This window comes from Juglans microcarpa x Juglans regia, chromosome 7D, assembly GCF_004785595.1.
Source record: "Juglans microcarpa x Juglans regia isolate MS1-56 chromosome 7D, Jm3101_v1.0, whole genome shotgun sequence".
Classification (NCBI taxonomy): Eukaryota; Viridiplantae; Streptophyta; class Magnoliopsida; order Fagales; family Juglandaceae; genus Juglans; species Juglans microcarpa x Juglans regia.
The window spans coordinates 17600730-17660802 of NC_054606.1; the positions used below are offsets into that span (position 1 = coordinate 17600730).

Here is a 60073-nt window from a genome sequence, read left to right on the forward strand (position 1 = left end):
TTCCACAGTCTAGAGGCACCAGTTTCTGGAAAATGATTATTAAAGAAATCCCAACTGTATTGAAGAATTCAAAATGGCTTATCAGAGAAGGAAAGGTCACGTTTTGGAGGGATAAATGGCTAGACTCTGGTCCTTTGTGCAAATGGCATCAGTTCATTAGAGATACATAATTGGTGGTAAATCAGTGCATGGATGAAAATAGCTGGAATGTTGGCCATTTAGTGCAGCTGGTGGGACAGGAACAAGCATATTCTATAGTCTCTATGATAGGGGTTACGAAGTGGATTGGATAAACTAGTTTGGTTAGGAACTTCGGAAGGATCTTTTACTTCCAAGAGTGCTTGGAATTTTGTCCGGGTTGTAGCTCTGAAAACTCAGTGGTCGGAATGGGTATGGAATGAGGCACTGCCCAAGAAATTTTCTGTTTTAATGTGGAAAGCACTAACTAACAGTTTAGGTGTGGATGACAGGATTAGAAGAGTTGGAGTTCCTTTAGTGTCTAAGTGCGAGTGTTGTCCGGAGGGAGCATATGAGGATTTAAATCATGTTCTTTATGGAGGAAAAATAGCTTCGAATATTTGGAAATTTAGTTCTCATTTTTCTGGCATCCCATATATTGCAGATCGGTCTTGGAGAGAAGCAACTATGGCTTGGTTTTAGCGTGCATCCAGGTGTTTGCAGGTGGGAAATTTGATTGGGGTTTTTCCAGTAATCATTTCTTGGAGTTTATGGTGTTGGCATTGCTCAACAAGAATGGAAGGGTCCAAAGCTTCTACAATTTCTTTGTGGCGCTTGGTAAGTACTGGGTCAACTGGGTAGGAATGAAGTTGAAAGCTGGGTCTCGGTTGGGAAGAAGAGATGCAGAGGTGCTTGCTCTATTGCACTTGCCGATTAGATCCAACAGAAAAGAAATGATTATTCCTATCTCTTGGCATAAATCATACCCTGGGTGGTTCAAGCTCAATGTTGATGGAAGTTGTTTGCAAAATCCAGAGGACATAGGTGTTGGTGGAATCTTGCGTGATTCATGTGGAAATTTGAGGTTTTCTTTTGCTGCTAATAAGGGTCGAGGCACCAATAATCAGGCAGAGATGTTGGCTTTGTTGATGGGAATTCAGAAGTGTCATAGTATAGGTTATGCAAATGTTATTCTTGAGATAGACTCAATGTTGGTAGTTAATTGGATTAAAAAAGGGAAATGCAACCTATGGTATTTGGAGGATTTCTGGGAGGAAGTCAAAAGTGTTCTATCTAGGCTGAATTTTCGACTTCAGCATGTCTTTCGGGAGGGGAATATGGTAGCAGATTTCCTTGCTCGAATGGGAAGTAGTGGCTGCAATATGGATTGGTATACAACAGAGGAATGTCCATACAAGCTGAAGGGTATTATTCAAACGGAATGGAGTGAGTTGGCACAGTTACAAAAGGTTAGATGCCGCTCGGGTTGAAGGGGCATGGTAGAAGGTTTACACAGTCTGCACAAAGTTTTTTATTATGGTATATATACGATGTTTGGTTGGTTTAAAATCTTTTGATTGGTTATTGTCATTGTATTCAAGGTATTCCTCCGTCAAAAGTGATGGTTTTATTCAATAAAGATCCAGAGGTTCCGTCAAAAAAAAAAAAAAAGTTGTTAGTGAGGAGTTTCTAACGTTTAGAAATATCTCTTTTTAGTTTTTCGTTTATTCACGCATTTAATTTGTCATACTACACTTACTGTAAGTTAGCTCCTAATTTACTATAAGAATATTGTGTATGTGTGTTTGTAAGAGAACAGTTAATGTTCATGTTCTTATGTTCTTATATATGTTATGGTATACCATGTCATGAAATGTATATCAGTTACACACTTTACTATATCACAAAATGTATATATGTTATACATTATATCATGTAACGAAATGAATATCTGTTACATATTAGATTATGTGATAAAAATTTTATCTATTACACATTATGCCATATCACAAAATGTTCATCTATTACACATTATATCATGTCACGAAATATTATCTGTTACACATTACCGCATGTCACGAAATGTTCATTTGTTTCATGTTATGCCATGTCATTAATCTCATGTACATGTCGCATTACATTACATTAAGTCATATGTCCTTTCGTTTCATGTCACATCATGTCTCAAGTACATAGTGTTTCTCAAAAAAAAAATCCACATCAAGTCAAGTCTGTTTATGTTTGTCAAAACCCTAAGTGATAGGATGAGATAATATCCTAATAGAACTCTGTTATTTCCGCTAGAGTATCTAAACTAGTATGAAATTTCCTAGATTGACAAAGTACAGACAACAAGCTTTGAATGGCCTAATTAATTGTTCACCAAAGCGAAGTCAGGCACCAATGTCGATGGTGCCACTCACATTTCAATTTCATGTTATACCTACTTGTGTGGGTGTAGATAATTGTAAACTGATACGCACTCATAGCTGGTGCAGATACCTGTGATGTGATGCGGTATTGGCAGGGACACACGGCTCAAGGGGACCCGTGTTGCACCCATGTTTCATGTTTATTAACCATGTTTAATTATTGTACAAGATAACAAGTTCATGTTATTTCAAGTTCAAGTTTATGTTCAGCCTCAAGTTTAGTTCATGTTCAGTTCAGTCTCAAGTTCAAGTCATTTCATATCAATTCAAGTCATATCAATACATGCCATGTTATTTATCAAGTCACATCAAGCTTATTTATGATCACATTTTGTATTCATATTTTTACTGTCATGCATGCATATTTAAACTATCAGTTTAAATTGTTAGTTAACTTGATCGACTAGAGACAGTCGATTAGACAACGACAGCATGACGCTGAGCTTATAGCCTCAATGATTTGATTTATCGATAGTATTATGGCATCCTTGACTGCTACTTGATGTATTAGCCTAATAGTTAATTTATTTCTGCTTGTATTTAAGGAGTTCTGTCTCTAGTACTCTTATGATTACAGATCTTTTGGACTTATGATGTAATCTCAAACATCTAGCACATTCAGTTTATGAATTATGTTTTAATGTTTTGGGATATATTTTATTTGGTGCATAGTATTGTTTAAAAAGAAAAAAGAAATTATCCGTTGCAAATATTGCATATTGCTAAATGTATGCTAGGTGCATTACATCCTTAATTGTCATGAATGCGAGCAGGAGTAGGTAAACTTGTGTTGCATATCTCAACGCTTCTGAGTCAGTCTGATCCCAAGCGGAATATGGGGGCGTCACAATTTTAGAGTGTATAAAATGGAGTGGAATATCCTGTGTTGATAGAGACCTGTCAACGGTCTTCAGATGGGATCAAAAGATTTTCCTGAACAAAGTCAAAAGCAATTAATGCTAGTGGGTGCGAAATGAATAAATACTCTTGTAATGGTTAATTCGAGCTACCTGGGTATTTCTGTATGGCATATTCACAACTGGTCTAAGAACCTATGATGTGGTGTGATAATCAGCAGGAACACACGGTTTATGGGGAACCATGAGGCATTCACCCTCTATAAAAATAAGAACAAGAATGAACGAAAATGTTTTATGAAAGTAAGCATGTCACGAAGTATGAAGTCCTGATGATGTTTACATTTTTTTTTCAAGAAATTTCATGTCAATCATGCATGCATGTCATGTTTATTATTGTCTATACTTTGTAAACTATTAGTAGATTAGTAGTATAACTTGTTGAGATTTGCAAAAATCTTACTGTGGTAGTCCCAACTACCATTGTCACCCAGAATAGTAGAAGTTGTATCATGTCATCATGAAAATGAATGATCAAGCCTGAATGAAATCAATTAACGAGGGCATGGACTTGAAGGAGATTATGGAGATCATTCTCTAATTTTTTTAATGCTACTTTGTTGTTGATAGCCAAACTGCGTGAACGGCTTAACCTCTAGATTGAAGACTATGAAGACATTTGTAACTAAGGAGTTCCTACTCTAATACAATATTTTTTGGTTTAAACTTATGCCTTTTGATGGATAATGAACCAGCATATATGTTTAATGTTATGAAAAGTATTTTGGGGTTTTAGTTTATTATGGTACAATTTATAATTGAACAAATTTTCTGTTATGATTATTACAGACTGATAGATGCATGTTAGGTACATTGCATATTATCTTATATGAACATAAGTATGTAATCATATATTGCATGTCTCGACAGTTCAATCTCTATTAAATCATAAGCGAAGGTTGGAGGCGTTATAGCAAGACCAAAAATCAGAACCCACTATTGCATCCCGTGGCAGGGCCAAAGGCTATTATTAAATCCCGTAGTAGGGCAAAAAATCATAGTAGAACAAAATCTTATGCCACAAGGTTTTCAGGTATAATGTAATAATAAAAATAATATACTGAACAAATAATATCATATAATTGGATCAAAATTTCAAATTTCATATTTACATTTTATGCAGTAGAGAAATAGAGTACAAAAATTGCTCATGTTTACGCCAATCATGATAAAATGTTAGATTTCAAAATTTAGATTAAGAGATTAGTGTAAAAAATAATCGATGCTATTTTTATAACAAAAATGCAAGTTTTTTCACAAAATCAACCTCAATAAGTTTTTGGCAAAGTTTAGCATAGAACCACCACTTACCTGGCTTTTGGAGAGCACTTTCTAAGCCTTAAATCTTAACTGTAGCAGTATTACAAACTAATGCAGAAAAATATCGTTATTATATTAATAACTCATGCTTATACAAAACCAACCTAACTATCATAATTCTATAACCCGAAGTATAGCTCAATGTGAGCTCATAAACAAAATCCATCATAGTGCCTTGGGTTTATAATGACCCAAGAACAACGTCCAACGCACTATTCCACCAATAGATTAGTCCAACCGTCTTGGATTCGCTTAAATTTCACCACAACACATCTCACCATTAACAATCATACTCCTGATACGTCAAAACATCAACTCAAGCCTTACATTCATTCCTTTCTCAAATCATGACATTTCCATCAATGAACCTTCCAAATATCAACCAAGCCATGAAATTACTCAACCACAATCCCAACATCTAACATAAACAACCCGAACTTCTGATATGCACCAAAACATATAAATCACAAAAATTAAAGGGTCCTTATGAAGTTAGAACTCAAGGATACCTTATCCAAACTCAGAGAGGTGGTCGGTCAAAATCAAGAGTGAGGCAACTCTACCTAGAGGTGGTTCATGGTGGTCTGAAACTCATGGTAAGATGAGGAGCTACAACTAGCTCTAGTGGCCTCCACGAGTCACACGGATTATCTTGTAACAAAGAGAGAGCAAAGCGCAAGAGAGATGGAGGATGGAGAGAGAGATCGAGACAAATGAGGGCGGCTTATCGACTGCCTGACGGAATAGAGGGTGGGCGATATGGGAGAGGCCGAGATATGGTTGTGTGGCGAGTAGTGTGGTAGGGGGATGAGGGATTAGTGTGGCAGTAGTTGTGGTGCACAAAAGTCTAAATGAAGTCTAAAGGAATAAAAAACTTTCAAATGAAATATAAAGGAATGAAAAATGAAAAATTCTATTTTTAAGCCAGTGTGGATAACATTTCTAATAAAGTACTTATATGGTATAATTTGATTTTGAAGATAAATTTTAAGATTTGAATATTACAAATCAAATATTATCATTTAAGTGATGTGAATGATGTGCTCTACACACTGACTTGAGAATAAAATAACTACTACAAAAGAGTATTGATCTTTATATACATAAATAAATATATATATCATATTAATTAACATGAAAATGCACCTCTTTCTTAAAAGTTCTACATCTATAAAGAGATTTCATAAAAGTAAATTTGTAAATTGATATGATTTCATGTGAGTCATTTAGGGGTGTAAAAATTAACCGGAAAACCGGCCTAAAGGGTGGAACGGGTCCGATTTTGGACCAGTCCGGTCCGGGACCCATTCTCTTAGTTCTGAAACAGGCCGGTACGGGTCTGGTTTCCATTCTATACTTTTTGGGACCAAACCGGACCAGTTAACTATATTAAATATTTTAAATGAATTTTTTTATTATATATAATATTTATATCTAATATATATAATAATATAAATTATAATTATATATAAGATAATGTTATTATTATTTATAATATAAAATTTTAATCTTAAACATGAAAATTTATTTGATCATATGTTTTAAACATAAAATATATATATTAATAACATTTTACAATCTAATAAATTCTCAACATATTCATTTTGATAAATACATAATACATTAGTATATTAATTACATTTCACTTTAATTAATTAGTATACTAATGCATATTAGTATATTAGTTACATTTTATGTTCTAATACTATTAAAACTGAAAAATCAGACCGGAACCAATAAAACCGGAGGTATCGGTTTAGAAAGCTAACCGATGCGTAATCGACTCTCGAAAATATAAAATCAGTGCATACCGGTTCGGTCTTAAATTTTATCTAAAGTAGACCAGATCAGATCGGTTACATCTCTAGAGCCGTTATATATACTTCACAATACAAATAATTTTACAATCTAACCTATCATATCAAATTAAATCAGTTTATAAGTTTACTTTAAAAAAAAATTAATTAATTATTTAATTAAAACATTTGCCATTTTTTACTGCCATTTTTTAAACCACGTCTAGCCGACAGCCAAAAGATAATATGAGATTTTGTAACGATAAATTTGAATAATTTTATAAAATCCAGTGGCAGTCGGTTTGCCGCACTAAACTCCAACTTTACCAACATCTCATCGCCAAGAGGCAAGAGGCAAGAACTGAGAAGCTGTGAAGCAAACGCCAAAAGGCAATGGCAATCTGGCCAATCCTAATGGTGGTGATGGTGGCGGCGGCGGCGGTCTCTGACGCCGCCGATACGAACGGCGTACACCAGCCCTGCGCAGACACCAAGATCCAGAGATCCGACGGCTTCACCTTCGGCATAGCATTCTCGTCAAAAAACAACTTTTACAACGACCAGTCCCATCAGCTCTCACCCTGTGACCGCCGCCTCTCGCTCTCCTCTCTCGGCTCCCAACTTGCACTCTTCAGGCCCAGAGTTGACGAGATCTCCCTCCTCTCTATCAACACCTCCACCTTCTTCCCGGTACTTTTCGCTTCTTTTTTCTGACGAGATCTCCCTACTTTTCACCTTTCACTTATATTCAGTCTTTTTAGATTTAAGATTCATTTTCTAGTTTTGCTTATCGAGCTAATGGGCACGTTTCTCACAAGTCGTGAAAAGTTTCATTTGTGTGTGCTCTGAATATGCACTTAGATGTGCCAACAGAAATAGGGTCTTAGATGTATTCACTTCGAGCTGGGCATTATCAACTTTAAGCAGCGCAATGGAAACTGTTTAGATGAGTTGAGCAGTATCAAATCTTCTGATGCTAATGCTAGAATCAATTTCCTTCTACCGCTTGGGTTTGTGGTATGAGTATCCTTCCTTTATTCAATAATGATGACCAAATATAATATGTTGTGATCACCAATTATGGAAAATTGGAGGGTGAATGTTCCACCAATTTGGATGCAAGAGCCAGCTCACGGTTTGTCGGGTGGGTAGGGAATCTGGCAACTTTGGATGGAAGTACAGGATCTGGATTTTTATAAATTTGATGGTTTAGAGTTGAATAAAGACGAGTGACTGGTTGTTGGCACTTAAAGCCCTGACAGATACTAATTTTAATGAATGCGGGTTTCCGATATCAAATTCTTAATTGAAATGGGCAAGTAATTTTACAAGGTTACAGTATGAGTCATTTCGAAAATTAACGTGTTCATCTATAGGATTTCATAATATGAACTAAGACATGAAAATGAGTCCCTTACGCCTGAACAATGTATACCATTAAAGCATTAGGTGGAAGAGTCAACTTTCAAGTCATAAACTTGGTTCAACCGACCCCATGGGCTGCACAATCTGCCGAGAACCTTGCCTCATGAAGTGGAGGTTATTAGTTTGAATCTCTTCTTCTCTTCCACCCCTTGAGGCCAACTCAATCATAAAAATAGAAAGAGAAAAGAAATATATGATGCTTCAACCTTTCTTCCCAAAAGGCTTCTTCAATTTTTTTTTTATAATTTTCTAATCATGATGTGATCTTTCCTTATTCCACTTCAAATTTTTTTGACATTTTAGTTATCCAACTTGTCCATTCAAATGAATATGATCAACCTAAGGATAAGATCAAATTTAAATTTAAACTAAAATCCTAACAGACCAGTAGACTTGAACCTTATCTAGTTTAATTAGGACCATAATTCCTGAATTTCTAGACAAACTGAAATCGAACAGAGGATTTTTTCCATCATTGATTTAATCCATTGTCGAAGCCCACTCAGTAGAAAATGGTGCTGCTTACGGCCAAGCGGGTGATCTAGTCTTTCACAATAAAGCAATAGATAGAACTACCTTTAAAGCACTTATTAGAAGATTAATACATTCACACTTTATAATGCATGTGGATATCAGATTCTGTATCCATACTAATTGATTCAACTTCAGGTACTATGAACAGAGTAAGGTTTGAAGCTTTATGTTCATAGTAGTGACAAAATTTGATGCTTGTTGTGTATTGCTCTAAGGGAAGCCGAAGCCACATCTGGGCTTATACTCCAAAAGGACTACTCAATAGTATAATTGGAGCCCCATTGGAATATTCTATAGAGCATGGACTTCTCCCTTGAGCAATCTTGGATTCCATAAACCACCTACACTCATCAGTCAGTACGAGGTATAACAATCTCTCACCCTTAAATTCCCGACGTCCTCGTTGGGCCATTCCATCTTAGGTGGCACCACCTACACTCGTCTCATCACTCAACATGGGATATCACACACTTAGCTCTTCTAATTTGATTAAGCCCTTCGTGATTTCTTGATTGCTGTTTAGAAAGTCATCATGAAAACCACAATTGCCAAATTTTTAATTTCCTGCCACACTTTGATCAATCCATCAATTGAAAGGCTTAATTCTGGTAAATTCCCGATTGGCAGTTCCCTATAATTTATATATCAATTCTCATTACGATAAAATATTTATATTTCTTTTGCAACTGCATAATTTGTTCATAATTCTTTTTTGATGTATGGCTGCCACCAATGCTCACAAATTGGAAACTTTGGGCTAGAATTATTCTTTTCTTTAAGAAAAAAACGAATTATAATAGTGAATTATGTTTAAGAAAAATGAAAGAAAAGATTGAGTTCGGTTGTGCTGTGTTCCATGTGGGTTACTTGTTATGTTTTTTCTGACGCTCTATCCCACACCCACATCAAGTCTTGTAAGACCTCATTTGGATGTTGAGATGAGATGAAATAAGATGTTAGTGAATAGTAGTGAAATAATTTGTGAATAGTAGTTAAATAGTTTAAGTTAAGATGTTTTAATAAGTTCGGGAAAAAGTTGAATTGTTTTTTGTGTTTTGTTTGTAAGTTTGGGAAAGTTGTAATAATTAGGTAATGATTAGATAGAAAAGTTGAATATTTGAAATTGAAAAGTATTTTTGTTTGTGGTGTTTGGATGTTGAGATGAGATGAGACCATCTTGCAATCCAAATGGGGCCTATATGTCTTGTGTTTGTGCATGTAGCATGGATCACATCATTCGCATCAATATAATTCAAACGACTTGTATTGTGTACTTTGTAGGATTTGAATGGTGGATATATGGTGGCTTTTGCTGGACGGAAGTATGCTGCAAGGTCTCTCCCTGCTTTTGTTGCAAATAGCACCTACACTGTAACCAGTTTCACTCTGGTAATGATGCAAAAGCATATACCTGGTTCAGTCTCTACTAAATAGAGATCTCCTATTTTTTATGATCTAATTACACCAAGTGACATTGTCAAAGCAGGTCCTCGAGTTTCAAAAGGGTAGGCTGCAGAATTTGTATTGGAAGAGAGATGGATGTGCTTCATGCTCACGTAAATCTAATTTTGTTTGCCTCAACAAACAAGATTGTGCCATCAGAACATCTAGCTGTAAAAACCGAGGGGGTTCTGTGGATTGCAGTCTCGGAATACAGCTAGCATTTTCTGGAACGGATAAACATCTTATGGCTCTCAATTCATGGTATGAAGTGGAAAACCTTCGGCAGTATTCACTCTATGGCTTATATTCAAACCTTAAAAATTCTCTAACTAGCCAGTATAATGACTTCTTTTAGATGCTTATCTCAAACATTCCAAAGATTGTGTTCATTTGTGATTATGTTGTAATTTGGTGACTGTTACGGCATTTTCTTTTATATTATTTCTACCTATCAAAACATATATATTATATTATATTATATTATTTCCCGTTAATTTGTTTTTACTTCTATATTGATTTTGTCGATGCAATGATTGGTGCTTGCTGGATGTTTTAACCTTTTTTTTTTTCCTTGAAGTATTTAAAAGTTGTTATTTGAACACTTTCCCACCAGTTTAAGCTAGCAATTATAACAATCTGAAAGATATTAAACATAACCATCCACTCGCATTATGCCTTCATCCTTTTTTTAATTAAATTTTTCACATGTTGATATAAATGGGTTTGGGTCAACACTAGTTGACACGATTAATAAATGAGTTAATTGCAAATCAACTCACAAAATCTGCAATCAATTTGTATAACACATCTAAATTCTATTTTTATATTTTATAAATGTTTAGTCTTATTTATTTCTTTTTTGTTGTTGGGAAAATGTGATATTAATATTAGTAGTTGACTATATTATATCTCAAACTATTAAACATTTTTTGTTAATATATAATTTAATTTTGTGAAAATATTAGTTTTCTTATATGTTATTGATTTAGATATTGATAATAAAATATTTTATCATGAATATGGTTGTAATTGTGAATTATTTAAATAGTTATCCTTATAGTATATATGAAATTATATTAATTGGGTTAAAAAATAAATATATGGGTCAACTCAACTTATTTATAAGAAACAGGTTAAATGAGTTGAAGCAGGTTAAATGGGTCATTTCTAAGCTAACCTAATTAAAATTAATTACTAAACGTGTTAAGAGGATTGTGTCATGTCATCTATTAATTAAACAGGTCGGGCTCAGATTAACCCACATAATTTAATACCCATGATTTGACACGATACGAACATGAGTTGCCACCCCTACATTTACATGCTAGGTTACAAAGATTTTTCCAAAACACCTTCCCCTAGACTCAGTGTTAGTAGGATCATATTTGCAAACATTATAACATCCTTGCCATAGCCATAGCAAGCGTGAAGCCAAAGAGCTACGAGAAATCAGTAAACTTGCCCAAAGAGCTGGAACACGTGCATGCTACATACTAGGATTCGTAAAAACCATTCGATTTAGTCCATTTCAAACTGAATCGGTTAGCAATCAATTATCAATCCATCATAAAGACGCATAGGTTAGACACATAAGATAAAATAGGCAGACAGAGTAAAACAACGAATCTTGTTCAATTCTTTCGTATCAACATGCATTGAGAACATATTTGATTAGATTTGTACCTCACTTTGCAGGCAAACACGATTACCATCTTAAATTCATCTCATTTAATTATTACAATTTTTTCAAATTCTCACACAAAATATAATAAAGAATTCAATTTTTTTAAATCTCAAAATAATAATAATATTCTAACAATATTTTATTCAAATTTTAAATTTCATTTCAATTTAACTCATCTCATAACTCACTATCTAAATTTCACCTGAATCAGTTTGGATCTTAAATCTATCTTAACTCATCTTATATAATTATTACAATTTTTTTAAATTTCAATATAAAATATAATAAATAATTCAATTTTTTTAAATTTTAAAATAATATTTTAATAATATTTTATTTAACTTTTAATTTTTATTTCAGTTCAACTTCTAAACGCAACCGAATCTGACTAAAATTTGAGCTATGTAGTAACTCCCTTGAAATTCTCGTCTTACAACACTGTAGCACCAACGACAGACTTTGAAAAACTTTTGAGCTTTTGTTAACTGGCACTATTCGTGTAGCATTGTGTTTGCAACCCATAAGATCGATTTTATCTCCTTTTCTCTTTGTGCGGTACTCCTTTGAAATATTAAAAAATTAATGGCAAGCCACCCCCTATGTTAAGTCCTTTACTAATAGAGAAAATTTTGGGAATTGTTGAGAAATAATCAATATCTAGTTCTAATAGGAATTATTTTTGCACTATAAAACCATAATTGAACTATAGAATTAACTAATATGAATAGAGAATTTCAATTAAATAAAATTATATATGAGCTACATTCATAAAATATTCATAGAAAATTATGGTTGATAGAATATAATGTCACCTTAATTCTTCTTACCTCATAGTCCTATAATATGGAACTAATGACTTATTCATTACTAATTTTTTCTTTTCAAAGAAAATTAATCCAGTAACATTTACTAAATATGAAAATTCTAATTGAACCGATAAAATTGATGGATAAAAATGACCGATTGACTTTTTTTATTTTATTTTTATTTAAATTTTACTTAATAATTAAATAAGAGAATATTAGTGAATTGATATTTTTTATTATTTTTTCAAAATATTTAAAATTGTGTAGAAAATGATTAAAAGAAAATAAGAAAAAAAATACATTTACACTGCATCAATTCACTTCATCAGTTAACCATCGATACTACCACCAGCATTGTCCTTACTAAATATCGAGATTGGCTAGTTTGGATTTAGAAAAGAAATAAAGAAAAGAATGGCTAGGTTAGATATTGTGGTATTCTCATATATTTTCTTCCCAAACATCACTCAAGTAAACATTTTTCAATTTCAAATTTTCATCTACTCGTTACCTAATCATTATTCAAACACAAAACTCAATACAACTTTACAAAATTTATAAACAAAATATAAAAAAGACTACAACATTTTCAAATTTTAAAATAAAAATTATATTAAAAAATTAAATTTTATAATTTTATAATATTTTTATTCAATTTATTTCCTCTCATTTCTCAAAATCCAATAAAAAATTTTAACTCAAATCATTTTAATTACCATTCACAAACTATTTCGTTAATATTAGATATTTTGATATTAAGTGTCCAAACAACCCTGAAGATTTTCATCCAAAAAGTTGATACGAAATTCTTGATTTAGGCCTAGTTTGAATAGTGAAAACATCTCAACTCATCTCATCTCGTCTAATCATTACAACTTTTTCGAATTTTCAAACAAAATATAAAAAAATAATTCAAAATTTTTAAATTCCAAAATAAAAATAATATTTTATTTAACCTTCATCTCATCTCATCTCATCTCATCTCAAGTCACTATCTAAACCATTCCTTAAACTTCTTCTTTTTTCTGAAGGCCCTAACTCTCAACGTGAGTTATTAAGTCTCTTACATCGCCAATAATTCATTTGAGCTGTTTAGTTTGCCATTCTTTACTCTTTTTCCTTCCGTCCATGTCTGCGGCGCTCCAAGACTTTTATTTTTTTATTTTTTTTATTTATTATACATAAGTAACTATTTATTTTTACACCCTATATTTATAATTTTTTTATAAAATATGTGATTATTTTTATAGAGTATGAAGGTATTTTTGTGAAGAATGAAATGAGAAAAATATTTCATTCTTTTTCACATCTGGTTCCGTGTATGTACGCAGCTGCCTCTGTTTTTCTCTTCTTTTACATTGCTTTTTTTGCTAGCAGGAAACAAAGAGGTTAATTCCTTTGAAGAGTAGATATCTTGTGGTTTTTGTACGGTTTCTTCCTTCCAATTGTTATTTGACTCTTCAAACCATGAGGGCCCCACACTTGTAAAGTTGACTTTCTTTTGACTCAAAGTTCTTTAAACTGTACGTGTATTACCCAGCATATAGGATCACGCTACGAGCTCATGGAATAGATCCATAACTGTATTTATAATATTTTTTCTTTTAATTAATTTTTAAATATTTAAAAAAAAATACAAAAAATTACTAATAGTCACCTATTTAATCATTAAAAAAAATTTTAAAAAAAAAGCATCGATCAGTTTAATCAAATAGGAATGTAAGGATGTATCGGTTTGCTAAAAGCATTTTCCCTACTTTTGAAAATGCTTTAGGGGTGTTTAGCAAAAAAAGAAAAAAAATTGAGAACCTACTTTTGAAAAGAAATTCAAAATTGAAACTTTTGCTAAAAGGCACGTTGAGAGAGTACTGATTCTACTGAAAACCACAGCAACAACTTTAAGGCGTGGTTTAGATAGTAAGATGAGATAAAAAGTTAAAAATTGAATAAAATATTATTAGAAACTTACTTTTTAATATTATTATTATTTTAGAATTTAAAAAAGTTAAATTGTTTATTATATAGTGTGAAATTTTTTAGAAAAGTTGTAATAATAAGATAGATAAATTTGAGTGATTCTTGAATACAAACTGAGCTAAAAATGCTTTAAGGTTGTTTACCAAACAGTAAATAGTTATTCAATAATAAAACTTTTTAAGAAAGCATACAATTGAAAGCTTTTAATACTTCATCACATTTTCAACATAGTTCCTTCAACACACAAATACATACTCCAACATGGTAATGAAAGCATATCCCTAACACCATCATTTTGCTTAAACATAAATCAATTGCTTCCTAAGTGGTCAATTAAAAACTTGGAATCATCACACAATGTAAAATGATTAAACAAACAACATTCTTTAAAATTACTCGAACATTAGAAAACATTGTTCAGCAGAAAATCGTTGCTCAAGTGTCTTTTTGAATGCTAGCACAATACCTTAAACATACCTCTTGAAGGTTTTGTTGATGTGATTCTGAGTTCTTGGATGTAGTAAATTATTGAAAGATTTCCTGCTTATTTAGTGTAGAATAATGTTGTGATGGAATGTGACTCACATTTTGAAATATTTTGTGATAAACAAATTATCATTAATCACATAAACAATTACAATAGAAACTGGGAGGTTAAATCATGTCGTTACATAAATTAAACTTTGAAAAGCTCAGACAAATCTCAATATGCAATAACTTAAAGCTTCATTATAAGAAGAAATATCTGTACAGTATTCCTCCCCCCTGCCAAAAAAACAGGAAATGCTGTAGATAAAGGGAAAAAAAAAAAAAATTAAAACCTTGTGTAAATCTTATTCAGAATTTCAGTCTTGTAAAGAAAAAAAAAAAATCATAAACAAGAAGCAAATATTTCCTGTACTTCTCATTTTCTCAAAACAGTGGTCAAATGGAGACCCAAAAGAAATTGGATATCTGCAGCTTAAACAATCGAGGGAATTTGAATGCTCCATCAGAGATTTTTTTTATCGGTAAATAAGAATTTTATTAAAATAGGTGAAGCCAACTCCATCAGAGATTGCGAACAGCAATGTAGTAGCTCTCAATAAGAAACTTGGAATTTGCACAAACCGCATGAAATTTGCAATTAAGCATTCAGGAGGCAAGGTTACTGATGCTGAAGTAGACAGTTTTCTGTTGAAATCCATTGATTGCATAGTCAACCTGAAAGTGACCAAACTGAGATTTGAACCGAAGACCATATCCCAGCCCAATACCAGATCCTGGTTTGCCATGCCGCAGAGCTGGATTTCCTGGAACCCCAATAAAAATATGCATCAGTAAGATATAACAATTTAAGGAAGAGTGTTAATAATACAACACAAAAGTAGTTACAAAAGTATCTTGATTTGTGTTCACATAATTCTTGTAATGGGTCTTTCAAAAGTAGTATGCATGTTTCACCAAGTGGTTGCATTTGCTGCTCTGAAGGCCATGATTGGGGGAAACCAACAATTTCATTGAGGAAATTGGCAAAACCCATCAGAAATTCTTAATGCTTTTTGGAGTACAAAACCTGCCGAACTCTAGAATCTTTCTGAGGATTTGAATCCCCTAGAGTTTTTGACCGAATTTTAGGGTCTAGACTGGGAGAGAGATAAACACATTTAGTGGGTCCCATAGCATTTATCGAGCATTTAATGCTGCTCGATAAATTCACTAAAAAAATGGACCCCACCTTAAAAAAAGTATAAAAAAAAAACTATTCTTTATTAATGGAACCCATTTTTTTACAAAGAGCTTGTACGAGACTTGTTTATTTGGGGCTTGTGCCTAGCCATTACCCATCTATATAAGTTGATGATCGTGGGTCTAGTGGTAACCAAGGTTTAGAAGATTGTTTGACAAGGTTTTTTTTTTTTTTTTTTTTTTTTTTTGGGCACAGGTGTTCGAAAACAGTGTCCTAACTAATCTCGAGGGTGCACAAGCCCTCGACATGGAGTTTCCCGCAAATTCACCTCAAGTAATTCAAGGAAAAAATCCTTCAATCCAATGGTCCCTAGAGATTGTTTGAACCTAAGGGGATTTGAACCTTAGACCTGGGGGGAGCATACCCCCAAGCCCAAGGCCTTTACCACTTGAGCCAACGCCAAGCCCAATGTTTGACAAGTTTATGTCTGGCCATAATAACCTTTCTTTTCTTAGTAACAAGACATAATAAGGTTGTGCTCACACCAGATAACTGGTCTTGTAAACCCGACTTTTATTTCGAGCTGTCTTTGAGCAACTGGGGCTTCCTTCTCTGTGTAAGGTCTCTTATGTCAACCACCTAGCTGTATATGTTTATCAATTAGATCCATACATGGGTATTTGTCAATGCCAAACAACAATCTAGGCACAATACTCCTAGAATCACATTCTATAAAAATTTATATATTACCAAAAGAAATTGTTCTTCAAGAGAGAACAACAATTAAAAGAACAATTTATATGCAAATTAGATAAAAGCAAATCAAGCAACTGATTTGATCGCATCATTGGGATTGAGCAAATACGGAATTGCAATTTTCCAACTGACTTGTTCTCTTATCATGGTGTTTATGATAGAGCCTGCAAGGGGGGCATCGGTGCTATATTTATGTTTTCTATCCTGGAAAAGAAATGTTCTTCACAATGAACCATGTTACTCTTTCTGATCATTGTGAAAACATTCTTCGCTCACTTGTATTATATACTCTTCTTTACTTGGTATACATTTCAAAGGAGATTAGACGATATCGCAAGATTGATTTAGGAGCTTTAAAATATCCTATATCTCACTCGTAAACCTGCTCTTCGAAACATCCCGATTTGCTTGTAGCTCCACAATAAACCAATCACATATGTCAGTGGCAGTTATGATCTCATAATTGGCAAAATCTCATTCTTTCTGGAGAGAATGCATGAGTCACAACTACCGAATCATGAAATTCGTACGAACGGGATTGACATGAGTTTGCCTTTAACATATAAGAAATAGATTTATCCCTTCAGAAGAGATCGTCAACAATTTTCTACCATGTTTACAAAGTTTACCCAAGTCGCAGAGAAATAAGATCCTCTAAGGTTCAACATGGAAAAGTAGTTATTGAGAATACTTTCTCAAAAGTCCAAAGACTGACTCAGAAGCAGGATCTGATGTCAATGTGCTTCTTCCTTTGGTGCCCAAGGCTCCAGGATAACTATAATGAATGGAACATATGCATACCATTATCCATAAATAGTAAGGGTGCAAATCACTGTTTTCAATTTCGTACCGTACCGGCCGGTATTTGCCGTACAGGCCCAGGTATCATATATGTTTCGTACAAACCTAAATACCAGCCATACCGGCCTGTATTTCGGCCTTTAATTTTATTTTTTTTTCATTTTTTCAAACTACAAGCTTATTTTTTTACCCCCAATTTAGACTAGGCTATTTATAATTTATAGATAATTTTTTCAAAACATTGGTGCAAATCGGTCGGTCCGGTTATCGACCGAACATTTTCGGTCCATCATTTTCCCGGACCGGACCGGTAGCTATCGATCCGGTCTAATTATTTATTTATTTTTTAAATCAATTAATAAAAAAAATTATTTAAAATACTAAATTAAATTAAGTGACTTATTAAGTGGATTATGTAACTAACTCAATAAAAAATTATTTTATATTGTCAATGATAATAAATTAGATGAAAATTGCATTATTAATTTATATAATTACTATATAATTAGCTAATTGATATTATATATAAGTTAATTAATAGAATATTAACAAGTGTTAACAACAAATTAGCTAATTGATATTATATATTAGTTAATTGATAGAATATTAACAAGTGTTAATAACAAATTTAAAATTTTATATTGTTAATGGTAATAGGTTAGATGAAAATTACATAATAAATTGTACAATTATTATATAAATAATATATATAAAATATATTTTTTATTTTATTTTTCATTCGGTCCGGTCTGGGGTGGAAAAACTATGGACCGGGACCGGACCAAAACTTTTCGGTCCTCTAAAACATGAACTGAGACCAACCGGTATCAGTCTCGGTCCGGTCCGGTCCAAACCGAAACGATCGGTCTGGACCAACCGTTTATCACCCCTAATAAATAGTAAGACCTTATTCTACCCTCCCATGTATAGAAATGTTAAGTACATCAGTGTATTTGGGACTGAATTATAGTAATAATTACTAGGTCAACTACATTGATTTTAGCTGCCTTATATACCAGAATGTTCAGGAGGTGTCATTTTTTCCTCTCCTTTTTGAGTAAATTGAATCCTTAACATGGTATCGGAGTAAGATCATAGGTGCCTTGGAAAGGATCAATATAGAAGACCAGTAATCCTAGATGGAAAATTAAACCATAAGAAAGGACTCTGCAAGCCCAACTCTTCACTCTAGCAAGGATCAAGTACATTAGAGCTATGCAGTCGAATCCTTTATTTTTTTTGTCATTTGCATTTTCTTTTGTTTAGCCTTCTTTATTTAGTTTCCCTATTGAGATTTGGTCTCACTTGTTGTTCGACAATGCTAGTGTGATGGCGTGCAATGATACTTGGGACACTGTTGTCACTGCATCATTTACGTGGTGGACAGCAGAACCGGATCATGGTCTTTGTAGTGAAATCCCTTGGCTGAGAGGATAATTGACTCATGGAAATCAGGTACTTGCGGTGGGCTCGTGTGGCCAGTTGTCTTCAGCTGTCTGCAGTGATGGTAGTAGTGTTTTTTTATGAGCATTGTCGCTCGCGACAGTATTCAAGGTGTGCTTGAATGTTGTGTGGTTGTCCATGGCTTTTGTACTTTTGTCCTCTTGCTTATCTGTGCCTGTATTCTCTGCGCTGTTGGAGTGAAGCTCTTGCAGTGGTTGGCTAGCTATTCCGGTAGTTGTCGAAGAATGCTTGAATTCCCATTTAAAATTGGAGAGAGGTGTTTGGTTATGAATGAAAACACAATTCCTATCTCTGACTTAAGGATAACCGAGGATTCTTGGTTCGGATTATAGTGGAGGTTAACTTGGGCAATCAAACCCAGCCCACAATAGCGGTAACCCAGACCTGCAACCAATTCAACAAGGATCTGGAAACTTCAAGCTGGTTCAATTTTCAGTCTCATCGAGTTTTGGAAGGTTCAGACTGTTTGAGCCCGGATTAGGTAGTTTTTCAGCCAGTTTGGTTTTTTTCCCGTCTGAGTAAGTTGAATTTTTTACCTATTTTGTTTGCTTTTGACCACTCTTGCCCTTTTTAGACCATTCAGCCTCAGTGTTTTTTGTGCCACTTGCATTACCTCCTAGCTTTCTAGCATATCTATCTCAGGATGTGCTGTCAACTCTGACCGAAGGAAAACCATAAATTGTAATTATCATTGTATATCAAAATGAGAGATGGGATCTTGTTTGATTACTTCCTAGTTAACAAACTATTGGATGCAAAAATGGGTGTAAACAGTAAAAGATTTAGTCTGGATGGCTCTATCAAGTGCTTGAAAGCCTGGTTGGTAGTCAAAGCTTACACTCAAACATGTGGTGTTAATTATGGGGAGACTTTTCCTCATGTTACAAGATCTCAATTTGGATATTAATTTTCCTTGCTGCTAATCTTTATTGATTGTTGTTTCAATTGGATGGTGAAGATGTCTTCCTACAAAGTGATTTGCTTAAGGGTAAAAAGGAGCAACCACATGGATTTGTGGCTTAGGGAAAGTACCGAGGTAATGTGAGCATTAAGTAAACTAAAGAAGGCATTATATGCCCTAAAACAATAACCGAGAACATGATTTTGGATAATTTCTAAGGCAATATTAGAGTTTGGTTTTTTACATAACCCAAATAGACCATTCAATATTTCATTTGCTTGTCCCACCTAGCTGCATGTCGATACAGGCTACATTTGTAGATTGTAGATGATATTGTGATTAATGTGAGCTACTCTAGAGGTATTGCTAAGTTGAAATATTTTCTTATCATACCGAGATCTAATATGAAGTTGCTATGTCTCGGAAAGGTATTACCACATCTCAGAGTAAATATGTTCTCGAATTTTCAGAAGAGATAGCTCTAAACACCTAGGAGTTGGCTCAAGTGGTAAAGGCCTTAGTCTTGGTGGTATGCTCCCTCCAGGTTTAAGGTTCAAATCCTCTTGGGTACAAACAATTTCTAGGGGTCATCGGACTAGGGGAACTTCCCCTTGAATTACCCAAGGTGTACTTGCAAGAAACTTCTTACCGAGGGCCTGTGCACCCCTGGGATTAGTCAAGACTTTGTTCTTGAACACCCGGTGCCAATAAAAAATTTAAAAAAAAAAAAAAAAAAAAAAAAAAAAAAAAAAAAAAAAAAAAAGAAGAGAGAGAGAGATAGATCTATTAGGAGCTTGACATATTGATGCTCCTTTGGATCCAAGTAGTGAGCTCCTAAAGGAATAAGGAGAATTACATGGAAGACTGAGCATATATTGTCGGCTTGTTGGAAAGCTAAATAATCTCCTTATTTTTTTTATAAGTAAAATAACATTTTATTGAAACTAGTAATCAGGCATAGCCCAAGTACACAAGATGTATACAAACAACATACACCTAGTTACAAATTAGGAGCTAGAAAATTGTATAAGAAAATCATTTAAGCAGGCTCCATTAACAACGCAAGCTGAGGCCCAAACAAATAAGCTAAATAATCTTATTATTACTAAATATTATATCTTGTATGCAGTCAGTGTGGTGATCAATTGTCAGAAAGTTGAATATTGGAATGTCGTTAGCATTTTTACTACCTAAAGTGAGCTCCTGGTCTTGGTTAGTGTATAAACCGAATGAACATATTAAAGTGGAAGGATTCACTGATGCTGACTCAGCAGGCTCTCTCATTCAGATAGAAAAAACAAGTACAAGGTATTGTACATTTCAAGGAGGTAATTTGGTTTCATGGAAGAGTAAGAAACAAAAAGTGGTGATTGGGTCTGCTGCAGAGTCATGCATAGGGTGATGGCTCGCACTTTTAGTGACCTAACATGGTTATAACTATTACGTCAGCAGTACAGATTAGTGCTACTCTATGTAACATAATGTTGTGAGAAATGAGGTATTATCTTTTCCTTTCCTTGTTGAACAAACCCATAACTGAAAAGAAAAGTAACTCTATATAACAGTTACCAGAGACAATGTTTCCTTATTTGAGAGCATTCTGACAAATTAATTAAACTCCAAAAAACTTCAAAAGAAATATGCGATACCAAATAATCCAGGGCCAATGATTCGATCCTATCGGCCAATACATTATATACTTGAGAAGACCAGATCATATCATAAGAAATATTATGCAAAGAATACTGCTATATCCACAAAGGAATTACACAAAACAATCCTACAAACTGATATGGCTTCATCTGATCTGTTAGATCTACTTTACAATAAAAGTAACTTTGCAATCTGACGAACCGCATCAAGTCACATCAGTTTGTGGGATTACTTTTATGTAATTCCTTTGTGGCTAGAGTATTTCCCTTATGCAAACAATCTATACAAAATTTGAAGCAACGATTTCCTAAAAAGGCATTTTAAGTCACTCACATGACAATCTGAATATCAGGCAGCAAAGAGGGGTTGGTTCTTAGAGAATGGTAGAGCTAGGGCCTATGCCAAGGGAATTGAGAATGGGGAAAAGTTGGGCCAAATTTATTAGGCCCAAAGAAAATTCAGCCTCTTCCAGTTGGATGGTTGTTATCCCACTTATTCTAACAATAATTATTTACTTCTATCTTATAATATGTTTTAAAGTTTTTAAATAGACGGAGCCGATCGTAGAGATTTGAGCCCAAGAACTCATGGCTCTATTGCTTAGCATATATGAGTCGCAACTATTTAAGAATGAGACACAAGAAGAATACTTATAAATGGAAAAAGTTATCAAAGGGCGAGGTTGGCATTGGCCAGCAGCCCAGAACCTAGAAATTTTCACCTAAAGCACGTTTGAGCTTAAAATATAGGGCCAAACAGTGGGCCCAGCCAATGGATCCCAACCTAACCCAGTTTGTGTACACTCCAAGCAGCAAGCAATTCAAAGCATCTCTTCTCCATTACCTTTTCAACAAATACTTGTAAACATTTTTTTCTCTCTTAAACAGCAAGTTACTCCAAGAACTACGAGCTTTTAATACCAAAATTCAAGACTTATAATATGTCGTTGTTGTAAACATGCAAGGCATATTCAAAACTATTCCAAATCACCAAACCGTAATTCTCTTGCTTTCATCATACACAACCATCAGTTCTCACTTCTAGCGTTATCATGACATAAATTCCATATTGTACTAGTAAAACGAAAAAAACAATCTTTTTTAATAAGCAGTTGTGTAAAGAGCAGTAAAAACGATAAGTTTTAACTGCAAGTGATTCGATTTTCAAATGGAGTGAAAGAACCGTAACTCACCAGGTACATGATGACCAGAACCTAAGTCAGTTCCACAGTCCATGAAAATAGCACCTTCCAACATCTTGTTCTAAAAACAATAAGCAAGAGTGTCAGGTCAAGTAATAATGTGGTAGCTTATTCAATAATATGTAAAAAAAATTAAAGAATCAAGTGCAAAATTATGAAGAGTTTGACAGTTAATTATAAGTGATTCTACTCAAAAGATTTAGAGATTTAGCTTTCCCATCAAATGATTTTTTGAAAGTAGCTTTCATATCAAAAGACGTGAAAAAGTAGGCAAATTTCCATGATGAAAGCAATAGCATGCGCAGATGACAGTACCAGCAATAACATGATCAGATAAATACAAGCGCAGGAAGAAATGAAGAGAAGTCTTACAAGCTATCAAACAGACAGAATGGTTAGCCCCAAACCATAATTATGCGGTAAATGTCAACACAGGTTTGGGTTTGATATAAATGGGTTTGGGTCAACAAGGGTTGACCCGATAAGACACGATTAATAAATGAGTCAATTGCAGGTCAACCCGCAAAATCTGCAATCAATCCATATTACATGACTAAATTCTATTTTTATATTCTATAACTGTCTAGTCTTCTTCGTTTCTTTTTTGTTGTTGGGAAAATGTGATATTAATATTAGTATTTGACCATGCTATATCTCAAACAATTAAACTTTGTTGTTAATATGTAATTTTATTTTATGAATATATAAATTTACTTATATATTATTGGTTTGTATATTGATAATAAAATATTTTATCATGAAGTGAATTGTAATTGTGAATAATTTATATGGTTATCCTTGTATAATATATTAAATTATATTTTTTTTTATAAGTATAATAGATGAAATTATATTAGTTGGGTTAAAAAATAAGTATACGGATCAGCTCAACCCATTTATATGAAACGGGTTAATTGAGTCACGTCCAAGTTAACCCAATAAAAGTTAATCATTAAACAAGTTAAACAGGTCGTATTATGTTGCCCGTTATTTATATAGGCCATGTTAGGGTTTTAGGATCTGACCCATTTAATTAAATGGGTCGTGTTCGGGTTGACATATAGTCTAATACTCATGACTGACACGACACGAACACGAATTGACACCCCTATTCATAATGACAATTTTTTTTCTCCCCCCCCCCCCCCCCCCCCCTAATGCAAGAAAGGCATTGGACCTATTCGCCCTATGACCATAGTCATTAAAAATTAATAATGCTATAAGAATATATGCGACTGTCCTCAACAACAGCATCTTTGGGAAAAGAGAGTCTCGGGTATTTTGCATGGAGAACTCAACAAAGATTTCCATGAAAGTGGTGATGAGATTGAAGCTCCAAAGTCTCCTGGGATAAAGGTTTCTTCATTTTTTCCTTAAACACTCAATGAACCAGGAATTATGCTGTTTATTGATGACTACAGTGAGATTTTTTTTTTCTAACATATCCCTCTTCTACAAACTCCAAAAACCTTGAAACAAAGCAAGGGAAAAGATCATATTTCAGGGCTTATTCCATCTTCTTGTATTTTTAAATCACGTGCTGGATTTATCAATATTCAGATGGTCAAAAGGTCTTTGAAGACATACTTCTGTTTCCCAGTTGAGCGATAAGAACACAGGTGTGAACCCATGCATTGGCAAGTTTCCCAAAAAATCTCTAAAACTTTATTTTTAAGGTTTTCTATTCATTATTTTCATACTTTTAACCCCCCCCCCCCCCCCCAAAAAAAAAAAAAAAAAAACACAAAAAAGGGAAAAAAAAAATTTGTTTTCAACCCTGTAGAACAAGAAACAAAACTCGGACATATAGGCCATACATACATCCAGTAACCTTGCCCTTCAACTCAAACAAAAGTATCATTCATTGGCATGTAAAAAGACAACTGCAATTTTGCACTGGATTGTAGTATTGTTCAACAAGGCAATCGCTTTTGAGATACCCACATTCTTTTCTTTATATATAATAACTATTCCTTTTATCTTAAAGCTTGAAGTAGTCATATTTTAATTCTACACCCAAAAGCAATGGTTCCTGAACAATTTGGCAGTCATTTACGAGTGCTTTTTTCCACCTTAGCATCACTTAAAAGTGCTTAAAGGCACATCACTTTATTTATTTCAACAAAAAGGCTCTAGCCAACCTTTTGACTATTAAGAAACATTTGATACCATCGTGCAGTCTTCTGTATTGCAGTAATATGTCAAGACAAAACTATATACCGAGGCCACTTCTTTGTTCAGTCGTAAGATTGGATCCACGTATTGAAGAAACTAACCCTGAAAGTTATTTTCATTCTATACCCTATTTTTAACAAAGACTCTAACACCCCAGACCCACATTCATAAAAACGAATAACCCACTTAGAGGCAGGGAAAATTAGGTTGGTATAGGATGGGTAACACCCTTAACTAGACAAAGCATGAAAAGATTGTATAAACCTTGACCCAGCTAGAAAAGCATGTCAAGATTTTTTTTTTTTTTTTAATGAATAATGCATGTCAAGATATAACAATGATTGTACGCTACCAGGTTACCAGAAAACAAATAGCAATGTTTCCAATACCATAACTAGTTAAATCATTCTGTGGTGACAGCATGCTTATCAGAAAACAAAATTACACAGTCAGAAGCTAGCATCTCTAAACACATGCATTTTTTTTTTCGAAAATGCAATATTTGTAGATAACTAGATATAGGCTCCAGACAATACATATGCCTCAGCAATTAGAGAGTAAATTGATAAGTTGCATCCACAAGAAATTTGTATGTTTATCCGTATATTTAAATTTACAAATTTCCAATAAAAGTCTTTCTTTCTATAGCAATTTCTGGATTATTGGATGATTTTTTAAATAGAAATAGAAAAAGAATGAAATAGTCACTCTAAGGTTCACAATAAGGCATGGAATGGAGCCACTACAAAGGAGTCCCTGAGTTATGAGGGAAACGTTGAGCGCATATTGATCATGGGTTGAGAAAGGGAATTGAACTCTTAAGTGATCTAATCTGCCATTGTTACTCAGTAGCTAAGTGGTAGAGCGGTCAGCTATTAGCCGCCTGGCTGTAGGTACATACGGTAATAATCCAAAAAATCAAGGTTTGGCTATTGCAAAAATTTGCAGCCACAGGAAATTGGTAAAATTAAGCCAAAATAATTTAGGCATAACTCTGGTACAGGCCGTGTGGCAGTGCTAAATAGTTCTTGTTAACTGATTCTCTTAAGCGAAGGACTAAGCAGATTTTACAATGACTACTCCAATTAAAATGGAGATCATACCCCAAATAAAAAAGAAAATTAAATCAAAGTTCAAAGACCATCTAAATATTGATAAAGGCATACTTACCAACGGTAATGTCAATTCACTGTTAGCAACCAGACACGATCTTCCAGATCCAACAGCGCCCTCACCATAACCTCGAACACTGCCAAGACCCCCAATTGCGAATGCTTGGTAAGGAGCCATGTCGCCTACAATGGAACCACCTGTCAAGCTGTCATAGGAAACATAAGAGTAGCAAAGTAGAACAAGTATATAAAACCATATTTAGTTATCCATAAACCATAGAAAGCACATAGGGGCACTAAGGAAAGCCCTGCATGTTTTCAAATTGGGGTAAATGAAGCTTCTGCTGTAGGGTAGGCATCATGCTTTTGAGCACAATCAGTTGATTCAGTTTATACAAATTAACACTCACAAATTTCTTCACACACTTTACTAAAGTCCATCTTCACCATTATGGCAAAAGCCATTCTCCTTTTTACACTTCTTCCTTTTCAAGAAATTATCAGTTTCAATATCTAACATTTTTTTTTTGTAAGTAAAGTTTCGATATCTAACCTAATAATATTTCCAATTAACCTAATGCTTTTAGTAAATTTTTGTGATTCATTTAGTTCACACACATCCTGCATTCTACTTTTTTTCTCAGTAAAGAAGAAATTGCAACACCTATGCGTGACTGTCTAAAAGACACAAGGGAATCATGAATGCTCGTGCCATTAAAGTTCTGAAAGCTTCTCTAATGATTCATATTCATGTCCTCAATGCTTCTTGCTTCTCTTCATTCCATAATTTCATGTTTCTGCTTCTCACTTCGGCATACCACTCTCCCCACCGACTCCAGAAACTATGCAGTATCTCTCCAATACAGAAAATAAATGTAACGCACCTTGCTAAAAGGAATGCTGGCCCAAGTTTGACTCCCTTTGAAGCAACAAATTTAAACCGATTGAAGATTAGCCACTTAGATAGAACCGGAATCCCTTGCTCTATCTGCAGACTAAACTGAATTCAAGACAAACTTGCAGTTAGCAGAATACATCGGACTGGAACCTAAGACATACAAATCCAATTTAGTCTAAGAATCTCATATCATAGATTAACAGGGGAAGAGAACTCACACGAGAAAAACTACATTCATCTGCCTTTGCAAAACGAGATTCTTGCCTTAACACTACCATACTGTCATGGAAATTGCCACTGCATAGCAAGTGAATCACAGAAAAGTTTAGAAATCATATCAACGAATTTTTAAATACTAGACTACATGACAACTACCTGCAAGTCACCGGAAACCCATCAAGATCTCTGCTTATTGAGCGGCCATCATCATTCACCGGACGAACATGCTGCACAGGATTGCAGTAAATAGTTTCGAACTGTTAAGGACAGACAGAAAAAACTGCAGATCAATGTAATACATGAAAATAGATGCCTAAAAAATACTGATAATATCACAGCAGACCTCAAATTTTATGCTGGTTGCACTGCTCCATTTGGAACTTGCTGGCTCATTCAGATCCAAACCAACTGATAATCGAGACAAATTCACACTCCCACTGCCTGAACGGGAGAAATTGTCCATGGGAACACCATGGACCCCAATCTCAGGTGAAATTGAGTGCTGGGAGGAGAAAAAAAAAATTCAAAGAAAGAAAGAAGAAAGTTACAAACTATGAGATCATGGCACAATTTCAACTCAAAATAATTGGCATTTCAAATTATCAATTTTGTTTTCTTAATTTAGATCAAACAGCTTTGGAAATTTCCCTTAAAGCTCAGTTCAAATTTACCTATCTTTTCAAGTTTTCTTGCACAATAACAACAATAAAAAGCAACAATATAATAACAAAAATAAAGCAGAAATAGACCTGAATAATAAAAGATTGTTGAGCAAGCCATTCAGGTCTCGGCCTCCTATAAGCTACCAAGACATTTGAATCATATAGGCCCTTGTCCCATGATACATCAAGCTTCTCGCTTCCACCAAATAAGTTCGGGTGTTTAATGTAAAGACTGAAACAAACAAACTGAACGAGTTATTACACCAGTTAAATGGTTCTACACTTGGTTAATGAGATAGTTAAACTAAAATAAAATATAAAATGTTACTTATCAAAAAAATATAAAATGTTTCTGATTTCAGGTTCCACACTTTTTTGGTTCCAGAAGCTAGAAAACCAGCACAAACAAACCAACTATTTGATCTGGGCATTGATCTAAACCATTAATGAGAAAACCCAAAGATTGTGGCAAAGTGTTTTCGGTTTCCTAACATTTTCTCATCAATAAAACATGATATATGTTTGTAAAACCAATGAAACCATAGAGATTGAAAAAAAAAATAGAAACAACAAACTTTACATAAATAAGAGGAAAGGAATTCAAAACGAAAATTGGAGCAGTCCATTCTCGTCATGATCGATCCAAAAAAGTTACCTCCCAATTATCAGAGATAAAGGACTACCACTGCTCCTGTAAAAAAAAAAAAAAAAGAAAAGAAGAAGAAGCGAAACCAATTACTGAATGAAAAGTTCTGGGCAAGGAAGAAAACGGAATCAAAGAATGAAAAAAGCAAAAACCTGAAAGGAGTAAGCATCAACGAAGCGCATAGCTTGTGAGTGAGATCAACATTAACATCAATCTTGGCTGTCACATACGAAAAGAGGAAACATTACTCATCACCATGAATGACAAACAAACAGCACAACTGCAACCATATATCCGACCCGAATAATTGAAACGCTACTGGGTTATTTGCAATGGGTTCAAGAGAAACAAAAAAAGATAAGATTGAGTACACTGACCTTTGCCAGCATGGATGCTCTTCTGAGCTCCCATCCAATCACCTGTGCATTAACCATTAAATTTACACCGGAAATTATTAAGTGAAAGACAGATTGCGTGGATGAAAGACCGTTCGGTGTTTAAGGGAGAAGAAACAAAGTTCCTAGCTTGTGAAGTTTGTTATCCCTTTGGCCTTTGCTTCTTCATTATTCTTACCTGCACGTGAGATTGCAATGGATAATTGAATATATACTTTTTATCATTTCCCCCTCTTCTTCTCCTTCATTTTACATTTCCATTCAGACAATATAATATAAGAGTACAGGGAAGAAACCCTAACAAAACTTTTATATTTAATTGGCATTTTTAAATATTATTTTAAATATTATTTTTCCCTCTTCTTCTTTTTTTTTTTTTTTCTTTTTTATAGAAAATGTTTAGAAATCGAGTCTCTATGCTCTAAAGGCCTCAAGTGTGAGTAAAAGGAATATATGAAGTAGGCTTACAACATTTGTTGCTAATTTAATGTTATCCGAAATAACAATAAATATCGTAGGACGTGTCACTTTTTCGCATTTAAAACTCTCAAATTCGAACAAAAATATATGCAATCTTTTCCAATTAAATACAACTACCTAAACTTTCTAAAAGATAATATCATAATAAATTTCAATGTTTTATAAAAAATAGTCGATACACCAAAGTCACAAGAATGCCATGTAGGGTGTAAATATACATATTTTTTAACCAATAATAAGTGCATAATTAGGACTGTAATCAAACTAAGCAGAGCCGGTCCTTGAATTGCTGATGAACATGGCCAAACTTGAGATTTGTATATAATGTTTGTTCGAGCTCGGTTCGGTGAGCTAAGATTCTAACTTAAGCTCGAGCTCAACCCAAAAAACTAGCTCGGGTGTCGTGCTGGCTCGGTTCTAGTTGTTTATTTTAAATAATAAATATAAATATAAATATAAATTTAATAGAATTTTTACAAATAACAAGTAGAACCTCTATTGAATTAAAAATTTGTAAAAAATTATAAATAAGTAATATGCAACTAACTGGTATTTATCCATAATAACAATATATTATATATCAATTTTTTATATATATTTTCCACATATTAGTATATGAAATTATTAAATCTTATCGAGTAACTGTTGTACAAATTATAAAATATAACTATGAAATATATTCAATATATAGGCACACTTGACTAGGCATAAGTAATTACATTACATACTATATATTTAATTACAAAAGATGTTATGCTTGTATTATTAATTAATATATGTATACATATACAAAGGTGTATGTAAATGTTTATCAATGTATGAATGAGTTTTAATCAAGTCGACTCAGACATAAACAAGTGAGCCTTAACAAGTTTTAGTTGAGTCGAGTCTAATTTAATCAGGTATGTGTTATTTACTAATCGAATAGGTATCTGTTTTCACAAGCGAGCTTTTTAGGTCACAAATTGAATTTGATTCGAGTTTAACCGGGCGAGTATTGAATGAGTTATTGAACAAACTGGTTCATTTACAGCCTTATACATAATGGTTTCTCAAATTGAATGCGAACTTTCTTAGACCAAAAGTCTTTTTTCCCACATTCCTTGATGCATCTTTTTCCATTTGGGGTGTGTTTGTTTCACTGTAAAAAGATTTTTTTTTATATATAGTTATTTAGGTTTTTTGGGGTTCAAATGTGTTTGGAAAAGCCAATCAAACAAATAACAAGATTTTAACTTTCGATTTAAAAAGTTTTCATGCATCTAGGTCCTGACATTCGGTCTCCTAGCTTGTGCTGAGGAGCTTTATCTCTTACGATAGGTAAGATTTGTCTTCTAGTCTTTTGACTAAGAAGGGCTGGAAGGAGGTTTATTGGGCAGGAGAAAAGACAAATGGCTGAAGAAATAATCAAAAGGCAGAGTACATTCAGTTTGATAGAAGAGGAACAACATGAGATCAACCTTGATATCACTGCTGATGTAGTGGTTAGAAGATGAGGAAATTAGTGCTTGATAGGTCTGGTAGTATTAGGCAGACCCATTAATAGGAAAGATTTCAAGTCCACGATGTTAAAGGTTTGGAGACCGAATGGAACAACGATGTTTATGGAAGTTGGCATGAACATGTTTATGATTGAGTTCCAATATGAGAATGACTTGCTGAAGGTGCAAAGGGGTAGACTATGGTCTTTTGATCGTAACCTATTATGTCTAAAGACGTTGATGGTTGACAGGCTTCGAAAGGCATGATCTTCAAGAAGGAGTCCATAGATGCCATTTCACAATATTCTATTCGAAGGCATGACCAGAGAAATTGGCACACAGATTGGTAGTAAGGTTGGCGAAGTTGAGGAGGTGGATGTGGATGAAGAAGGTATCGGTTGGGGACCTTTTCTGAGGGTGAAAGTGACCATTAATATTAATAAACCTCTTATGAGAGGGATACTTCTTAACTTAGATGGGAACAAAGTCTGGGTTTCATTCTTCTATGAAAGGTTACCATCATTTTGCTTCAAATGTGGAATAATTAAATATGGGGAGAATGGATGTTTAGTAGACTTTACTACAAGTTCCATGCATGACAACACTCAGACTTAATATGGGGCTTGGCTTAGAGCCCTAATGGTGAGAGATGGGCCTAAAACCAGTCGTAGTGGCAGTGGAAGGAGGCAGAAGATAGCTACTCAAAACTCAGAGCTGCATGGAGAATATGATGACGTGGCAAGTTGCAAGGCTAATTCTGTAAAGGATGTGGGAGGCGTTGTAGAGGTGGCAGAATCAGTGGAATTACCCAGCAAATCAGGAAGATATCAGGAAAGTTTTCATAGAGAAGATATGGTGGATATTAGGGGTCAAACTCCAAATATGAAAGGTAGAAATTTTTTCACAGGAGGAAGGAGCTGATGTATCTAAGGTGATTGAGAGATCTGAGGCAATCATGGTGGTGAATGCTGAAAGGGTAATTGATAGAGCTGATATGGACAAAAGTTATAATGTGACTATTCAATTGGAAACTTTTGAACTTATTAGTAGGGGAGGCTTAGATGGCAATCCATTAACTCGGCACAGGGATGGTCAAAAAGTATCTCAAGTAAACAACAACATACCAACTAGTGAAGGAATTATGAGCACTAAAAATAACGTGAATAAGTCCATGGTGGGCAGGTGGAAGAGGAGGGCTCGAGATAAGAATGTTATGTCTTTAGACGACACAAACATGAGCTTAGGCTACATATCCCATGAGAGCCCAAAGGCAAGTAGGAAAAGGAATAGAAGAGGAAGGGGAAAAGGAGTTAACTCAGAGTTTAAGAGGAGTAAATGTTTACAGAATGAGAATGTGGAATACACCAATTCATTGGCAGTGGCTAGTTCCCAATCCTGCCAAATGTAATGAGTCTATTAGTATGGAATTGCAGAGAGCTTGGGAACCCTCGGATAGTTAGAATACTTAATCTTTTGACTAATGATAAGTGCCCCAATTTGGTGTTCCTGGTGGAAACCAAAAGCTCAAAGAACCGTATGGTAGAAATAAGATGAACCCTGAGATTTGATTGCTATTTTGTTGTAGATAGTTTGGGATGTAGTGGTGGACTTGCATTACTATGGAAGTCTGTATGGTAAGTGAGTATTTGCAATTATACAAGGGTACCATTGTTTAGGAACATGAGAATGGCCCCACCTGGATGTTCACAGGTTTCTATGGTCGTCCTGATACTTCTAAGAGGGATGACAGTTGGAAACCTATGATATATCTTAAACCACCATCACTTATGCCTTGGATTTGCACTAGGATTTCAATGAGATATTAAGCCAAAGTGAGAAGTTTGGGATAGCATTTAGACCTAATAGACAGATGGAGTCCTTCAGACAAGTAGTCAAGGATTGCTTACTAAATGACATTCACTCATCTGGGTAGAAGTTTACTTGATCAAATAACAGGCATGGAATGACATTCACTCCTCTAGGCAAAAGTTTACAAGAGAAAGGATTGATCGAGCCATGGCCAACAGAGAATGGAATGACTTGTTTCCAAAATCAGTTTGCAATGTGTTACCTACAGTGAAGTCAGACCACTCACCCCTCCATATCAGCATGCTAAGGAGTGATCCAAGGAGAAGAAGGTCTAATGTGATATTTAGACATGACGCTGCTTGGGAGTTAAGGGAAGAGTGTTCTAAGACTGTAGAAACAGCTTGGGACAAAAGGCATGTGGGTGATAACGGGGCCTCCATGATTAGATACAAACTTGAGCAATGTCCAAGAGCTCTTCTGAAGTGGAACTCAAGTAAGCAGAATCAAGGTGCCAAGGTAGTCAAAAGAGGAATGGCCAGGATTGGAGAGCTTCAAGAGCATGGAGATGGTAATCATATTTCAAAAGTTCAGAAAATTTAAAAAGAAGTGGATCATTCTCTGGTAGAAAAAGATTTGAGGTGGAAGCAACAAGCCAAGCAGCACTGGTTGAAGCACGGGGACAAGAAGAAAAGCTAATGCAATCAGAAGTATAATTGACCAAAATGGAGTCACACTGACTAAGCAGAATAACATTGGTTCTGTTTGTATAGGTTTTTTCTCTGATCTCTTTACCACTTCTTTGCCTACTAATCTTGAGAGGTGTTTGCATGGTTTGACCCTTAAGATTACTGATGACATGAATGAAAGGCTAATGTTGAAATTTATTGAAACGGAGGTGAGAGAAGCAATCTTTCAAATGAATCAAATGGGCTCACCAGGTCCTAATGGTTTTCCAGCTCAGTTTTACCAAAACGACTAGGATGTGGTAGGAAAGGAAGTCTGTAAATTCACTCTACATGTGCTCAATCAGGGTGGATCTCTTCAAGATGTCAATGATACCTTCATCACCCTCATTCCCAAAGTTAAGAATTCTAAGTAATTGGCTGATTTTAAGCCTATTAACCTATGCAAAGTAATTTACAATATTGTCTCTAAAACTCTAGCTAATAGGATAAAATCTATCCTACCTGACATTATATCTTTGAATCAGAGTGCATTTGTACCTAAAAGGCTAATTTCTGACAATATTTTGGTGGCTTATGAGACTCTACATTCCATGAACTCTCGAATGAAGGGGAAGACAGGGTTTATGGCTCTAAAGCTGGACATGAATAAGGCCTATAATCGAGTAGAGTGGTGTTTTGGGGAAGTTGTGATGACCAAGATGGGGTTTAACCAACACTAAATTACCCTTATTAGATCCTGCATATCATCAGTCTCTTATTCCATTTTGGTTAATGGAGAGCCTCAACAGAAGTTCATACCTTCTAAGGGACTTAGACAAGGAGATCCCATATCTCCCTATCTGTTTATTCTATGTGCAAAAGTGATATCTTCTCTTTTATCTAAGGTTGAAGCTTGTGGAGACATAACCAGTGTTCCAGTTGGTAAAGGCCCTACCAGAGCCAATCATCTATTTTTTACAAATGATAGTCTCTTATTTTGCAAGGCTAATCCTGAAGAGTGGAGGCGTGTGTTTCAGATTCTTGAATTGTATGAACAAGCCTCTGGACAAGTCCTGAGTAAAGAAAAGATTTCAATTTATTTTAGCAGAAACACGGCTCCTGAGGCCCAAAGAACAATCCTAAGGATGGCTGGGGTAGAGTCTATTGGAGTTTTTGAGAAATATCTTAGGTTACCTGCAATGGTGGAAAGATCAAAGATAACAACTTTTCACTCTCTTATTGATAGAACTTGGGCAAGAATTGCTAATTGGAAGACAAAGTTCCTATCAGCAGCAGGGAAAGAACTGTCGTTAAAGGATGTTCTTCAAGCAATCACTAACTATACCATGGGGATTTTCTTACTCCCTTTCTCAATCACTCAAAGCCACTTAAAAGGTTTTGGTGGGGATACAATGAGGATCACTCAAATATTTAATAGATGAAATGGAACCAGATGAGTCATTCAAAAGACAAAGGTGGGCTGGGATTTAGAGATTTCAAGAGTTTCAATTTGGGCATGCTTTCCAAGCAAAGTTGGAGAATAATTCAGAATCCAAATTCTCTGCTAGCACAAGTTTTGAAGCAAAAATATTTCAAGAAGGTAAATATGTTGGAAGCTAAACTGGGGCCAGGGCCTTCTTATGCTTGGAGGAACATTTATGCAGGTTTGCAGCTACTCAAAAAGGGGCTATATTGGAAGACTGGCAATGGTGAAAGTGTAAGCATTTGAACAGATAGGTGGAAGCCAGGACAACAATCTTACAAAGTGGTATCATCTAGAGTTAATTTAGAATGCTGTGAGAAAGTGGCTGATTTAATTTATCCTGATTTAAAGCAGTGGAAGGAAGAGTCACTACAACAGCTGTTCTCTACTTAGGACGCTCAGTTGATCAAGTCCATACCAATTAGCCTTGGTGACAGGGCAAATAAACTGGTATGGTTACATACTATGGATGTCAAGTATTTTATTAGAAGTGCTTATCACCTCCACAGAGAGCTTGAGACTAGTAATGAAGGAGAATCATCGAATGAGAGGGTGGGTCAGGAAGGTTGGAAAGCAGTGTGGAAAATGAAGGTTCTAAATGTAGTGAAGATGTTCATTTGGAGGGCTTGCAGTGAAGCTCTCCCCACTCTATCCAATTTAAGGAAAAGAAAAGTGGTTGAGGACAGCTTATGCCCCATTTGTAGATTGGAGCCTGAGACCTTAGGACATTTTTTATGGGAGTGTGGTGCTGCTAGAGATGTGTGGAGCCAAAGCTACAGAAAAGACCAAAAGATGGTATGCCATAGTGTAACAACTTGGCCCAATAATTCTAACGTTAGAATATTAATAATTTTTATTGGACCTAAATTATATTTAATAGGTCATATTGGATAAGCTAACGAGCGATACATTATTGAGGTTGATCATTAAGAATTTTAATTAGGCTTAATAATTAAGTTAAAACTCATTTATTATTTATTGAACGAGGGACTCATTTTAGAATTTAAAAAATGGCTATTATAAATTTATTTTAATTTAAAATCATTACTGATTGTAGTTACATAGACAATCTCAATCATTCTCAATCAACTACTTAATTATAAAATATATCTTTAATTCAAACTCTGATCTCTTCCTTCGACACTATCAGAATCCAACTTGAACCCATCGTCGTCCTTCCCCAAATTTTTCTGTATATCTTCCCCTTTCCTGATATTCCTTAGCGTCACGCATGCCCGCGTCTAGAACAACAAATTTATTTCTCTGGCCTCTCCCACTATTGCACAACAAATCTGTTTGTCTCTCTAAGGTTATCCTCTTTCTATTCTTCTCTCAATAGTTTATTAGTTTATTCTTTATCAATCCTACATTAGCAGATAGGTAGGCTTAAGCAAGTGATGATGACTGACTATTAGTAACCTTTCGTGTAACCTTCCATATCAAGCGAAAAGAATGTCGTTCTAATGGAATATTATTATAGTTTTTCAAAAAGTATGTTCAAACTTTCAATTTTTTTTAAATAAAATATCATTTAAGCCCAATTGCCTTGAAGTCTTCCTGTCATCTTCAATTCTTTTCATGATAAAATTATAAAAATTCATGATTTTTTTGTAAATAATTATACATTAAATTATTTATAAAAATTCATAATTTTATGAAAGAAATTATGCATCAAAAAATTTATGAAAAGACATGATTGTATGTGAGAATTATGTATTAAAATATTTATGAAAATCCATGCATGATTTTATGTGAAGATTTATACATTAAAATATTTATAAAAAATCATGATTTTATATGAGGAAACATATATCACAAAAATTTATGAAAGAATGCGATTTCATTTGAAATCTATGATATGATATGACAAATATGCATGCAAAAGTTTTTGAAATCTATAATATGACAAGTATGCAAGTATAATTATAATGAAATATGAATGATAGGATATATAATGACCTATGTTATGATATGAAGACGGTACCTATGTTATGAGCATATTGCATTGTCAGGTTGTACATGCTGGTAGTGCACCCAGTAGGTTTTCCTATGCATGGACTCCACAACCTATGGCCATGGGTGGAACTGAAATCTACTTAAATTCGCTAACTCTAACTCACGAGTTTCAACAGTTGGTATCGACCTATGTTAAGTGAAAGATAAGTTCATATTTATATTCATATTCATGTTATTTACGTATGTATTTATGAATATACACATTTTGAAGAAACCTTCTGTTTATTATATTTACTATATGATATGTTGCTAATTGAGTATTCAACTCATTTTTTTATATTTTTATGTTTTTAAACCACCCCAGGTAATGACATTTATGAAGATGAAACTGCAGGACAGGACTTGACCCAAGGAGGCGAGACAGAGGCCTAGACAGTTTATGTCATATTCAGTTTATGATTTAAGGTTTAAATAAATTATTTTGATAAGCACATGAGACTTTAGTTTTTTTTTTTTTTTTTTTGTAAATAAGTGCTTCCGCAGACTCTATTTTGGATTTTAAATACTTAATAAAGTTTGTTTTATTTATGGAATCTTTCACATTTGGCACGTCATTAGAAGAAAAGTTTTTAGTCAAGTTTAGTAGCACACTGGCTCTCCGAAAATTGTTTTAAAAATGATTTTATTGGGGAGCGGGGTGTTACACACAATGAGTTCTTTCTTGATATTTGGAACAATATGGTTAATCTTCTCAAACAAGAGGAACTTGAGGAGGCTGCTATAATATCGAGATTGATTTGGACTAGAAGAAATGAGTCTTCAAATGGGAAAGGCTTCAAACATCCTACTATTTTGCTAAAAAAGGCTAGTGATGAATTGGAGTTATTTAAAAGATCAAGACAGTCATCTCAAAAGATATCCATTCAAATGGCACCTATGTAACTTAAGTGGCAGAAACCAAGGGAATATACAAACTGAACTGGGTTGCTGATGTAAGTAGTGCAAAAGGCAGAATTGGCATATGTGTGATTGCTAGGGACTTTAAGGGATAGGTCATGGCACTCTTAAAGCCTCGAGAAGTCTGAGTGGTAACTCATTTGATGCAGAAGCTCATTCCCTGGTGTTAGCTGTTGTTTTTTGCAAAGAAATGAGCTTAACACATATCATTGTAGAGGGTGATGCATTGCAAGTGATGAACTTGTTGAAGAAAAATAAATCAAACAGAAGCTTAAGGGGTTTACTGATAGAGGATGCAAGGAGAATTCTAAATTCTTTAGTCTCTTGGTCAGTGACACGTATCAACAGAGGTGCTAATATGGTTGCTCACCATCTTGCTAAAAATGCTCTCAATTTTGATGAAAACTTGTTTGATTTGGAGGATTATCCTCAATGTATTCATTCCACTGTTTTAAGTGAGATGTTGTAAATCTTCATCATTAATAAAGATCAATTTCATTTAAAGAAAAACGAATAACAATTCCGGTCCTAGAGAACTCAAGCCTTCTTTTTCTTGAAATTGGTTTCTAACTAAATAAAATTGGAAACCGATTTCCAATCTTACACAATAATTCTCAAAGTTTTAAATAATACTATGTTCTTTCTCTCCTCAAGTCCCTCTCTACAGGTGTAACTGGTCCGGTTTAGTTCGATTTTATACATTTTTAGAACCAAACCGGTATACATCGGTTTTGAAAATTTAAGAATCGATACCAGACCGACTCACTACTAAAATCGAAACTTCCAGTTGTTCGATTTCGGTTCGGTTCGGTTCGATTTTTTCAGTTTTACAGATTATCTATGTTACTAATAATATTTTTTCAGTTCGATTTTTTTCCGAATGGTGTGATCCCCCTCTCCGCTTAGGCGGTGTATGGGGTTGGTGCATCCTACTCTGCTTAGTCGGGTATGGGTTTTGTCATCTGATTACTGTTAACTCTATCTGGGACAGAGCTGTGCACGAAAAATCTCTGAAGACCTGCACGACAGATCTCTTAGACTTAGGTCTTCAAAGATCTGTCGTCTGGATTAGACCATGTCAGCCACGAAAGTGTGTTGGGGAGCTATTAACATTTGTAACTGACTTGTTTTTAAGTCAAAGTTGTATGTCCTTTATTATGAATGAAATGCGGTCCGTTATTATAAAAAAAAAAAAATATGTTTATATATACTAAACTATTAGTCTATTTATATTATAGTATAAGTACATTATTTTATAATAATTAACACATACTAGTATAGTATTAAATTTAACTATAGTTTATAAAAGTTATAGATTTTTTATATAAGTATAATCAAATGTGTAAAAATGTATTTACAAAAAGAATATATATATTATAATTTATTATGCTAAAAATGTATTTATCATTGATATTTATATATATTAAAAGTAAGTTTAAATTTATAACTTAATATTAATTATTATGTTTAAGATTAAAATTTTATGTTATATTAATTTTATATTATAAGATTAAAATTTAGTTGTTATATCAAATGTTACATTAAAAATTATAAGGCTAATTTTTATATTATATCACATGTTATATTAACTTGGAACTTGGTCCACATATGAATTCTACGGAAAAGAGTAAATTTGTTTTTTTTTTTCCTTTTTTTTTCATACATTTTTTTTATATATTTAAATATTGGTTTTTTTAAAAAAATTTCACAACATCATTTAAAAATACTTTCTTAATCACTAAGTAAAAAAACTTTAAAAAAAAAAAAGAATCGGTGGAGGGTTCCGGTAAAAATTTTCTGTGGACATAGCATTTTTCTATTAACTTTATGTTATAAAATTAATAGATTTGAATAATAAGATTAGAATTTCATGTTATATGAATTAACAATTTAACATATAATATAATATAAAAAAGCATAAATATCTATACCGGTTCGGTTTCAGTTTTTAAAATATAAAAATTGGTACTGCACCGATTTTGGATCAATTTTAATTCTTAAGAACTGGTACCGCACCAGACTGCTTACAAATCAGACTAAATCCATCGATTCAGTCTGATCCGATTCGGTTTAATCGATTTTTTTGTTTTGTTTACACCCCTATCCCTCCCTCGTATTTCTCTCATCTCCCGAATCTTCCTCCCCTCCCTCGCACACCTCTTCTTTTCATATCTTTAATTTACGACTAAATGCTTTTTATTTATTTTTATAGTGTAGTATCTTTTTACAGTTTTTTAATTTCTTTTATTTTTAAATTTATATTTCTAACATTCCTTCGAGTTTTAAAATATTTTTCTATATTTTTACATTTTTTTAGGTGATGTGGCATAACATGTTAGCACAATAAATAGTACTTACTAATATATTTATATCGAAATGACCGATTTGATGACTTTCGTTTATTTTTATATATATTTGGATATATTTTCTATATTTTTCATGTGATTGGACTTTACAGGTTAGGGTATTACACATATGATCGGTATGGAAGGTGAAAAGTCTCGATTAGTCAAAATAATAAATTGGACGGACATTCCATAAAATTAGGTGAAATTCCAATTGTATCCACTACACTGAAAAAAATGTTTATATAATGTGATACACATCCGCACAACCAAGTCAATCAAGAATCAGATCAAACGGCTACAATTTCACGTAACGAAACCACCCACCTAGCCAGTCAAGGTCCAAGGACATACAAGTACATATTTCACAATAATACAATCAAGCACGGAATCCTCTCAGTATATTTTTCAATTTGTAACGTTACATTACACATCCTTTGTATATTTATATAATAGAAGGCTCTTCAGAAGCTCTCACCGTGTGTGTGGGACATTTTCGTAAAGAATAATTATAAGCTGACAACTTGTATATAAATTTTATACAACTAAATAATAAAAAAATAATTTTTAAGAGTTTCCTTTGACTTTTGATTTAATTTTGATATGTTTGAATTTTGAACAAATATTATTTTATTGCAAAGTGGTAGAATAATGGTGAACCGGTTGTTAGTATATCAGTGCTCTTTCACAAAATACCTGCTTTACAATTGTCTTAAAATAAATTATTTGTGTAAAATAAATTACACAAAAAATTTCCGTACATAGTTTGTTTTAAAGTTAAACAAATTGGTATAATATATATATATATATATATATATATCTATAGTGAATAAACAAGTGACGATAGAGGTGAACATGCAGTAAAATTGTCGTTTTCCATGCATCTCATCCGTTTTTTGGGTGTTTTGACTTTTTTATTCTTTTATGTTTTTCTTTAATGTCCGTTAACATATGAATGATTTGATTTTTTTGCTGTGGCAATGTCAAATGGGCTACAGGTTTTATTTATTTTGTTTTTCCTTCCGCCTTTTTATTTGCTTTCCATCTTCTCTCTCTTTCTTTTATCTTCTCTTCTTCGTCTTTTCTTCATCTCTCTCTTTCTTCTTTTTTCTTCAGCTTTCTCTTGATTTCTCTGTTGGCCGTTTCTCTTCATCTTCTCTCTTATTTGTGTTTTAACTTTTGTGGTGTCTCTTCAGGTTTGTTTTCTGCAAGGTTGGGATTTTTTTTTTCGTTTTCATCCAGGTTGTTTTGTGGTTTTTTTCCCTCCTGTTGGTTCGCATTTTGGGTCGTATTTTTTGTGGAAATATATAATTTTTTATGGGTTTGTATGATCTGAGTTTGTATATTTTTTTATATTTTTGTCAATTTTTTTTTTACATGGTCTTGTTGGTTGTTTAATTTTTTGGATTGTTTTTAAGAATATGTCTTTTTTATGGGTTTCGATGAGTTTTTTGTGTTTTATGAGTTTGCATGTTGTGAATTTTGTATCTTTCTCGCTATTCGTTTTCATCCAGGTTGTTTTGTGGTTTTTTCCCTCCTGTTGGTTCGCATTTTGGGTCGCATTTTTTATGGAAATATATAATTTTTTATGGGTTTGTATGATCTGAGTTTGTATATTTTTTTTATATTTTTGTCATTTTTTTTTTACATGGTCTTGTTGGTTGTTTATTTTTTTGGATTGTTTTTAAGAATATGTCTTTTTTATGGGTTTCGATGAGTCTTTTGTGTTTTATGAGTTTGCATGTTGTGAATGTTGTATCTTTCTCGCTATTTTTTCCTCATGCTGTTGGTTCACATTTTTTGTTGTATTTTTTGTATGATATGAATTTGTATATATTTTTTGCATTTTTTGGAAAAAAAAAATATTTTTTTTGCTCGATCTCTTTAGATTTGTTTTCTGCAATGTTGGGACTATTTTTTTTTTTCCGTTTTCGTTCGGATTGTTTTGTGGGTTTTTTCCCCTCCTGCTGTTGGTTCGCATTTTTTGTAGAAATATATATATATATATATATATATATATATTTTATAGGTTTGTATGAACTGAGTTTGTATATCTTTTTTGTCAATAAAAAAAATTGCACGGTCTTGTTGGTTGTGTATTTTTTTTTTTATTGTTTTTGAGAATATGCCTTTTTTCATGGGTTTTCATGAGTCTTTTGTGTTTTGTGGGTTTGTAGGTTGTGAATTTTGTATCTTTCTCGCGATCTGTTGGTGTCTCTTCAGGTTTGTTCTCTGTAAGGTTGGGATTTTTTTTTTTCGTTTACATGTTTTGGGTTGTTCTGCATTTTCATTCGGGTTGTTCTATGAGTTATTTTTTTCCCCTGCTGTTGGTTTGTGTTTTTGGTTGCATTTTTTGTATGATCTAAGTTTTTATAATTTTTTTGTATTGTTGTCAATTTTTTTTTTTTTTTTTTGCATGGTCTTGTTGGTTGTGTATTTTTTTTTTGGATTTTTTTTAGAATGTGTCTTTTTTTCATGGGTTTCCATGAGTTTTTTTGTGTTTTATGGGTTTGCATGTTTTGGATTTCTTGTATTTTTTTGTAAAAAAATTTCTTTCTCTCGGATTTTAGCTTTTTCGCGTTGGGTTTTTTCTCATGCGGTTTTGTTTGGATTTGTGTACTTTTTTAGATTTTTTTGAGAATGTGTATTTTTTCATGGGTTTCCATGAGGTTTTCGTGTTTTTATCTTTTCTCATGTAGTTAGACATTTGTGTGTGTGTTCTGGTATGTTTGTTAGTATTTTTATATTCCAATGTTGGGCATTTTGTACATTGTGGGTTTGGATACTCTCGATTTTTAGTATTTTTTGCTAAAAAAAAAATATTTTTCGTGTTGTTTTTTTTTTATGCTTTTAAATGTTTGTTGGTCTTTGGAGTTTTCTATTTTTTTGGTTTTGGGTTTGCTTTTTCTCAATTTTCTATATTTTTTTTGTGTGAGAAGAACGATTTTTTATGTCCTTAGTGTTTTTTTTTTCAACTTAGTTATTGCTTTTTTATATAATCTTTTTTATAATGCAGTATTGTAAAGTTTGTATTTGGCTTTGTTATTATATGTGATCTATGGATTTGTAAGAAAATATAATTTTTCTTATGATCCAGTGTTATAACTTTTTTTTTTCATAATGTAATGTTGGTTTTTATTTTTGGTTCTGTGATTTACATATACAATCTTGTATTTGCATTTTTGCTTTAAAGTTGGTTTTTGTTGGTATAGATAAAAAAAATTTAAATCTGTTCTATAGAGTTTGAGTTGTGTGAAGTTAATTTTTTAAGGTATAATGCATTATTGTATTTTTTGTTTTTATAATGCAATGTTGTCTTTTTTTATGCCATTAACTGTTTGTTGGTCTTTGGAGTTTTGTATTTTTTGGTTTTGGGTTTACCTTTTCTTGGCTTTCTGTACTTTTTGTGTGCAAGTTAATTCACAAGTGTTAATGGGACCTCATCGATATAACATGGTAATCCTCACCTGGATGGTCATATTGCAGTTAATGATACATTTCACAAAAGTTAATCGGGGTTTGGGTGGGGTTTTGCAGCCATTCGATGTGAATGACTTTTTGCTTACATATGCTGTCAATGTTTCCACCATTCTGAACCTCATTTATTTATGCATTCAATATAAATGCACTGGATGAGAATGCTCTTATTTGGTATAATTGTGATTTGAATATTGTTTGGTTGTTATTTTGTGTGAATATGTGAGAATTGATCAGCTATGTTACATTACTTTGTGGTGTGATTCTGTTTGTTCTAAAAAAAAGAAGATTTTTTTGTATTTTTTTTTCAACTTAGTTATGGCCTTTTTTATAATGCAGCATTGTAAAGTTTGTATTTGCTTGTATTATTATCTGTGATGTATAAATTTGTATGAAAATATAATTTTTCTTATGATCTAGTGTTGTATTTTTTTTTTCATAATGTAATGTTGGTTTTTGTTTTTAGTTCTGTGATTTACACATGCAATCTTATATTTGCATTTTTGCTATAAAATTGGTTTTTGTTGGTATAGATAAAATTTCTGTTCTGTAGAGTTTGAGTTGTGTGAAGTTAATTTTTTTAGGTATAATGCAGTGTTGTATTTTTTATTTTTATAATGCAGTGCTGTATTTTTTTATGCTGTTAAATGTTTGTTGGTCTTCAGAGTTTTGTATTTTTTGGGTTTTGGGTTTACCTTTTCTCTATTTTTTATACTTTTTATGTACAAGTTAATTCACAAGTGTTAATGGGGTCATCGATATAGCAGAGTTATCCTCACCTGGATGACCATATTGCAATTCGTAGTACTTTACACAGAAGACAATTGAGATTTGGGTAGAGTTTTGCAGCCATTCGATGTGAATGACTCCTTGCTTGCACATGCTGTTAATGTTTCTACCATTCTGAGCCTCATTTATTTATACAATCGATATAAATGAGCTGGATGAGAATGTTTTTATTTAGCATTATTGTGATTTGCATGCTATTTGGTTGTTGTTTTGTGTGAATATGTGAATTGGTCAGTTCTGTTATATTGATTTGTGCTGTGATTCTGTTTGTTCTAAAAAATGATTTTTTTTCCAACTTAGTTATGACTTTTTTATATAATCTTTTTTATAATGCAGTATTGTAAAGTTTGTATTTAGTTGTATTATTATCTATGATCTATAGATTTGTAAGAAAATATAATTTTTCTTATGATCTAGTGTTGTATTTTTTTTTTTTATAATGTAATGTTGGTTTTTATTTTTGGTTCTATGATTTATACATGCAATCTTGTATTTGCATTTTTACTGTAAAGTTAGTTTTTATTAGTGTAGATAAAAAATTTTTAAATCTGTTCTATAGAGTTTGAGTTGTGTAAAGTTAATTTTTTCAAGTATAATACAGTGTTGTATTTTTTAATTTTATAACGCAGTGTTGGTTTTTTTGCTTACATCTTCTTGTAAAACTTTTTTGGTTGTACCATTAGTGATGCTTTTTTTGTTTTTACTTTCCTTATGGTTCAATTTCTTTCATGTGTAGTGTTCGACATGAAAAAATAGAAAATAAGGATAAATAGAATGGGTCCTTGAAGAATAAAATAATGCAAATCTTGCACTATAACAAAACAAACAGAAAATACCTGTTTGTCAAACAGGTAACAGGTACAAGGAAGAAGAAAACCTTGAAGCCAAATTTGGTATAAAAAGAAAACCAGAAAATGGGGTTTTGCAAATTTGCAGCCATTCGATATGAATGGGTCTTTCCTTACGTATGCTATCAATATTTTCACCATTCTGAGCACTATTTATTTATACATTCAATATAAATGCACTGGATGAGAATGCTTTTATTTAACATTGTTGTGATTTGCATGCGAATTGGTCAATTCTGTTGCATTGTTTTGTACTATGATTCTGTTTGTTCTAAAAAAAAGAATTTAAATGATGAGGATTTTTGTAAGATGATGGAATTTTTTAATATAATTGTCTGCAGTAATAATCTTCAGATGAAAGAAGAAATTGTTATAGTCTTATTCCATCATCTGATTAAAATCCTCCTTATTTAGGTTTTTTGTATTAGGATTAACAGTTTGATGAAAATCCTCTTATCATTGTTTTCTTCGAATTTTTTATTTATTAACTATCAGATGTTGTTATGTAAATATGAAAGTGATGTAAATATGAAACTGTAAAATTTTGTGATATCGAAAGTTTAATCTGTACCATACTTTTTTTTCTATATATTTTGTTCTGCTTTAAAGTGCAGCAATATTGGTTGTGTTGCACAATTTTCTGTTTTATTTATGACAAAAAACAACTATGTATGAATGAACTTACATAACCCTAAAAATAAGATTAATTTTCGTCATAATAAAGTAGAATAAAAAGCTACAATTAAAAAATTTTCTATGAAAAATCAAAACTGAAATTCACTTATTTGTTTATAAAAAAAAAAAAAGTTTTTCCGCATCAAAAGATAAAGACCTGGATTATAAAGCCAAGTTATATCAAGAAGTAATTTAATTAAAATCAATAATCGAGGCAGAATATATTTTCATACTAATTTATTTAAATTACATACCAATGATTATAAGTTTTGAGAATAAATGTTATTATCTATTCGTATTTTCCTAAGACATATTTTCCTTTATAAACATCAAACCGTCAAGAACTTCGAAAATAGTGTTGAGTTGCAAAATCAATGACAATGTTAACTTGAATTCCTTAGGAACTTATAGAATGTGTTATGATTTTTCTAAACAAATATTTCCCGTTGGTATGGATCATGAATTTAAAAGATAAAATTTAATCTCTAAAATAATGCTAATGATGACTTTTGATTTGTAAAATTCTTATGCACAATCTTGATTTTTCAAAAGATACTCAAATTACAAACTTACTTCTTGAGATTGAATTTTGCAAATTAAAATACGTTTTAGTTTAAATTTCAAAATTTATTGGTCTAAATTGCCCTTGTTATTTTTTATTTTATCTTATTGTTTAGACAAATTCTTTTTCATAAAAAAATTAAAAGTTCTATAGTTTAAAAATATTATTGCATTATTCGTAAAAAAATAAAATATTTATTGTGATGATAAATTTACAAACATCGAGGACATTCTTCATTTTTTAAAGAATTAAGTATGTAAATTAAAAGATCTTTTATAAATTATGATGAAAACAAACCTTAATTATTTTATTTATGACTTTTTGATTTATTTCCTTTTTTTAAATAAGGGAGGAATGTTCTCAGTGTTTTAAGTTTGTTGTTACAATAAGTATTTATTTTTCTTGGATATTAATGTAATAAATATTTTAAACTATAACCACCTTTTTTTTTAATATGAAAAAAACCTTGCAAAACGTCAGGATTAAAAATGAAAATAAATAAAGCTGACTATGCAATTAAAATTACCAAAATTTATTTAAAATAATTTACTATTTTTTAAATAATAATTCATGATAAGTTTTTGAAATATGGTTTATCCTATCTTTGAAGCTTGTTTATTTCTTTAGGCAATTTATTTTTTATATAAATATTTTATACTTTTAAAATATTAATGCATTGTTTCTGAGAGAATAAAATATTTCTCACATTATATTATTTTCATAAAAATAGAACATGCTGAAATAAAAAAAAAAAAAAAAAACAAAGTGTATTTGGGAAGAATCATTCATGTGGATATGCGTTATAATTTTTAATAAAAATTTGTTTTAGTTTTTAAAAGAATACAATCAATATTTAAAATTATATGATTTTTAGGTTTGGGGATAGGATGAGACACAAAATTCTCATCTCAATATCTCATCTCATCATTACACATTTTTCAAATCCCCATACAAAATATAATAAATAATTCAACTTTTTTAAATCTCAATTCAACTTTTTCTAATCTTAAAACAATAATAATATTAAAACATAATATTTTAAACTTTTAAACAAAACACAAAATTCTTATCTCACTCCCCAAACTTACCTGAAAGCTGTCAGAGGATTAGAAAAAAAAAAAAAAGTTTTATAGTTTGAAAATTTTGTTGTATTATCTATACAACAATAAAACATATATATCTAAGTTTCTCTTGTTTTAAAAAAGAAAAAGATGAACCAAAAATATTTTAATAAAATAAAATAAAGATGTTATTTTATTAAAATTTTTTCTAATATATCTTTTTCTTTTAAAAAAATAAGAGAATCATTCAGGATATCTATTGTTTTTTTTTTTTTTTTTTATTGTGGTATCTTTTTTTTTTCTTTAGAGAATACATTAATATACAACAATAAAACAAATTCAAACAAAAAAACAAAATATATCCAAGTTTCTCTTGTTTTAAAAAAAGAATAAGATGAATGAAAAACATTTTAATGAAATAAAGTAAAGATTTTATTTATTAAAAAAATTTCTGATGTATCTTTTTCTTTAAATAAAGTACGAAAATCTTTGAGGATATCTATTGTTTTTTTTTTTTTTTAATGGCTGTATCTTTTGTTTTTTTCTTTAGAGAATATATAATCAATATACAACAATAAAACATATTGAAACAATATATATATATAAATATATATATATATATATATATCCAAGTTTATCTTGTTTTAAAAAAAGAATAAGATGAATGAAAAACATTTTAATAAAATAAAATAAAGATTTTATTTTATTAATTTTTTTCTGATATATCTTTTTCTTTAAAAAAAAATAAGAGAATCATTCAGTATATCTATTGTTTTTTTATGATGGTTTCTTTTGTTTTCTTCTTTAGAGAATACAATCAATATTTTAAATTATAAGATTTTTTTTTCAACTTAGTAAAAAAGAAGCTGTTAAGGAATCAGAAAAAAATATGCTGCATATTTCTGTTTGAAAATATATTTTTGTTACTGTTACAATTATTGTTGATATTAAATATTTATTCTATATCCAATATTTCAACAAAATTACAAAAACACAAAAAAAAAAAAACTCTATTTCTTTATTTTTTTAATTACATTCAGATATTATTTAAATTAGATCGATGTTAACATTCATAGTGGCATGTTCTTAGTTTTATTTGTATAATTTCTTATACAAATTTTGATTAACGATACTAATTTTAACTTTTTCTTGTTACTTTTTGTCAAGTTAATCGTTTTTATTAATTTGTTTGGCTTCTTCTATGAACGTTTCCGGCTGTCATTTTTTTTCAGGTATGCTCTATATTTTGTTTTTCCTTTTGGATTTATCATGTATCAATTGAAATATAAATATTTAATGTTTATCTGTTCAATATTTGATTTTGTACTTATTTGTTATACTGTTCTATTGTATTTCATAAATGTACCTACTTTGAGCATTTACGAAGAATTCTTTATGTGTTTTTTATTCTATTTATCGTCTTTGTATGTTTTACTTGTTCATTTAAAGATGCGTTCTGTTTTTATATATATTATTTCAATCTTCTGCCCGTAACTTTTCGTTATCATTCTTATTTGTAATTCTTATTCTTACGTGCTTGTAATGTTTAGTGTTTATCTGTTTAATAATTTCTATTTTTTTATATCAATTTTAATTTTTAGTATTATATGCTTATATGTTATATTTTAGTTGCAATAGTCCATGCATGCTTTTCTTTATGTCCATCATTCATTTGTTCAGATTTCGTAGGATATTGATTCATAATTCATTGTATTGATCATTCCTTTATTCAAATTTAAATTTTCCAACTCGACGTGATTGTTGACCCCCTTCTTTTGTTGACAAACAAAATTAATAGTGATAAGATGACCTAACATATAGAGATAATTTTCTTAAAAATATGTTTGATTAATCTTTTTATCTAATAATTTCTTTCAAAAATCCCACAAGGTTGTGGAAAAAAATCAGCAAAAAAACTTCCTTATAGTCTCTTACCAGAAGAACAAAAGGAACAATTGCGTCAAAAGAGAAGAGAACGATATCGTTGACAAAAAATATCAACAAGTAGAGCATTCAAGATGAACAATTTTCTATCTATGAAACAAATATTATGAATACACCTATTCTCGAAAGTGATGAAAGTGTTGATATTTTGCAACGAAAAAAATGAAGTGTCTCTTGTGATGGTATCAATGCAATTGACAACTTCTTTTCAAAAGATATTAGACATTCTCAAAACGTAAGTATCTCTTCAGCTGATTAAGAAATGAATGTATCTACACTCGATACAACTGATTCCTTGCCTCCAACATTAACAAATATATCTATCGAAACTCCAAATAGATATATAAAATTACATTTGAACAAGTTTATTTACATTTCATTTTTTTCCCATATTTTCAAATGAAACTTTTTATTTGTCATTTTATATTCAAAGTGTAAACATTTTGTTCAATAGGCTACTTATACTTTTCAAGATCAATTCAACTGTGAAAGCAGTACATCAAAGTCTCGTCCAAAAATTAACAAACATTTCTGATGTTACATAACTACTCAATGCTTCACAACCTATAATAGTAAATTATATTCATAACAATACTTTTTTAATTATTGATTATTACAACACAATCATTTTAATATCTGTTATAAATATCATATAAAAACCAAAATTTTGGATCAAATGCAAGGTAAATGCGCTTAATCTCCAGCAAATCTTCTTTTATATGTCTTGCATCGAATGTAACAAAGGAACAGGCTATGATTACAGTGAAAAATTCTTATGTTACCATTGTAAGCATATGAGTATTGCACAACCACGGTATGTATATTTTTTCTAAACCTTTAGTTCGCGTCACTCACTTAAAAAATTTAACATATCTTTTCTATACATTTTAACAGATAACTATATTTTTGTTGATAATAGTTGTCGAGCATATGTTGAAGTTGATGATGGTACAAGACAACTAGCTGCAGTAGTATTTGGTAAAATTGCAGAAAAAACGTTGGGTTATTCAGCAATTCATTTCATGAATCATACTGGCAAGGTAACATAATATTACATTTTTAAAACTTTTTCAATTCAAATGATACAATTATAAATCAAAACATAATTTTTATAGTAAATTCTTTATTTGTTTTTTCAGGAGCATTTGCCATTCTTGGAAAATATGGCCAAAGAAATCTCAGAAAAAGAATAGATAATCGAACTTCTTGCAGATATAGACCAAATGAACCAACAACGCCATAAGAATTTTAATATCTTATCAATTAATTCTGCTAAAGAGAAAGAAATATGTTAGTTACTATGGTTGTAGCATGAACTTATCTACTATATGTATATGAAACAAGTTAAGTCCAAAGACATATATACAACTATTGTAAAGTTTAGGCTGTGCTTTTGTTTTACACATGATTATGTTGTTGAGAGGATGGATAATTTGTTTTATGGAAATATAATTTGTTTTGTTCATAAAATTGATCTTGCCGACTCATGTATAATCTTCTTTTACTGCAAGGCTCATGCCTAGGTCTACATGTTTGTATATATGAAGATCATCATGAAAGTGGAATATTTTGAACTAAACTAATGAAAATATAAAATAGAAAGGAACAAAAATAGAACATTAGTTTGACATTATTTAGTACGCTAGCTCTTATGATTGGACAACATTTTTGTCTATGTTAATTGACAGAAAAAATTATTAGATGGTCTTACTTCTTAATAACTCATACCATATGGTGTTATTCCTAAAAACAATCACACATGAACCTAATTTTAAGCGTGTCGTAGCATAAGAGGATGACCAAATTTACCTAAAATTTGTCCAAAAGAAATAGCAGGGTTAAAAATGTAATTTTATTTAAGAGACAATAAAATCTAATTAAGAAAGAATAGGCAGTAAAAAAATGATGAAAAACACAAGAGGCAATAATCATGTAAACGAAAACCTTGGTAAATTTGTCTGCTAAATAAAAAATATTTAAGAACCTCATGGAAAAAGAGGTAGTTTTGGTCACCAAACACAAACCTCAAGAACAAAAGGTAACTTTTGCATCAAACACAAACTACTAACAAACTTCAAGGAAAAAAATGGAATTTGAGGAAATTTTCTCACTCAAACAAAAACCCACCATTCACGTGCGAATTTATACTTTTATATATGAGTGGTGCTGCACCCACCGAGGTGTAACCCAAGAATGGATTCTGATAAGGCCATTTGGTTTTTATTTTTATTTTTTTATATCCTTACATTTTTTTTAAAAAAAAAAAATTCACAACATTTTTAAAAAGTACTTACTTAATCACTAAGTTAAAAAAAAAAAAAAAATATTGTCAAGACCCATGTCAGGACCCATTTATCGGGATAAGTAACATTATTCTTTATATATATTGTTAATGTAAAAGTTTGTTGGCTAGGATTAGATGACTAAAACTTATTTGAATTATTAGATGAATGTAATTTATCTTTATCTTTATCTATGGATATTTAAATTCAAAGATAAATAGATTAATAGATAAATGTTTGTCTTTATCTTTATCTATGAATATTTGAATTCTAAGATAAGTAGTTGAATAGATAAAGGTTCAAAAAACTTTTGATCAAGATTGAATGTTTGAAAAGATAGGAGATATCAAGTGATCTAGATAGAAGATTCAAAAAGAAGATATCAAGACGAAAGAATTTTGAACTATCAAGAAGTTATCCAGATCAGAAGCTGAACATAAATCAGTTACTGTAGAGAAGAGTTATAGCGACATGTCAGCAATCCGCCCGGAAACGTCTTTGTGACAGATTCTATTCGTCAGCAGAATCCTACTGAAACAGGAACTCTTTTCAAATAGTTTATTTAAGGGATTCTACTAGTTAAGATTGCTAGGTATTCAGATCTACATATTTTCTAAAGTACTTTTTAGTGCATATTTTGGTGAGAAAATTCCTTAGTAAATTTTCATATTTGTGATCTCTCTTTAAGTGTGATCATGTTTCGAGCGTGGAGGATCGTGTAATTGGACTTCAGTCCCTAGAGTGCTAGGAGGAAAAATAATATTTGAAGATCGTCAGAGGTTCTGACTGCTACCGCAGTAGAAGACAAACGAGTCGTTTGTCTGGACAAGTAAGAGAGTCAAGTTGCAAAAGTTTTGTAATGTAATTGGATTGATGAGTTTTTTAAAGAGTTTTTTAAAGGGTTTTCCTCCGATATCAATTTTAGTGTTATGTAATTTATTTATTTTATGTTATTGTTTAATTATTAAATTAATTGCATACTTGAATACTAACTAATTTGTTGAGTGAATTAATAGATATTTTCATTGTGTTATATGGGTACTTGGATAATTTCATATGTATGTATGTATATATATATATATATATATATATATATATATATATATATATATAAAGAAACAATTAAAGAGAGGTAGGTTGTCATTTCTTTGTGATGATGAAAAGAGAGTATTTCGACAAGAACATGTCTCTTTTGTTCCATATATAAAACGCAAAACTATATACCAGACACCTAACATCTTTTTCTTTTGATGCCCAATTAATATATATAAATAATTATTGAAATGAGCTCTTTATATAGCTTTGTAATGCTTTTGTTGTTGTTGCATTTTGTGTCAAGTGCTAATGCAAAAGTGCATATCCATGTCATTAACAGGCTTGGAGATGGGCGAAGCATGAACATCCACTGTCGATCCAAAGACAATGATGTTGGCAATGTCGTCCTGGAAGATGGGTTCGAGACCGAATGGAGCTTCTCTGTCAATTTCTTGGGTACAACGTTGTTTTACTGCAATGTGCGATGGGACAACTCCAGTCTGTATCATTTCGATGCGTACTCAGATAGTAGAGATCATAAGAGGTGTCATTCGGAATGCCGTTGGATGATTTCCAATGACGGCTCATTGTTTGGCTATGACCAAGAGCATGACCAATGGGAATTGTTTCCCTTAAGAACTACGTGATTAATTTGAGGGAAAAAAAAAAAGGGGAATTATTAGGATTACAAGTATATTTTACACAATGATATTTACACGTTGATGCGGTTTAATTAATACTATGTTTTGCATGTGTGTTAGAAGTATGAGTTATTTTATTTTCAAGTCAGTGTGTAGAACATACTATTCACATAATTTAAATAATAAGATTTGATTTGTAAAAATAAAATTTTAAAATTTATCTTATAAATCAAATTATGACACGTAAATAATGTGTGGAGTAGAAATCTTAGAAATTTAGAATAGCATTACTCCTAAAAGTATTAGTGGTGCAGAAATCCTAAAAGTGATGAACAATCTATATTGTTCATCATCAAATTCAATGATTTCAACGAAAAAAACTCGTGTGCTTGAAATCAGGACAGGAAAAGCCTTTCAGGGTTTCGAAGAATTTGAAGAAGGTTCCAAATTCAATTGTTTGACTAAGTGCCCGCTTGGGAACTCTCAAACAAAGTATAAAAATCAATACATCTTTTTTAAAATCTAAAATAAAAATAATATTAAAAAATTATTTTCAAACATTTTTTTAACTTAATATTTTTATCCAATTTTTTTTTTATCATTTTTCAAAATCTAATAAAATATCTTAATTGAAACTATTTTACTACTATTCACATATATTATAAGTATTCAAATGGGCCTAAGGTTCACGGAGGAGTTTGTCTCCTTACTTCCAATCATGGTAAGAATTAAGGCATGCCCTTGGCCTCCACATGGACTGAGAGATATCTCTCTTTTTTGAATGTAATAAATTAATTAATGAAAAAGGCTTGGATGAAAATAAGAAACAAAAGTTGTGAAATGATGAAAAATAATCCTGTAAATAATGTGTTTCACACCACCAACTACTCGGATAACCTGCAACAGATGAGAGGGCAGCACTGGGTGTCTAGAGGAACTCTGATGCCTAAGTTAGACAGATGTAGTCTCAATATAAGTGTGTAAGTAATAATGAATTATCTGTTACATTCAGGTATTATTTATAGAGGTGCTGAGGACGTACATAACCATTAAATCCAATAGTTCATCATAAATAATCCCTAAATAAGTAGACAAGATAACCACCCTTATCTATTGGCGTTATCATATCACGCGGTTTGTGCCTTGGGCTCTTAGGCTGTGAGTCTTTCAGTCTTGGGCCCGTAGGCTAACCTGCCTTCTAGTCGTGGGCTTATTGCCATGGGACCTAAACATCCATTCCAGTTACCTCGCTAATTTTCTTTGTGCCAGCACATAAAAAATTAATTTGTTTTATATCCTTTTAATTCATGTGAGAGTACTTTACCCTGCTAGCTTGAGACAAGTAGGAGGCCATTCAGATTTTCTTTTCTTCTACCCCACTGAGGGTCCATGTTAACTAAGGTGTGGGTATAAACTTCTTGCCTACCCCAAAAACGTGGCCCACGTGTTCACACGCTTTTATTCTTTACTATTCAAAAGAATGGTAATCGATGACACTGTCACCCATTTGGTTTCCAAAGAACCTCTTCGCCATTACTTTTCCCCTCTTTCATCTTCTTGATTCATTTCCTTTCTTTCATTCGTGCCACACTTCTTCTTTTTACTTTCTCCTATTCTCTCGCATTTTCCTTATAGTTTCTTCATGTTACTTTCTCACATTCTCTCTCATGGCTAACTGCGGCTCCTCACTTACTTCTAACCAACCTTTGTCCTAGACTCCTGCAAGGGCCTCCTCCCATTTTGCTGTAGAGTCTTCCGAAGACAGAACCCCTCCATTCTTTGAAGGATTCACTTAGCGTTCCACCCTCACAGAGCGGGACTAGATGAAGCTGAGGTCCACCTATCGCATCCCAAAGTCTGTGAAGCTCTCCATTCCAGAGAGAGGTTGTGTCGATAAGGAAGGGTTCACGGGATCTGTTGTTCTCTCGGTTTGTGCCCTAGTGCATGACTTGCCATTCCCCTTCATTAGCCTAGTCTGCAATGTCTTGGGTTTTCTGGGATTGGATCTCACCCAACTTCATTCACACGCATGGTGTGTTCTACTATGCTCATGCATGGTCTTCCGCATGACCTTGGAGCCCTTGGGGGAGATGTACCCAGATTTACCGGCCAAGGAATTCCTATCTTTTTATTCCGTAAAGGGATTACTAGGTAACATCTGTAGTTTCCGCGTTCGTTCAAAATGCTTGGCGGCTTTTGAGCCCTTCCACTCTCATGCTAAACAATGACAAATAAATTTTTTCTTTATTTTTGGTTTAGGTTGGGAAATCCCTGCCTCCAAATTGCACCTTCAAGATTTTTCCATTTGTGCAAATTGGGGCAAAGTCCTCGATGACAAAAGTCTGTTGCTGGTGCTAACTGACGAAGAACACTCCCGCGTTGATATAGTCCTCAACTGGGCTAAAGAGAATGACGGTGGCTTGGGGACTGAGCAACTCTGGACCACCACCAACATCAATAGGTTCCTCATGGTGCCTAACTGTGCCCATGTCAGGGGGCATAAACTTAAGGCTATGGCATCTCCAGGAAAGAGGCATGCTTCTCAGTTTGCTGAGCCTCTCAAAAAGTTCCCTTGTCGTAGTGAAGACAACGAGGGTGAGACTACATAGTTCGTCGTGGAGGTGGAATAAAAAAGGGTTGTGGTTTCTGGTTCCAACCTTGCTATTGGGAGTGAGACGCCCAAAGCCTCTCCTGTGAGGGTGTCATCACCAACGTCACAAGGTCTTGACGACCTCAATGGGCTCAAGGGGCAAGCCTTTATTGACTTGGCGACGGCCTTTGACTTTGATTTGCCCTCTAAGGGTTCGATTTAGTGGGTACTCCACCCTTTTGAGTTTCCTTCCGTTCTCTCCCCGACTTTGACTCCAAGTGGCAGCGAAATATCTAAAGACATTTATGACGTATTTTCTATGGGCATGTCTGGGGTGGCCTCTCTGAAGCTGCTGATCCCTTAGTTAGAGGTGCCCAGACCAACATCGAAGGTGACGGCTTTGAAACCCGTGGGGGTAAGATCCCATGCCAAGTGTCCTTCCTACGACCATCTCGGGGAGTGAAACCCCACCAATAGATCAAGAGAGGGTCACTATTCCCTTCCCTTCCCCCTCTTCCTGTGGCAGCGATGGGGACTCCATGACTCCCTGGGAGGGGAATGGTTCATCCTTGGAAGAGGTGAGGGAAAAGGAAGATGAAGCTGGAGTTGGTGACGGGAGTCCTGGCGACCATGGGGAAGGGGCCAAGGTGAAGGCCAAACTACATTTGTATCTGAGTTGGGGGTTCTAGCCACCCCTTTCTTGTCTTTGGTGCATTCCTTATTAGAGAAAAATCATACGATGACCAAAGCAAGTGGGGTTGAGGGGGTTGCGCCCAAGTGTCCCCTTCCTCCATTCAGGCTAGTGGCGGAGATGTCACAATGCCTGAAGAATCTCCTGTCCCTGCTATTGACTTGCTTTCTACCTGATCTTCTTATTTGATTGTGGGTTGTTCTTGCTTGTAACGATCATCTTATTTGGCCCTTTATGTTATGCAGAGCGTGGATGACTTGGCGGCTTGGATTTTGAATGATCGTGCCCACTTGGAAGATAAGGTGCGAGAGAGGAGAATTTGTGGGTTCTTCGCCAAGAAGGAGATAACTCGACTTCTGGCCAAGAAGAATAAGGTGGAGTGCTACTTGGAATAGGCTGATGGACACATTCATGCCTTAGAAGCCGACCTTGAGTCTCTTCACGATGAGTCGTCGTGGCGAATTGTTTCATGCCCAGTCCTTCCAAGCTCATGACAGTTTTGCTCTACAACTGGCAGAATCAGAACGGGCATATGTTATAGCCCAAGTATCCCACCTGAGTGGGGTGCTGGCCTTCTCTCAGCAGTTGCAGGCGGATGTTGAGCAGCATTACCAGGAGTTTGCTCAGGCATTGTCTTCCTCTGAGTAGGAGTGCAAGAAACTTGCTCTTGAGCTGTCAGAGGTGAAGACTTTGCATGCGGAGGAGCGTAGGCAGTTCAATCTTCAAGTGTCTGAGATGAAGGGGAATTATGAAGAGTTGAAATTGAGGTTCACCGCCTACAAGAAAAAAGGGAGGATGCCGATGCCACGCAAGATAAGATAAACAAAACCATGCTGCGCTTGGACTCCACAATCAAAGAACATAAGTCAAAGCTACAAAAGCTGGAGTCCCAATTGGTTTCTACGGTGAGTTGATACGTTTGGATCCTCAGTTGGCTGTTGCTAGGGGCTGTTAGAGACTGGGCTTTCAGGTACGGCTAAGGGTCTAGCATGGCTCACTTACAAGCTGATATGAACCCGCGGGAATGAAATCCCTTGAACCCACAATCAATTTGAAAACTCCCCAAGAAAGCCAAATTCAAGTCAATGGATGGAAAATCTAAACCCGATGAGAACTCGTTTCAAGAACCTAGATTATATCAAAATCTAAACCCGTTGAAGAACCCGTCTCAAGAACCTAGATTACAAATGAGGAACACCACAAAGGTTGTGATTTACCTTTGATAAGTTCAAGAGTTCAATAAAAAACAAGAGGAGAAAACTCAACTCACAAATAACATTCAATATTGTCTAACCTTCAAATGAGGCTATAAGGAATATTTAAACTAAACCTAATTAAAATCCTAGCCAAAATAAAACCCCTTTTTACCCAAAATGTCCTGATGAACAGTGTCTCGCTACAGTACCGCGGCTACAGTACGGCTACAGTACCTCTTGAAACCCTAATTCCTAAAAAGTAACTTCCCAAATAAGCCCTTGGCGAAAATACAAAGCCTTCTTGAAAACCCTAGTTCATTAAAAATAAGACGTGTGGGCCAGGCATCTTCAAGCCCACTTATTCTAAATTAATAAAATAAATCATTTAACCAAATTGGAAGTCTCCAATAACAATAGGCCCTATCTCTAAGTCATGTCTTCCACAGCTTGAATCGAGTGGATCAAAGCTGGTTCTCCTTCTTTCAAGCCCATCTTGAGTGTTGGGCTCTTGCTAGCTTCATCCCAAGTGGATTGCACCAATCTGTGCATTGCTTCCTTGATCTTCTTGGCCCTTGATTTTGTAATTGGCCCATCTGAAATTTGCAAATAATCTTTAAGACTAGGCCCACCTTGGTTCCCATCACTTCCCCTCTCCTCAAAAGGATTCGACCTCGAATCTCCACCTGGATCAAAAGGAAAAATGTTAGTAACTTTGAAAATAGCAAAAACTTGATACTTACTTGAAAGATCTACTTCATGTGTATTTTCATTAATTTTCTCAAGAAATTGAAAATGTTCATCCAAGCTACTCCTATCATCAACAAGTAAAGCCATCAGAGGTAAAGGAGTAAGTGGATTAAAACCATAAACAGCCTTAAATGGAGAATAAGAAATAGTAGTATGCAAGGTTTTATTTGCACACTCTAATAAGGGCAAATGATACTCCCGCAAATGTCCATGTAGCAATTCAATGAATGGTAAATGATACTCCCACAAACGTTCATGAAACACACCTAAAGTTTTTCTTACACCACTCCAATTATATGCAAACTCAATGAATGACAAGTAATACTTCCACAAATGTTCATGCAACACGTTAATGAATGACAAATGATACTTCCACAAACATTCATGCAATATGTCAGTGAATGGCAAATGATACTCCCACCAACGTTCATGCAACATATTGAAAGTCTTCCTTACACCAAAGTTACCCAACAAACCACCATGTCTATCACACACAAGCAACTTAAGCATAAAACTAGTTGGCACACAAAATCTATTCTCTCTAAACAAGTACCAATCTAATTTATAGAACTTACCAAACGATGTTTTTTCATATGTCCCATACACATTAGCAAAGTCATCATCATTAGCATGCAATTCCTTATTATATTCAAGTCTCAACAATTTTGCATCTAAAATGAAGATAAGGACGTACCTTCTTGCTAAAGCATCAACCACAAAATTTTCCATACCTTGTGTGTATTTGAATACATGAGGAAAAGTCTCAACACAGTCCTCCCGCTTAGCATGCATTATAGTCAACGACTTACCTTGTCCCTTCAAGTGTAAAAAAGACTCATGTTCTTCAAAGAAAGGTCGGTTAGGAATTGTCGCACCTGGCACAAAATCAATATAGTGTTTTATCTCCCTAATAGGTGGCAATCCAAAAAACACGCCGCTAGAAATCATGACCTCATATCCCTGCAACAAAGAAACAACAACACTAGGCAAAGAGTAGTTAAATTTGTTAGTATAAAAGTTTGCCTTAGCATAAAAACTCACTTTTGTCTCTCTATTTCTCTTTGCAATCTCTCTTTCTTTTTCCTCTCGTGGCACCACTCTTTTTTCTTGACTCTCAGCCACCTCTATATTTTCTTTTTCACTCTCTCTTTCTCTTGAAGTTTCGGCCTCCTTCTCTCTTTTCATCTCACTATATTTTTCATTTTCACTCTCTTTTTTTCTTTCACTCTCCTCATTTTTTGAACTCTCGGCCTCACAATTGTTTTCTAACTCATTCTCTATTTTTCTTGAGGTTTCAGCCTCACCTTCATCTTTTCCCTTAGGTAGTTCGGTCTTCCCCTTTGTTACAGCTTGATCATTTTTGTCCCACTTTGGTTTCCAAGGAGTACTAGAAACCAAAGTATACCTTGATGTACCCTTTATTTTCAACTTCCTCTCCACCTTCATAGCCATGTGTACCAAGTCCTCTACCTCCACATAATGTTGCAACTCAACTACATTGGCTATCTCCCTATT

The 60073-nt window shown here is 33.1% G+C and overlaps 2 protein-coding genes across 3 annotated transcripts; one reads left to right on the forward strand and one right to left on the reverse strand.

Moving 5' to 3' along the window:
* The first annotated feature begins 6706 nt into the window (after window positions 1-6706).
* On the forward strand, window positions 6707-10303 carry LOC121239994. Its single transcript, XM_041137418.1, has 3 exons — window positions 6707-7113; window positions 9664-9771; window positions 9869-10303. The coding sequence occupies exons 1-3, from the start codon at window positions 6817-6819 to the stop codon at window positions 10178-10180; spliced, it is 717 nt and encodes a 238-aa protein (XP_040993352.1). The 5' UTR covers window positions 6707-6816; the 3' UTR covers window positions 10181-10303.
* Window positions 10304-15001: 4698 nt separating this feature from the next.
* Window positions 15002-29139, reverse strand: LOC121239892 (outer envelope protein 39, chloroplastic). 2 transcript variants are annotated; one of them, XM_041137256.1, is made up of 12 exons: window positions 29023-29139; window positions 28827-28868; window positions 28602-28668; window positions 28459-28494; window positions 27891-28035; window positions 27485-27643; window positions 27298-27368; window positions 27141-27219; window positions 26909-27024; window positions 26083-26230; window positions 22729-22798; window positions 15002-15584 (listed from the first exon to the last, which is right to left on the reverse strand). In XM_041137256.1, the coding sequence occupies exons 2-12, from the start codon at window positions 28858-28860 to the stop codon at window positions 15427-15429; spliced, it is 1083 nt and encodes a 360-aa protein (XP_040993190.1). In that variant the 5' UTR covers window positions 28861-28868; window positions 29023-29139; the 3' UTR covers window positions 15002-15426. The 2 variants fall into 2 exon arrangements, with proteins under 2 accessions (XP_040993190.1, XP_040993189.1); XM_041137255.1 differs by having other exon boundaries at window positions 28827-29027.
* Window positions 29140-60073: the final 30934 nt, after the last annotated feature.

Coding starts and splice junctions, on each gene's coding strand:
- LOC121239994 (XM_041137418.1), top strand. CDS start 6,817: ATGGCAATCTGGCCAATCCTAATGGTGGTGATGGTGGCGGCGGCGGCG. Junction 7,114..9,663: donor ACACCTCCACCTTCTTCCCG/GTACTTTTCGCT, acceptor TGTACTTTGTAG/GATTTGAATGGTGGATATAT. Junction 9,772..9,868: donor CTGTAACCAGTTTCACTCTG/GTAATGATGCAA, acceptor TTGTCAAAGCAG/GTCCTCGAGTTTCAAAAGGG.
- LOC121239892 (XM_041137256.1), bottom strand. CDS start 28,860: ATGGGAGCTCAGAAGAGCATCCATGCTGGCAAAG. Junction 27,644..27,890: donor AACAATCTTTTATTATTCAG/GTCTATTTCTGC, acceptor TTCTCCTCCCAG/CACTCAATTTCACCTGAGAT. Junction 27,025..27,140: donor ATGAATGTAGTTTTTCTCGT/GTGAGTTCTCTT, acceptor TCTTGAATTCAG/TTTAGTCTGCAGATAGAGCA.